The sequence below is a fragment of the Sycon ciliatum genome, chromosome 10, assembly GCF_964019385.1.
Source record: "Sycon ciliatum chromosome 10, ocSycCili1.1, whole genome shotgun sequence".
NCBI classification, from domain to species: Eukaryota; Metazoa; Porifera; class Calcarea; order Leucosolenida; family Sycettidae; genus Sycon; species Sycon ciliatum.
Window position 1 is genome coordinate 4492492 of NC_088652.1, and position 57500 is coordinate 4549991.

General features: G+C 47.8%; 2 protein-coding genes and 1 long non-coding RNA gene across 3 annotated transcripts; 2 read left to right on the forward strand and 1 right to left on the reverse strand.

Moving 5' to 3' along the window:
- The first annotated feature begins 14362 nt into the window (after positions 1–14362).
- Positions 14363–19667, forward strand: LOC135825825 (uncharacterized). Its single transcript, XM_065338455.1, has 3 exons — positions 14363–14604; positions 15802–16053; positions 18830–19667. The coding sequence occupies exons 2-3, from the start codon at positions 15905–15907 to the stop codon at positions 19059–19061; spliced, it is 381 nt and encodes a 126-aa protein (XP_065194527.1). The 5' UTR covers positions 14363–14604; positions 15802–15904; the 3' UTR covers positions 19062–19667.
- A 3738-nt stretch (positions 19668–23405) lies between these two features.
- LOC135825575 (uncharacterized) lies at positions 23406–27004 on the reverse strand. Its single transcript, XR_010555088.1, has 2 exons — positions 25847–27004; positions 23406–25095 (listed from the first exon to the last, which is right to left on the reverse strand). It is a non-coding gene; the product is annotated as an uncharacterized LOC135825575 (long non-coding RNA).
- An 894-nt stretch (positions 27005–27898) lies between these two features.
- On the forward strand, positions 27899–36146 carry LOC135825683 (uncharacterized). Its single transcript, XM_065338303.1, has 4 exons — positions 27899–28305; positions 30096–30444; positions 33319–33591; positions 34381–36146. Exons 2-4 carry the CDS (start codon positions 30136–30138, stop codon positions 35296–35298), a joined length of 1500 nt encoding a protein of 499 aa, XP_065194375.1. The 5' UTR covers positions 27899–28305; positions 30096–30135; the 3' UTR covers positions 35299–36146.
- The last annotated feature ends 21354 nt before the right edge of the window (positions 36147–57500 follow it).

The following is a 57500-nucleotide window of genomic DNA, read 5'->3' on the forward strand; positions in this document are numbered from 1 at the left end:
CTCCCTCCCTCCCTCCCTCCCCTCCCTCCCTCCCTCCCTCCCTCCCTCCCTCCCTCTTTCCTCTCTCTCTCTCCTCTCCCTCTCTCTCTCTCTCTCTCTCTCTCTCTCTCTCTCTCTCTCTCTCTCTCTCTCTCTCTCTCTCTCTCTCTCTCTCTCTCTCTCTCTCTCTCTCTCTCTCTCTCTCTCTCTCTCTCTCTCTCTCTCTCTCTCTCTCTCTCTCTCTCTCTCTCTCTCGAACCAGCTGTGAAACAAGATCGACATATTTGAGGGGATGCTTTGGCACCCAAAGCACCCCCCCCCCCCCCTGCCTACGCTCCTGCTCCTGCGATGACTTGCTAGCCTTGGTGGCGAATGACTGGCAACAAAGTCTGGATGCTGGTAATTACGTGGTGGCAGCGTTTCTTGATATGTCGAAAGCATTTGACACGGTCAATCACGACATGCTACTTCAGGAGCTTTTCGAGATCGGCATTGGAGGTAGCGCACTGCAATGGTTTGCGAGATAACTACGAGGCAGGCGACAGCGAGTGGTAACACGCACGTCCAGAGGTGAATTGTACGAAGCTCACAGGGGAGTTCCTCAGTCTCAGTCAGTTCCTCTGTCTCTTGCTCATCCCCGGCGAATAACCGCTTTGCCTTGCACGCATTAAAGCTTCTTAGGTGCAGATCGCTGGAATTCGCTCCCTGGTCTTGTTCGTATTTGCTCCACGCTATCAGACTTCCGCTCATCCATACAAAAACATATAGGGTAGATCTATCCCGTAAGAAGGCCTTAGGCGTGTGGGAATGCCCTATTCAAAATTTACTTGTAATAAGAATAATAATATTAATAATTACCATCGACAAAAGAGAACGACCAAGGAACTACTAGATACGCTGTAATATCCACTAACACCACCAGTTACTAAACAATCAGCTCATGCGATAACATTGCACGACACGGACCGACGGTAATGTAGGCCTCGACCAAATTAATATGCTTGCGCATATTTCCGCATATTTTGTGAGACAGTTCATATATGGCATATTGAGCGACAAAGGGAATATTGGAATGAAGCCAGCATATAATTCAAATATTCTGAAGAAAATGAGGACAAAACATTCATATTATGGACAAAATGCGTTCAGAAATGCCTTTTATGGATGAATTTGGAATGGTTGAGGCGTTTGCTACATTTCCCCATGGATGAACACTATCGCTACGGTTGCTGGGGACACACCCCCAGCCGTACTTTTCTGCATGTGTTTTTGATTTGCACCATAAGCATGATAGCCATGAAGCCAATGAATATTCCAAGGTTGTAATTTTACTGAAATGATCTACACTTTCTGCTTATGTCGAGCATAAATAATATTATGTTGGCATATTTTGGCATATCTTGCTCCGCCTTTAGCATATTATGGCCGTTTTCCCTGATATGCGACAGCATAATATGCTCTTTTTCAGCATATTTGGTCGAGGCCTACGGTAATGACGTTCTACAAATATAAACTGGCTATTACAGTGCAATGTTATCGCATGAGCTGATTGTTTAGTAACTGGTGGTGGTAGTGGACAGTATAGCGTAACTTGTAGTTCCTTGGTCTTTCTCTTTTGTATAAATTAAACCGTGGCTCTCCATCTGGTTGATAAATATGGTGGTAAAGACACACCTGGCAATATGGCGGTAAACACACGCCTGCCCACACACGCTCTCTAGGCTGCAAAGTTCTGGCACAGAGCTCTCCTTCTCACCACCACGACCATCAGTTCGCGCCTGGCGCCTGGTTGATGCATGGATGGCGGTATCCGGCATAGCAGGCTGGTACATCAAGTAGCGCATGGCACATAGATGATGACACAGCAACGACATAGCTCGATTGCGACGTACGTTTCGTCTCCGCTGGACTCATCAGGCAATCTTCTTCTTGGATGTCTTCATACGGAGCTTGACTCGGGAGAATGAAATTGAAGACACCACTGCAGCTGTACTTATGGTTGATAAATATGGTGGTAAAGACACACCTGGCAATATGGCGGTAAACACACGCCTGCCCACACACGCTCTCTAGGCTGCAAAGTTCTGGCACAGAGCTCTCCTTCTCACCACCACCACCATCAGTTCGCGCCTGGCGCCTGGTCGATGCATGGCTGGCGGTATCCGGCATAGCAGGCTGGTACATCAAGTAGCGCATGGCACATAGATGATGACACAGCAACGACATAGCTCGATTGCGACGTACGTTTCGTCCCCGCTGGACTCATCAGGCAATCTTCTTCTTGGATGTCTTCATACGGAGGAAGTACAGCTGCAGTGGTGTCTTCAATTTCATTCTCCCGAGTCAAGCTCCGTATGAAGACATCCAAGAAGAAGGTTGCCTGATGAGTCCAGCGGGGACGAAACGTACGTCGCAATCGAGCTATGTCGTTGCTGTGTCATCATCTATGTGCCATGCGCTACTTGATGTACCAGCCTGCTATGCCGGATACCGCCAGCCATGCATCGACCAGGCGCCAGGCGCGAACTGATGGTGGTGGTGGTGGTGAGAAGAAGAGCTCTGTGCCAGAACTTTGCAGCCTAGAGAGCGTGTGTGGGCAGGCGTGTGTTTACCGCCATATTGCCAGGTGTGTCTTTACCACCATATTTATCAACCATAAGTACAGCTGCAGTAAAAAAAAAAAAAAAAAGTAAATTATCGTATCCGTTCCCGAAGGGAACTCACGACGGCCGCTAACACCCGATAAACCCTAGCGGCAGATGCAGCGCCTAACGGTGGGGGTGAGTGGGTAAGTCTCACAACCACTGGCACAAGTGCCGAAAGCGACCCCATTAGCTGCATCCATGTACCCCTTGTGCCTGGCCACAAGTTCCCAGTTGACTGTGGGTAGCAGCACGGCTGGAAAAACCGCTCCCAGGCAGGACTTGAACCAGGTACCTCTGGTATCTCAATCATGGTCTTTGAACAACCCACTGTGCCTGCCTGGTACAGCTGCAGTGGTGTCTTTAATTTCATGCTCTCCATCTGAATAATATTAATGTGAAGAAATTGTGTAGATAAAAAGGGATTCAAACAAGTTTTCGTACAACACTCATCAGGAATCTTCGTTGTACTAAAGGACACTGAAAACAAAATTGAACTATTATAGAAAATCTGACTTAAATAACACTAAGAACAACAGCAGTGAAATTGACAAGTGTGAATTTTAACAATGAAAGCGAGAGCAATAACGAATGCGTGTACTAGCAATAAACTTGCACCTGAAACATGAACAAAGAAGAGAAAGAAAGGAAGGAAGGACAAAGTGATACCACGTAACAGCAGTACATAGTCATTACACCTAGAACATTAACGGCCAAGCGTGGCCGCACCAAAAATGACACATTACTTGAACAATTTCAACCCAATTTTACTATCTCAGTTCTGTACGCACAAATTAGGCCTATACAGACGCTGACAGATAGGGTCCGGCGGATTCTACCGGCAGAAAAATTGGCAGAATTCGGTACTTTTTCTGGTAAGTGTCATGCATGTTTGGTATGTGGATAAAGAAATGGAGCAGAATTCGAGGAATTGCCCGCCATAAGGTTTGTATGGTTCTGCAACTGCGAACTGATGGTGGTGGTGGTGAGAAGAAGAGCTCTGTGCCAGAACTTTGCAGCCTAGAGAGCGTGTGTGGGCAGGCGTGTGTTTACCGCCATATTGCCAGGTGTGTCTTTACCCCCATATTTATCAACCATAAGTACAGCTGTAGTGGTGTCTTCAACTTCATTCTCGCGAGTCAAGCTCCGTATGAAGACATCCAAGAAGAAGATTGCCTGATGAGTCCAGCGGGGACGAAACGTACGTCGCAATCGAGCTACCGTATTATCTCTAATATAAGCACGGTCCTTTATTTTTTCAATGTACCTCCGCCCCGTGCTATTAATGGAGACGTTCCTTTATTGGAGACTGTTCCATTATTATTTCAACCTCATTTCAGAGGCATGTTGCCATGCCAAATTCATGTATGACACACACATTTCAGGGGTTTTTTCGCCGGTACAGATAATGAATTTACACAGTGTGCTTATAATGGAGACTGAGCACTTTATTTTTTGAATACCGCCCCAAGGTGTTCTATTATTGGAGACGTGCTATTATTGGAGACTGTGCTTATATTAGAGATAATACGGTATGTCGTTGCTGTGTCATCATCTATGTGCCATGCGCTACTTGATGTACCAGCCTGCTATGCCGGATACCGCCAGCCATGCATCGACCAGGCGCCAGGCGCGAACTGATGGTGGTGGTGGTGAGAAGAAGAGCTCTGTTCCAGAACTTTGCAGCCTAGAGAGCGTGTGTGGGCAGGCGTGTGTTTACCGCCATATTGCCAGGTGTGTCTTTACCACCATATTTATCAACCTTCCTCTCTCCATACTTCTGTCCCCCCCCCTCCTCTCTCTCATTCCTTCTGTCGTCCACATGTATCAAAGGAGGCGAAATCGCCTGTTTGTGGTGCGACGTTAAATAAACTTCTACAACTACAACAACACACACTCTCATGGCCAAGGCCAATCAAGGAGGAGGTGAGGGCGATTATACTGTTTACCCCCCAGTCTAACATCGGAAGCCTCGTTCTATAAGTTCAAAGCTGCCCTCAGGAAATTTACAGCTGACCATGCTTATGCAATCAACGGAATTCCGCTACCTTGCAGTTGATTTTTACCATTTCTCTCCTCATCAATCCCTACTTGTCTTTGTACATACATCTACATCTACTGTTCTTTCAATCAAATCAACCCCTCGATAGGCACATTGCCTTTGGGTCATTTCATAATAATAATAAATCATAGTCAGCCATGGCAAAAAAAAGAAAAAAGAAGAAGAAAGAAAAAACAAGTGCAAATCAGAACAACAATAAAAGAAGAGATTGGGCTGCAAATCGAGTTGCATTATTAGGTTTACGGATAATGGTCCGAGAGATCACGAATAAAGGCAGAAATGTTTTCACATGATTGCATTTTGGGGAAGCGAGTCCCAGAGACAATAGCTAATGAAAACAGGCGAGCGACTCATTGAGTTATTTCTTGAAATATGGAATCTTAGTTTATTACGACTTGACGAAGAGGAGTTGAATAAATCTACAGCAGAGTCTGTTAATTATGGTTTGTAAAGGGCAGGTTTTGCATTGGGAATACATAATTGTTAATGGGGTGTCAAGTGGGAAGCGAAATATCGCTCTCAAAATCCTGCAATTCATTAGTTCAAGCCGCGCAAGCATTCCTGCTCCAGCACTGCACCACACAATGCTACAGTATAACATATACGGGTAAGATATAGGAGGCGTAGAAAGCCCGACGACATACTAGTGGTAAATGGCTCATGTGACTGTATAGAACACCAACAGCCGAACTTGTCCGGCGCTCGAGATACTCCAGATGGTGGGAGCAACTCATGCCTGAGTCAAAGATGACTCCAAGGTGTTTGTGGTGGCTAACAATTGGGATGGGCGTCCGGTCGTCAGGGAAGTGGAATAGGTACTGGTCGATGTAGGAAAAATCGGAACGCGGATGAGGTGGCATGCACAATATGGCAGTCTTTCCAGCATTAGGTCGAAGTTTCCAGAGACGCATCCATTCAACCACTGAGCGAATTTCCGACTGCAAAGAATTACACGCCATGGGCAGGGAAAGTTCAGATGCCACAAGAGTAGTATCATCGGCGTACAGGGAGGTATTTGGAACGCGAGTTAAGTCATTTACATAGAGCAAGAAGAGAAGAGGACCAAGTATTGAGCCCTGTGGCACACCGGAACATACTTCGAGCAGTTGGGACAGCGAACCTGACACCCTGACCTGTTGGACCCGGCAGGATAGGTAGCTTTCGAGCCGCCGCAGAACATTGCCACCGATGTTAAAGGAGATGACTTTGGCCAACAAACCACGGTGCCACACTGTATCAAAGGCCTGTGATAGGTCGAAGAAACAAACTAGGCTGAAGTTGTGCTGATGTGAGCTGGGGACTTTTAAGCCGGGCTTATATAACTTAAAAGTTATAATCCCGGCTTTTATCCGCGACTTAATTACATGTACATGACAGTCATGTACATGTAGATGTGTTCCGCGCAATCTGAGACCATGGAGACTGATTTGCGCAAGCTGGAGTCTGGAGAATTCCCGGAATGCGCAAGCAAGGCTGCAGATTGCGCTGGCATGCTTGAGCATTCTGGGAATTTTCAGATCGCGCAGATAATCATTGCTTGTGCATTCTACAGGAATTTTCAAAGACATCCATGATCCACAGATCACGCCCCACACCTAGAGTACATGGTTTTCATGTACTCTTGCCCACACGGATTCGCTGTACTGCTGTGCTCTTGTTTTCAACGAACTCCACTTTGCGCCCACAGATTGCTGCCCCCCCCCCCCCCCCCCCCCCCCCCTATGGATTCTCTGTGCTCAGGCTTCACGTTTTTCTGCAAAATCCACAGAATACTGAGATAGCGCCCCACACGGATTCGCTGTGCTCTTCAGACTTCAGTCTTCACGACTTCAGCCTTTCAGGTTTTTCAAAGACATCGGATGATCTACAGATTCTGCCCCACATGGTTTCGCTGTGTTCAGCCCAGAACAGAACAGTTTGCAGAATGTGCGGAACAGATCCACGACCAGTCATCGTCCAATTATGTCATCGTACTGACTGTGACTCAGACACGTATAATATATCTACTCTCAGTATAGTTCGTACTCTGCTCTGTCTCTGCATACAGTCAATGCACCAAGACCGAAAAAGTCGTCTAAAAGTTGTACTTTTTTTAAGTTGTTTTTTATGCAGATTAGCCACTTTCCCGAGCTGAATAGATTCAAATCTTCGTTGAAAAATTGTCAAGAAAATGTTAGATGTCTCGAGTCGTTTGTAATTTTCTCTCCATCAGTGATTGTTTGCGGAAGTTTTGCTTTCCGGACACCTTGATTGGGCTGGGAGTGTTCTTGTGGGAGCTGTCAAATATTCGTGAAAATCAGGCAAGTGGCAAAGAAGAATTCGCCAAATTTTTGGGCAAGGTAGTATGTAGACAACGATGCTTTCCTTTGACTCTCCACCGATGTGGAAACACTTCCAGAAGCGTTCATCGGTGTCCGGTTCTTGATGGGGTCGCGGTGGCCTCCACCGTTTGGAACAAAACAAAACCAATGCATTGTCTGTCCTCACCAGTAGGAGACGTATTACATGGCAAAGAAACACACCAGCACCCGTATTCACTCTTGAGGGGCCTGAGATAGAAGCCCACATCATCTTCATTCAAACGACAAAGTTCTAACCAGGGTCTGCAGACCGCAATTTGAATGTCATTTTTGGCCCCTTGAAAAATGGCCTAGCCAATAGCCTACACATGTAGGTATTGTATGCAGCATTGGCGTGTTCTTCGGGCTTGCAATCATGTTATATTCATCATGAACTTCTCTTGCAAGATTCGTGCCAAACTGAAACTTGTAATGTACTCTCAGGACAGCTTGAAGTAAGTTTCAATTCTCAGTGAAGTGCAAAGGTCTGAGTGGAACGAACTTTAAACCGTCATCGTGAATGTTTTTTATTTTTATTTATTTACTTGAAAAAGCACATAACCACCAGGAAGGCTGACAAAGAAAAAAGAGTAAGAAAAGACAGATAAAAAGAGCGCTGAGAGAGAGAGAGTTGGGGTACGGTTAGGGGAGGACTAGACATTGAATGGTGGTCGCCACAGTCACAGATAGTAGCAGTGCTGGTGAGGCTACAGGCACTCCACTGACCATTAGGTCTCAGTATCGCCATGCCGGTAACGCACCAAGAGACAAAAACGGAAGAAAATCTGAAGCGCAATACATGAATGGTAATTACAATATAGGTAATAGGGAGAGTGGTGACCAAGAGAGGACAGTATAGACCGTTAGTATGGGGTGCTTCAATGCACATCCCCAAACCGAGAGGTGCAATCTGGAAAGAACAGTGAGACGAACAACATGATGGGCTTCAAAGCACGTCCCAAGACCATGGCTGGTCTGAAATGTGTTTGTTCACACCTTTTTTAAAAGCTGTGAGTGGAGAGTGATTGGCCAGACGGGGAAAGATGTCCTCGGGGAGGCTGTTCCACAATTCAAGGAAACAGTACGGGAAGGAACGTCGAAGGTAATCAGGACTGGTGCCGGGGGTGGTGTTTAAGAGCTGTTCCCGGTGCTGGCGCTGAGCATAATGCTGCTGGCGGGTTCGAACAGTATCGGCCCGTGGTTTTGGGGGAGGGCGCATGCGTGTCAGACGGGGTGGGCCCTTGCAGTTAACTACCTTGTAGAGATAGGACAGCCCTGCGACCGTCCGTCTGGCCCGCAGACTCTGGAGGACGGTGGTGGGTCCAATCATCTGCATGGCCTTGCGCTGTGCTGTGTCCAACTTCCCAAGGTGGGTCTGGGCAGCACCAAGCCAGGCTAGTGGGGCATACTCAAGTATGGGCCTTACAAAGCCCTTATAGACGGTTAGGCGTCCAGCAGCATCCAGGATGGGGGCTGCCTTCCGCATGAAATGGAGGCGTTGATGTGCGCGCACAGAAAGCTGGTGGAGGTGGGCGCTGAAGTTGCGCTTCTCGTCGAACACCACCCCAAGGAGCTTCAACTGGCTGCTGACAGGAACAGGGGTGCCAAGGAATTGGACAGGGGGGAAGTCTAGAGGGGCCAGCTTCCTGGTCACGGACATCAGCTGTGACTTAGAGGGCTCAAAGGTAACCCTCCAAGTACTTCCCCAGGCTTCCAGCTGGTTTACGGCTGTCTGAAGTGCAGCTGCGGCGGCCTCTGTGGTCTGTCCAGGCATGACAGACGTGTATAACGTAGTATCATCAGCATACACGGCGATGGAGACGCTGGCAGGTAGCTGATCTTCGGCGTCGTTTATGTATACTAGAAACAATGTGGGCCCTAGGATGCTGCCCTGAGGGACGCCTGACCGGATGGTAGAGGGGGTAGAGGTCTGTCCCGCAACAACAGCTTGCAGCTTCCGGTTCTGGAGGTACGATGTTAACCAGGCCAGCAGTTGCCCACCAATGCCATAGCCTCGGAGCTTGCAGAGGAGCCCAGGGTGTGAAACCCGGTCAAACGCGCCTGCTATGTCTATGGCGAGGGCCTGAATGGTTCCGCCCTTACTGGTGGTTAAAGCCCATTCATGCTGGAGTGACGTTAGTAGGTCAGCTGTGCCGATTGATTTCCGAAAGCCAAACTGGTTGGCAGACAGGAGGGTATTGCTGTTGAGATGGTTGATGAGCTGCTGGTTGACTATTCTTTCCATCACCTTGGATACTACACAGAGCAAGGAGACTGGTCGATAATTACGGACATCGCCCTTGGCCTTGCGCTTGTGGATGGGAACCACATTGGCTACCTTCCAGGCTGTAGGCTGGTAACCATGGGAGAGACAAGACGAGAACAGCTGCGACAACGGCTTTGAGAGCTCAGACGCACACTCCTTTAGAACGCGGCAGGAAATGGAGTCTGGCCCGGACGCTTTGGATACTTCAAGACACCGGAGCTGCTTGAGCACTGCTGATTCCCGGAAACGGATTTGACTCAGGATGGCGTCAGTGCGTGGTGGGAAAGGCGGGAGTGTGTCTTCAGTGAGATCATTTGGGATGCTGCACTTCTCTGCGAAGAATGATGCGAAACAGTCAGCCTTGGAGGAGGCCGTGGTACATTGCTGACCATCGGGCCCCTTTAGGACAGGAATATCAGATGTGCGGGATAGCCCTCCTGCACGCTTCATGTTTGACCACCATGCTTTGTCACGTAGGTTTCCATTCGACAGCTTGTTCCGCAATGAAGATACATGAGCCTGCTGCGCTGCATGGAGCACAGTGGCAACTCTCAGGCTGGTTGCAGTGTAGGTATCAGACAATTGCAGATCAGTTGGGTGTGCACGGGTGTGTCGCCAAGCACGGTTTCTTGCAGACACAGCTGTACTACATTCAGGAGTCCACCAAACAGGGTCACACGTTCTGACTGACAGATGCTTCGATGGGATGAAGCGATCCATGCCCTCCTGGATGCGGGAAGTAAGTTGTACGCATGCGTGTTCTGGGTGGTGGCTAAGAATGTGCTGCCAGTCTGTCTGACGAATAAAATGACGCGTGCGGCCCCAGTCAGCCTGGTTGTAGCGCCAGACGCGGCGTCGAGACACGGGCTCAGTACGGAGCGTGACTGGGCTGAACTCAGCAAGAATCACACAGTGGTCTGACTTGCCCAGGGGTGGAAATGCCTGTACTGTGACGGGGTGTGGCAAGTTTGACAGGATGAGGTCAAGAGTGTTCTTTCCTCTTGTTGGCTGATCAACATGTTGGATCAGTCCGTGCGTCGCACATATTTCTTCCAGGCGTTGCCCAGCAGTGGTAGTCTTGGTGCTACCAAGCCACTCAGTGCTGTGGACGTTGAGGTCGCCAGCCAGGATGACTTGGGCGGGGTGCGGAACGGCATCCAGGCAGTGGTCTAGGTGCTCCAGTAGGGAGACGTCAGAGTCGCCACTCGAGCCAGAACGATACACAGCTCCCAGGGTGATATCGCTGCCAGACTGGGACTGGATGGTGCACCATAGAACTGCGTTCTTAGAGTCCACAGGAGTGGCATGGAGGTCGATCTGTGCAACTGCGAGAGTAGACTTGCACCATATGGCAACGCCTCCACCCTGAGCAGTGCAGTCCATCCGCAGGGGCTCTCCGTAACCTGGAATGGTAGACTCTGAGGCGGTACACTTATCTGGAGTGAACTTAGTCTCTGTTACTATCGCAACATCAGGTTTATGTGCGTTCAGGGCATGCTGAAAATCACCAAATTTGCTGAGTAGCCCAAATGCATTTGTTAAAAAGACTCGCATTAAGTAGACTCTTGCGCAGCACACTGTGTTGTTTCCTGGTCTTCAGTGTTGGACATGCCGTCACCCGAGGTTGTCTCACTCTCTGCACCGTCTGGCCTCTTGCTGTCCGGGAGGGCTGGTGGCGAGGACCGTTCATAAGAGCGAGATTTTCCAACAGCCGGTGTCAGTGGAGGTGGCTGGTGTCGCACCCCATTGGCAGCATCCTGGCCAGCTGACTGGGTGGCTGCCTGCAGAACTGACATGGTCCGCTCTGCATTGTCAGCATCCTGGCCAGCTGACTGGGTGCTCGACTCCGATACACTGGGACCCACCGCGTTGTGCGCAGAGGAGTGCTTACGGCCAGCGTCAAACTTCCATGGCCTGCAGTACAGTGGCCGGGGCCAGAATTCCGGGTCAGTCAGGAGATTCACAAGAGATGCATCCACGGCTACTCGTGCTGACACCCGGCCATGTGGAGAGGTATACATACTGCACGTGAGCACTGAGATGGACTGTGGCTCGGGAAGAGCAGCTGCTGTGACTTGAATGTATTCTTTCAGACTGGATTCGGTGCAGGATGTGCTCAGGTTACCAATGTACACCACGGCACGCTTTGTCTGTGGTGGCTCTGCTGCAACTAGCTTCCATGCGTCACTGTGGTTCCGGGGTGTGGTCCGCCGCCGCAAAACTCGTTTGGACACGACCTCCCGGAAACCGTCACTGTCGCATTCAGGAGTACTCAAATTGCTGCTTGTCTCTGCATCAGCAGGAGGGTTCGGGGTGTCAGGCTCCATGTCGACAACTTGCTCGGCATCAGCAGATGTAGCACTGTGCATGTGGTCATTTTGATTTTTTTCATGTTTTTTGATTTTTTTTGATTTTTTCGAGTTTTCCTTGGCCTTGTTGATCCCAATCGGATGCCTGGCGTCTTGAGTAATCTGGGCCAGTTTGCGGACACCAAGCAGTTCGTCTTTCAGATGGCAAATGCTGTCAGTAAGGTCGCTTATCCGAGAGAGCAAGCGGGCCTCCCTGCCTTTGCTCTCCTCAACCTCAGCACGCAGCGCGTCCACAAGAAACTGGAGTTTGTCGTCCATGGCGGAGAGGAGCTCATTGCTTCGGGTACTGCTGCCCTGACCACCTGTGCCCCCTGAAGGCACGACTGAATCTTGTTCGCCGTCCGGCATGGCTGTATGCCGCCTGGGCAAACAAGGACCTTCGGGAGACAAAAATACTCAACTTTTCGAAAAATTCAAAAAGTACCGTGCGAGTGATTTCAACCCTGCCGAAAAGGCCTGTTGCTAGTCTCTAACTACTACCTAATTAACTACCTACCAGTAACTGCCCCTCTCCAGACCGGCCTGCTGCCGGCTGGCTACACAACCTGCGAAAGCTACGGAGCTCGAAAAAAGGATACTCTCTCTCCAACACTTGCATTAAAAAAGTATGTCAATGGGAATATGATCCAAGAGTCCACAACCCCAAGGGAAAGGTGTGATGGACTCTTAGTATGATCTGTGCGCAAAGAACTGCAGTTGAGTCATTGTTTTAGCAATATGGCTGCGTTCTGAGTTTTAGCACATTCTTAGACTCTTATTGTACTGGATCATGGTGTGTGCACTTTATAACACGTGTACATGTATATAACAAAAGCTGAATTACAGAACGGTAGAAAATGATATGTCCCATTCTCAGCTTTGGTTTCTGGCGTTCTTTTAATTATTAGTATTTCGAGCTGCATGTTCTTGGGCTCCGTGTTCTGTAAAGGGGAAGTTTAGCCTAAAATCAAATTTTCACCAGTTGTAATCTTCGGGGCGCTGAGTCGGGTGGTCTTGGTCCGAGGAAGCTGAGACGCTCCCTTCCTCCTTTATTCCCAATCGAACTCGCGCACTTCCACCGAAATTGGGTGACTGCGCCCTACTAGATGGGGATTTGTATGCAAAATGTCACCAAAAGCGCCATTTCGTTCTTATAAAAGCACGGATGACCGCGATTGGCCCATATGTTGTCTTTTGGACGCTGACTCGACTGGTTTTGGTCCGAAAAGGCTGCGATGCAGCGTTCGGCCCCTATTCTCAATCGAACATCCTGAACAAGCGGTCACGTGCTCCTGCGTACACAAGTTACCTGGTCACCGCGCCAGCAGGCTACAACTTTCACAACAAGGTTCGAAGGTTCAACTCGAGTGATAGAAACTCGCTCAAACATGCTGTAAGTTGGAATAAGGGCCGAATGCTACATCACAGCCGTTCAGGATCAACACCAGTCGACTCAGCGTCCAAGAGACAACTAGTACAACATATGGGCCAATCGCGGTCATCCGTACTTTTATAAGAACGAAATGGCGCTTTTAGTGACGTTTTGCATACAAATCCCCATCTAGTAGGGCCACCCAGTTTCGGTGGAAGTGCGCGAGGTCGATTGGGAATAGAGGAGGAAGGGAGCGTCTCAGCTTCCTCGGACAGAGACTATTGGACTCAGTACGCCGAAGACTACAACTGGTGAAAATTTGATTCCAGGCTTAACTTCCCCTTTAAAGCGAGGCTCTACTGTACATGTAATGTAAAGAACTTGGTGTGCCCCCGTCAATTTCTACCTGTAAACAACTTCAGCACATACACCAGAATACAGCGCTGAACCAATTCAATTACTTCGAGTATCATTATCATACACATGGACCACATGATAGTACATTCGAGCGCAGGTATTCCCGGGGGGGGGGGGGGGGGGGGGACTTTACATTATTTCACTTCCAAACACATTGCACGTTACATGCAATTTCGATTCCTTCACTGTACATGTAGATCTACATGAGAAAAGGAACAAAACAGTCCAGCTGCAGCATGCATTCTTGATCAATAATCTGGCACACCCTGGTTTCAGTCAACCACATGGTACTGTAGCAACTAAAAGTGCTTATAGCCGAGACACAGGCAGGAAGTGCTATAATATTATGTATGCTTTCTTTTCCATCTCCATCACAATGAGGAAACTCAATACAAGTGCAGACTGCCTCTTTTACGGCCAAAGAAACACAGTGTATGGTGAAAAAGTGTATTAGGAAAAAATCGCCAAATTTTTGGGCAAGTTACTATCAAGACAATTTTTGCTTTATGAGCAACCTAGGACAATGGACTTTACATACCTGAGGTCTGGGCAGTGTCCGGTAGTTCTTTTTTGGTTCTCACGCCATCAAATATTTTGGCATCCAAAAATGATAAATTCTGTACGACGCAAACTGTGGCTCTGCTGCAACATGACGGAAAAATCTCTGGCGGAACGGCTTCCAGATTTTGTTTAGGGACTATCCTAGCCCTCAGCAGGCCAAGTTACAATAGCATTCATGAAAGTTTTCTATGCCAAATCGAAGACGATCAAAATGGTGATTCTGCTCAAAATTGGTCACAGAAAAAGTCGAAAAAAGCGGCGTCGTCATCTTCATTTTGCATACAGATTCGGGTCCTTTTTGGCCCTTGCGGCCTTGGCGCATGGACTGTATAACACGGACCATGAACACACGTCACGGTGACGTGAGATTCAAACGGTTTTGCTTTTTGGTTGAATGTTTGTATTCATTTTTGGTTACCGGCCTCTAAAATTTGTCGTGATAAAGCAGCTCCAAATGGCTTCTGAAGCAGCGGCCCCTGGCCATGGCGTGGAGACGGCGACACTGGCCATGTCCTGATTTTGGTTTCCGGAGGCCAGGTTCGGCTGTGTGCACGGCGTACTGCGCACCAAAGTTGGCTACGCGGGGGGACAAGATGCCCGACCCGCCTACCATCGAATGTAAGCAAACGAGCAAAGGAAAGACGTTAGTTTGGAGAATCTGAGATGGACGTTTGTGGTTTGCCAAGTGCGAGCAACTACTCCTGTCTTTGGTGCGAAATGTCGGCACACATTCATTCAAAATAATTTAATAGATCCTCAGTAAATTTTCTTTTGTGTCCAAATTTAAATTTAAAAAAAGGTTTTGGAAAAGCACTGAAGCATTGGGGACGGAAAACTGTTGGTACGAACCCAATTTCATCATGTTTTAGGGCTTTCTCCGGAGAGTGATGTCCTCCAGATGCAACTGTGCGTTTTTTCGCACCCCGGGGTCGGAGTGCCGTGCGCGAGCGTGGTGCCCAAGTGCGGTGCACGAGTGTATTGTGCGAGTGGTGCGGGCGCACACAGAAAAAAATGCCACCTCTTCTTTCCTCAGTGCATCACTTTCTCATGAGAGTGAAGTTGCAGCTGGTTTATTGTAAGTCAACACATATTCGGCGCGTATTTATTTTCGGCTATTTTCCAGCCTGGGCGGCTTGTACCTACCGTAATGTCGCATATGAAAGCAAGTGCTTATGGCCGTACAGGCCGGGGTTCAAACCATGCTTCTGTTCAAGATATGCTTATATTCGAAACATGCTTCTACGTCAACATCTTTCAGTCTACACTGTGCAGTGCACATTGTCACGTGTGTAGTGTGCAAGTACGGGATACATGCATGCTTCTATTAAAATTGTGCGTCTGTGCCATGGCGCGTTTTTAAAATCGGTTTCTGTTCGAGTCGTGCTTCTATACGGGTCATGCTTTTATACGGGTCATGCTTCTATACGTGTCATGCTTTTATACGTGTCATGCTTTTATACGGGTCATGCTTTTATACGGGTCATGCTTTTATACGGGTCATGCTTTTATACGGGTCATGCTTTTATACGGGTCATGCTTTTATACGAGTCATGCTTTTATACGAGTCATGCTTTTATACGGGTCATGCTTCTATACGGGTCATGCTTCTATACGGGTCATGCTTCTATATGGGTCATGCTTCTATACGGGTCCTGCTTCTATACGGGTCCTGCTTCTATACGGGTCATGCTTTTATACGGGTCATGCTTTTTTACGGGTCATGCTTTTATACGGGTCATGCTTTTATACGCGACACTGCAGTATATGTTATCACAGCTGAATTCCCGATTCTGTTGGTCAATGTTTGTGCTTCAGCGGTGACCACAGCGAGTGCATACAAGTTGTGTTCGACCCAGCCCTCATCACGTTCCAGCGCATTCTCGACGTGTTCTGGACGGGCCACGACCCGACGGTGCCGATGAATCGCCAGTACCTGTCCACTATCTTCTACCATAGCGATGAGCAAAAGAGAACGGCGGAGGAGAGTCGTGACTCGCGGCAAGCAGTTCTAGGGAAGAATATCGTCACACGTATCAAGCCACTCGTCACGTTTTACGACGCAGAAGAGTAAGCCCGGGTGGCGTGCAATGGTTTCTGTTGTGTGTGAGCTTAACGAGTTTGAGTTGCGCTGTTGTGTACGCATTATACCGTGTTTCCCCGATCACAAGGCGCACTCGATTATAAGTCGCACTCCCCCTTTCAGGTTCGAGCTATATTGTTTTAATACACTCTCACTAGTAGGAAGTCACACTCGATTGTAAGTCGCACCCCCTTCTTCGGCCTTGAAGTTCATTGTAAAAAGGCTCAACTTATATTCGGGGAAATACAGTATGTGTGTGTGTCCATGTGTGTGCGTGTGTGTGTGTTTGTGCGTGTGTTTGTGTGCATGGACGCATGCGCGCATATGCATGTGCGTGTGGTGTATGGACGACTCTGGATCTTTGGGCATCGATGGTTTGGAAACCTGCTTGTACTTGTGTACTGGATGTCACAGCCTGATTGATTGATCGATTTTATTTGGATTCGCGGGACCAAACGAGCAGGAGTGCTCAATAACAGGGTAGCGAATGGTTGAGTTGTGCTAGGACTATGTGACAATGTAGTGTGTGCGTGGGGTGGTGGGGGCTACGGAGGCCCGATACAATGTAAGGGGATGGGAGGAGAGAAGGCCAGCGGAGAGTCAAACTCAGAAGAGGGAGGAGAGAATAGCTGAAGTACACGTTTACTGTGCGAATTCGAATAAACCAAACGAACAGCAAAACGAGTGCACAACTCACGAGAATAAAGAGGACTGAAGCACAGAATTGAACTCCTGAAGTACACAGCTGACGAGAATAAAGACAGGAGCACAGAAATGAACGGGAGGCAGTCTACGAAGTGGTGGTACCATCGGTGCATGCACCACGGTACATTATCACATTATCGGATTTGCGAAGTCCGTGGGTACTGAATACCATGGTATGGCCAACTGTGTAGCAGTCTACAACGACTTACGTGTAGGGAAAGGCAGCTCGGCGGAATGCTGGGATGTTGCCCATGGCTCGCACCGTGTCAGGTATATGGTTCCACAACAGGCAACCGCAAGATGCCGGTTGGCATTGGCCTGCTTGGCTTCTGGCTATTGGTTGTTGTAGGCCCAGACTGCGCTGAAGGCGAGTTGCTCCGCAGTTGCGAACAAACAGTGCCTGCAGAGCAGGACTGGCACGGTTATGAACGCACCGCCATACCAGCACGAGCAGTTTCTGGCGATATACCTCGTCCATGCGATAAACAGAGAGCCTCTCCAAGAGGTCACTGGCCGTGGTAAATCGTGGTCGTCTGAACACCGCCCTTGCTGCGTGGTTTCGGGCCACCTGCAAGTGGTTTAGCTAGTTGTGGGTCAAGCCGGAGCCATATGCTGACGATCCATATATTAAATCCGGCATGATGACAGATAGGAAGTACTTGCTTCGGCTAGCTAGAGTGAGGCAGCGTCGCGCCCATCACAGACTACCGATCTTCCTAGCAGTGCGTGTGATGCACCGGTCAACTTGCGGTTGCCAGGCCATTTGTTCATCGATCAAGACGCTGAGGTATTTCGCGCTGGTGGTGTGCGGAAGGACATCATTTCGACAGCCTGGTGCCAAGTTTTCAGAAGATAGACACTCATCCACGTAACCTTCCACCCCCCCCCCCCCCCCCCAAACGAATGATACCGTATTTCCGCAAATAAAAGACCGTCCTCGTATACAACGACTTCCTCGAATACAAGGCCGGGGCAGGGGGCGATTGAAAAAATACAAGACCGTCTCCGATTAGAAGACCGGGCCTACTAAATGAGAAGTAGAAAATATAGAAGACCGTGTTCAAACTGTGGGAAAAAAAGAAGACCGTGTTCAAACTGTGTAGAAGAAAATGGAAGAACGGGGGTAAAACTGTGTGGCGAAAAATAGGAGACCGGGGTCAAACTGGGTTGAAAGAATAAAAGACCGTCCTCGAATACAAGACCGTCCTCAATTATAAGGCCGGGTTAGGACGAGTTTGAAAAAATAGTAGACCGGCCTACTATTTGCGGAAATACGGTATTCGTTTCAGGGACGACTAAAAACAATTCCACCTCCACCACTTAATTATTTACGCACATCAAGTACCGTACTGGCAATATATGTTGCCGCGTAACGCGTAACGCAGGGGGGTGCGGCGTAACGCGCGACCAGGCTAGTGCGACAAATTTTCGTTGAGTTCGTAACGCGCGTCCGGCGGGGTGCGGCGATCTTTTCATTGCAGTTTGCAAAAAATGATACGGCAATAGCAAAAAAATGATGCGGCAATAGCAAAAAAGTGATGCGGCAATAGCAAAAAAAGGACTGCGGCAATATAGAAACCTGTGTAACGGCTCCTGTGCGACTTTGCATGTAACGCCCTGCGTGCGGCAAACATGTGCCAATGTAACGCTTCATGGCCTCACTGCGGCAACATATATTGCCAGTACGGTAATACAAATAAAAGGGGGTTTGTAAACTGACAACCGCTGTATTTAGTTGCTAATCACACTTTAGCTGAACATTCTTTTATTTATGATGTCGATTAATTATTGACGTTTCGGGCCAGTCACCCATCGTCAGAACCAGCTAAAGAGTGAATAGCAACTAAATAGAGCGGTTGGCAGTTGGCAAACCCCCTTTTATTTACAATGCAGTTGGGTGATGTCTTCCACTTTCTGAATCAAGTAATACAATGCAGTTGCGTGATGTCTTCCACTTTCTGAATCAAGTAATACAATGCAGTTGCGTGATGTCTTCCACTTTCTGAATCAAGTAATACAGCCTGCCTTTCTAATTCTGTCTGTCTTTGCCCACTCCAGTTACCATCAGAAGTATCAGCTGAGGCAGATGGCACCGGAGGCGCTCGCTCTTCTCGGACTGTGGACTGGGGATGAGGTCAAGGGCTCGCTGACCGCGGCCCGGCTCAATGGCTATATCAGCGGCTACGGTAGCGAGGAGGACTTCGACCGGGACTGGCCGCGTTTCGGAATCCATGACGACAACGTGATGGGAATAATACGGATGAGGTGTGCGCCCGCTTCTCAGCTTTAGTCCCACCGAGTGTTTGTCACATGATGAACACCACTGGGTGCAATAGATTGGCGAGTCACAAACGGAGGGAGTGAATGCTTTCACTGCTGTCACGTTGCACACCGTCATATTCAGCCGAGTGGAATTATTCTGGCTGAATGATGCAGCGCTGCCGTGTCTTCATAACTAATGGTGCTTTCCTCAGGCCATGTCGTCATGCCTATCGTTTCTTTGCTCAGGCCGTTTCGTCATGGCTACCATTTGCCGTGCTCGGGCCGTATCGTCATGACTACCGTTGCGGTGCCCAGTCTTGTGCCTGGCCAGCGTGCGGAGATCGCGTCCTTGTGTGCAACCTCTGTCGATCGTTATTTTCTGATAGTGCATGACTGTGCAGTGGTGGCAGTGACTTCAGACCTCGCCCTGTTTATGATGTCCAGTTTTGCACAATCAGCATTGTTCGCTGACGCTGCCGGTCGGAAATTTTGTGGGTGTTGCTGAATCATGGCCATGCTGGTCATAGATGTACTCAAGTGGATATTAGTGCTGAGTCGTTATCATACTCATTGGTTTGAGAGAATGATGCAGTCATTTTTGTTGGTTATACTGTAAATTAATAGATATTAATGATTCGGTGGCCATGTGTGAGTGAAGTGTGTGTACTTGTCCTGTGTAAGCTCGACCGAGCTCAGTAGCATATCACCTTCGTAGGTGGAGTGGCAGCGGTGTGTGTGTGTGTGTGTGTGTGTGTGTGTGTGTGTGCGCGCGGGTGTGTGCATGTGTGTCGTGCTTCTCTTGCGACGGACGTATACATGGTACGTTGTACGTGGTGTGTGTGTATGTGGAGGGGGGGGGGGGGGGGTGCCGGGGTTTTGTTCTGTGAACTCATCATTTGATCAAAGAGGCAGCTGTGAAATGTCTTTCGGTGTGGGAAGCTCTCTGTGAGTGTGATTCTTGGTGTGTTGTCTTTTCGGCGAGGCATGCTTTTCAACGAAATATCATACTGTGAATCGTCGTTGGAGGTAGAGTCGTTCTGTGAACTTTTTTTCGACAATCGGTCGCACACTCTGGTAACCATGGTGACTGGCTGTAGAAATCTACCACTACTGGCACTGTAGTAGTACTACTACTACAGTGCCAGTGCTGGCCAGAGAAATCCATCCTTTTGGATAAAGTACAGTAGCAGCGCGTTCCAGTGCACAGAACACAACTCATATTTTTATTGTGTAGAGCCCGCCGCTATTTTATTCGTGGGCTGCCTACGGTTGGATTTCTTTGCCCATGGCATGCCAACAATGGTACACCACTCCATGGGCATGGCATGGCATGGTTACCAAGTTAGTAATAGTTAGTAACTACTCACAGTTACACCATGCATGGTTATTGCCATATTGGTATGTCTACACGTGTCGTCTACATCATACATGTGCAATGCCTGTGGCTGTGGCCATGCGCCCGCTAACTGCACAGATCAGACTCAAGTCAAGAGCCAAGTACTATAGTACTAGTCTGTAGTAGAACTTCTTTGTACAACCATGTACATTGGTACATGTATTGTAATAATTAATTATTAATTATCCTGAACACTGGTTCTCCACCTTGTTTCATGCTGTCAATCTAACAATAACCTGATAACCTTGAACGTCATGTAGATCTACATGAATGTAGTTCAGATCGCGTGATCGCGTGAGCATGCACTGAGCAGCGGGTATGACTATGATCAAGACAGGGCCTGTCACCATGGTCACTTGTCAGTGTCACTGAGTGAGAGCTAGGGACGGTAACCATAACCATGATAGCCCAAGAGTATGCAACGCGAAGGACTAAAGGGACCGTCACTTAATTTTTGCCGACTACCCGCCAAAAAAATCCTTTCGTTTCACGTGTCAGACACGTCCGCGAGCGCGTACGATCGACTCGCGCGCGCCCGCGCTACCTTTCACGTCAGGCTATCTGTTCACGCCACATGGCTGGATAGCGCGTACATGCAAACATGATTGAAGACTTGCAAAATCAATTTTTTTCCAAGTCCAGGCGCTAGGCCTAGGCAGCACTAATCAGTCTAAATCTAATGCCTAATGCCCAGGCAGCTGACTTTATTTTCGGAGAAACACTACTCATTGTAGTAAAAAGTAACAATGCGATATCATCTAGGAAGGATCGCTACCCTAACGCGAAGGAAAGGCCTTGCGCGGCTGCCCTACGAAGTGTTGAAGAAAGACTCATCAAAGTTTAATAGTTGGTGGACGAACATCTCGCTGGCGCCGGAAAACTTGGCCCCCAACGATGGTATTTGGTGAATCATCAAGCATAATGTCTTGTAGCAGTGCTCACCGAGGAAGGAGAACGCTCTAGTCGCTGCTGTTGTCCGTTTCATCCACGTTGGGCGTTAGCTGCACCGCGCCTATTGTGTTTTAGTATTCCATGGACACACATTAGCATTCAGAGCGATTGTGGAGCCACAATTTACTTCACACAGCGTTGTATTGTCCACGAGCGCAAACTTCATTATCAGCAGTACCTGTTACTCTTCATCCTACATGTAGACTTGGAGTATACACGGCCTTGTCACGACAGCGACAGCTCTACAGAGTGTTCAAGTGAGAAACATTAATTTCTTTTGTTGGTGGCCGAATAAATGGCTGGTTCCGAAAAAACACGGCCTGCACCGATGGTGTTTGGTAGATCATCAAACAGGGTGACCAGCAGTGTTCACCGAGGAAGGAGAATGCACTCGCCACCACTCCGATTCATCCAAGTGGGCGTTAGCTGCGCCGCGCCTATTGTGTTTTAGTATTCCATGGACGCACACTAGCGTTCTCAGCGATTGTGGAGCCACAACATATCTTCATGCGGCGTTGCACTGTCCAAGAGCAGAAACGTCAGCAGTGACCCATCATCATACATGTAGATTTGGAGTATACACACCATGCGCCAATGGGCCTTGGCACAACAGCGGCAGCTCTACGGAGTGTTCAAGTGAGAAACATTTGTTTCGACTTTTGGTGGACGAACAAATCGTCGGTGCCGAAAAACGTGGCCTGCGCCGATGGTGTTTGAACCATTGAGGGCTCCGGAAGCAGCAGCTGAGCCAGATCAGCCAGTCTTGCCAACTCTCAGTTGCCGGACTCCGTGCTGCAGCTAGCAGCACTGGCACCAGCCGGAAATATTTTTTCCGCCGATACCCGTTACTTCCAGTTCTGTCAAGGGCATGACTGGAATCCATTGCCAGGTGATGACTTTTTACTTTATGTGTTATTTTGCTGCCGAGTTGTTCAGAACTTTTCAGCCCCGATCTGTCCATGTCTACATGTCGGCCATCCGCAAACTTCATGTGGAAGTTGGCTTTACCTACCCGTCAGGCCCAATGACTCTCCTCGCAAGGTTCCTGTCGGGCATCAACAGGTCATCATCGACACAGCGTTATCGCCTGCTGATAACCACTCAACTTCTCAGGGAGATTAGCCGGCATGTTGCCTTTCCACGGATGTGGCACCCTCATGACAAGGCCATGCTAAGGGCAAACTGACTGCTTTATTTTAGCTTTACATTACCGCAGTCAGTCCAGCACAATACGCCAATCGTATTTCACTATTACTCGCGTGTCATAATTGGGGATATGGGCTGCTCCGCTCTATATCCCTGATATGCCAACTAGACGAAAAGTGTGTTCTGAGCCTGTATCGCGTATAATACTAATAGGCTCATCGTAAAACAAATAATAAGTCTTAAAAATCAGGGTTCACGTGACACTCGGGCTCCAGCCAAGTTTTCCGCATCCGCAGGAACGCTACCCCCCTCTTGAATCATAGCATAGTGGACTCTGCAATGAACAGATTATGAAACTCCCTGCAGATTTACTACGGTCATTTCTGGTGACTGGTCTTGGGGCACCGTGGAAGCTGTGACTGGTTGCCAAGTTTTGTTTTGTGACTGATCATGGGGCATTTGTGACTACTTCGAAGCACAGCTCTGATTGATCACAGAGTCTTACTGTTGTGAATATTTATATCGATTGAGAAGTCAAGCAGCCACGGGGCGCTGGCCTTGCAGCTGTGAGTATGCATACGGTACATATTCACATGACTCTATTGTATGCTGGACACTGCTGGTCCATTGTTGCAGTGTGTAAGTGAACTGCAGAACCTATTCCGTGATGAAACACCTACTCCTGAAAGACTGAATGTTTGAGCTAATAGTCTTTTACTTCACTCTCATGCTGCTCATATAATTATACCATACGCCAGAAGACCCTAAGTTACAAGTAGTTCTAAGATTTGGTGGACCATGTGACCATGTGGTACTTTCACTCTACAGCCAAGTCAACCTCTTCGTGAACACACAGGGTTTTCCTCAGACACAAGCGAATGGTTTACTCCACTCTGGAGAAGAACACAGTTTGCTCTCTCAAACACCAACCGCAGATAACTACGGAATGTACTTCAGAAGTAGGAAGTGCAACAACTGCTAGAATATTGAACTGTCGTCCACACAAAACAAAATTTTAATAAAGACAACTGAAAACCAAACACACATGCAACTGCCAACATGCATGTAACAGCAACTGCAAGCCAGAACTACAGACTCCGCGCAGGGAGGAACAGGGGAAACAGAGCTAACGCTTCCGACTCCGAGAGCTTCGAATAGCAGCGGACAAAACAATCCATCAACCTTGCGTGTCACCTTGCGCTACCGCAAACGAACACCTATGGATGCACAGTGCAGCACAGACTCAGTGCATGCACGGTGTAATAACTGGAGTACATGTAAACCGACAACGGTCACCTTGCACCCTATGCAGTAAGTTACATAGGCGGTGCCAACAAAAGAGCAGGGTTCGTGTATCGTGCACACTCCAATGGCACAGCAGAAAATGTTCTCACCAACAGCCACTGCTAGCTGTTTTGTCATCTTGCTGTGCCAAATGATGCTGTATAGACGCGCCAAGCAGAAATGGACTGCTTATGAGCGTGAACAGGCTGGATGGGGTGACTGATGGACTGTCGGAGTTGGCGAACCACAGAAATCGTGTCGCAACTCTGTATGCTGGGTTGGCACTGATTTGTAAAATGGCCTTCTCAGTATCGCAGGTCATGACGATTGGTGGCAGGCAAAATCGTAGAACAATGATGAATTGCCTAATGGCTAGGTCGTTGTTAGTAAGATTGCCTGAATCCTGGATGTCAACACAGTCTAGGTCCCACAGATCTGGGATGGTGCAGGAGTCGGAAGTTGCATCAGTTAGAGAAACGATAGCTGGCATGGCTGCTCATCGGCGTAGCTGAGTGCTTGGAGTGACGTGTTCGGCCAGTCACCACAAAACCGACTGTGGTAGGCAGAAACTGTAGTCCTGGCGGAAGTCCTCTGGTGCTCCACGTCAACTGAGACTCCCAGAGGAAATCTGCACCGATCAAGACGACTGACTATCTTACGGTCAATGGCGATACTGGTTGATGCTGCACTAGCTGCTGTTGCGCTAGATGCTGGTACCTCGTCAGCCACAAGCTGGTCAGCTACTATGTTGGTACTTCTGTCAGATTTCTGTTGAGATTCAGGGCAGATCGTGACATGATGGTGACTCTGATTGCCGGGTGACCCATGCGAGAACACACATTACACTTGCGGGTGGCCTTGCACTGAGTTGACCGGTGCCCTGTGCGCAAACACACAAAGCAACGCTTCTGTTCAATCAGTTATTCTTTCCGCTGTGCTACTGTTGTGTATTTCGCGCAGCTCTTGTCCAGGTGAGATCCGCCGCAGAATGAACACCCTCTCATACTGCTGGCATTCCAGTTAACATCAGACCGCTTCCTTCTGGTGAACTTGCATGCGCCTGTCACCAGTGCCCCTGCAGAATAGTGAGTGACATCTTCTGCTGTAGTACCGCCTGTGTTTGTGCGGCGCAGAAAGGCGTCTTTCATGATAACATAACGCTTCAGTGCTGTTCTGAAGTCATTCAGTTTCCATTGTGTCCCTGCATCTGAAAAGCCTCGCGATTCGTCCAGTTGAATCAGCGTTCGGCATGATCCGTATCTTGGTCACAGCACCGTGTGACGATCTGGTGACATCAGACGGATATAATACACAAGAGACAATTGTGATATTTCTACGTTGTGTTTACTTCAGATACATAATCTAAATAAAAGGGGGGTTGTCAACCGACAACCGCTCTATTTAGTTGCTTTTCACTCTTTAGATGAAAATTCTTTTATTAATTATGTCGAAAAATTATGCGGTTGTCAGTTGACAACCACCCTTTAATTTACACTGCAGTTGCGTGATGTCCACCACTTTCTGTACATAATCTAAGAGTACTAACAGCCACTGACTTCCAACTACCAAGGGAAAGCAAGCCCAAGCGCAGGAGAACCGTGCGCGCGCGGGTACGTGACATGTAATATCGTAGTAGAGCTGGCAGGCAAGGCATGATCAGGGGTTCAGGCCCTGCCTGTAAACGCTCTGATTGGCTCAAACCCTGGCAACAATCACGTGACATGTCTGAAAGTACAAGTAGTTGCGATTTATGCTGAAGTTCTAACTAACGGAACACGTGCAGCGCTACACCATGAACCGTGTGGAAACAAAAATAAGTAGAGGAGACACGGGATAACAGACATGAACTCAGGGTCAAACTGATAACTGTGAAACGTGAATGGATGCAGTATATGGAGACAAAACAAAGTCACAGAATTCAGTACGTAACAAGTACTACACACTAACCTCGTACATGAGAATGTCACGACACCATTCGAATTAGCTCTTACACCCCACTTATGTTTCAGTCAGTAAGAGTACACATGCGTACTTACGTTGACTCTATTTTATCTGACTTGTCCAACACCATCGTTGTGAGCCTTCGGCACTTGGGAATACACAGGACGGATAAGATAGCAGCAAGAGCATCTCCCCGCTCTGTGAACACAGCTCAGACGCCATGCTTCATGATTGTGTGCCCATGGAATACAAGGACACAATAGACTTGGTGCAGCTAACGAAATGGATGAACGGTCGACGGCCTAAGTGTTCTCCTTCCAAGTTCCTCGATCAACACTGACAGTCACCACATACCATGCTTGATGTTTCAAGCACCATCGGCGCAGGCCACGTTTTTCGGCACCGACGATTTGTTCGTCCACCAAAAGTCGAAACAAATGTTTCTCACTTGAACACTCCATAGAGCTGCCGCTGTTGTGCCAAGGCCCATTGGCGCATGGTGTGTATACTCCAAATCTACATGTATGATGATGGGTCACTGCTGACGTTTCTGCTCTTGGACAGTGCAACGCCGCATGAAGATATGTTGTGGCTCCACAATCGCTGAGAACGCTAGTGTGCGTCCATGGAATACTAAAACACAATAGGCGCGGCGCAGCTAACGCCCACTTGGATGAATCGGAGTGGTGGCGAGTGCATTCTCCTTCCTCGGTGAACACTGCTGGTCACCCTGTTTGATGATCCACCAAACACCATCGGTGCAGGCCGCGTTTTTTCGGAACCAGCCATTTATTCGTCCACCAACAATAGAAATTAATGTTTCTCACTTGAACACTCTGTAGAGCTGTCGCTGTCGTGACAAGGCCGTGTATACTCCAAGTCTACATGTAGGATGAAGAGTAACAGTTACTGCTGATAATGAAGTTTGCGCTCGTGGACAATACAACGCTGTGTGAAGTAAATTGTGGCTCCACAATCGCTCTGAATGCTAATGTGTGTCCATGGAATACTAAAACACAATAGGCGCGGTGCAGCTAACGCCCAACGTGGATGAAACGGACAACAGCAGCGACTAGAGCGTTCTCCTTCCTCGGTGAACACTGCTACAAGACATTATGCTTGATGATTCACCAAATACCATCGTTGGGGGCCAAGTTTTCCGGCGCCAGCGAGTTGTTCGTCCACCAACTATTAAACTTTGATGAGTCTTTCTTCAACACTTCGTAGAGCAGCCGCGCAAGGCCTTTCCTTCGCGTTAGCATTGTTACTTTTTACTACAATGAGTAGTGTTTCTCCGAAAATAAAGTCAGCTGCCTGGGCATTAGGCATTAGACTGATTAGTGCTGCCTAGGCCTAGCGCCTGGACTTGGAAAAAAATTGATTTTGCAAGTCTTCAATCATGTTTGCATGTACGCGCTATCCAGCCATGTGGCGTGAACAGATAGCCTGACGTGAAAGGTAGCGCGGGCGCGCGCGAGTCGATCGTACGCGCTCGCGGACGTGTCTGACACGTGAAACGAAAAGATTTTTTTGGCGGGTAGTCGGCAAAAATTAAGTGACGGTCCCTTTAGTCCTTCGCGTATGCAACTGTGTCTGTGATCTCTTTTCTATGGCCTATATCATGGGCCAACCGCGCGGCGCGCTGCCTTCATTACATCATTCAGCTGCAGTCCGCGGGGACTCCGCGCACTGCGGAAAATCAAACACCGCATTTTCCCTCTGGTTTGAAATGAACTTTCGTACGGAACTGGAGTTCACGCGCCAAAATTTAGAGATCGCGTAGGTAAAGGAACAAATCGAGCAAAAACGGATGAGCTCGGACGAGACATTGTGGGTTTGAATGCATGCTTTCAGAGCGTGATGAAGGCAAGTTAGGCAGCGCGCCACGCGCACGCAAGCACCCATAATCACTACGTCTTGTAGTTGCATACTCGTACTCTTGGGTTATGGACTAGCTCTTGGTCATGGACTCTTGCCAGTCTTGGTCATACACAATCAAAATCTCTACTACAAAAAAAAGCTGCAAGAGGTCTACACAGTACTACAGCCTCAGGGGCGTTACTTGAGCCACACACACGCACGTCTAGACGGATTCAGTGCACCGGTGAATGGCATGCAGTGCCTACTCCGCTGATCCGATCCATCCAGTGCTGCCAAAATAATAAAAGAGGAAACTGAAAAGAATAGTTTTATTTCAGGAACAGTTACATGGAGAGAGAATCGGAGAAGCAATGTTCTGCTGATATGAATAATTGATACCGTGTTTGGCGTGATAGTCAAGCCTGTGTGCCGCGTGCAAATAGCGAGGATCTCAGTGACTTGTGCAAGGACGATACGAGTAACAGCAGAAGAAGGATGTGATTCCTGGGCGCGAGTATTCTCGCCTAGATACCGTAGCGGAAGTCGCGGTGCATCAATCGCCCTGCACCGAGCTACAGCGCGTTTGTAGACTAGGAAAAAGCTACTTGGTGGTTCGCGGAGCAGCCTACTGCTGCCTGGAATGCACGACCGTTCGTGTGGACGATGATTTCCTGACGTGGCCAATGAACATCAGGTACTACAATGAATCAATGATGTACTGAGTATGTGTTATGACTGTACAGTCACTGAGTGTACATGTAAAGCAAGCCACTGAATATACCAAGTACGCCCCTAAACCTACTGGCAGTACTGCGTAGATCTACCTGCCAGCCATCCCGAGTTGGCCAGGACCGTCCCGCTATCGAGGGTGGCACTGAATAGGCACCCAAAAGTCAGGGCTCACCACGACCATACAACGCGTCAATAACGGTCATTTGGATTTGACCAATCAGCGCACGGCAAAACGGGCTGTTTCTTGCAATTGTGGGGTGTTTTCTGAGTGGAGCTTGGCTGTATTCGTTGGTTTTAGACATTAGGCCATTGTGGATTCGTGTTCAGAAGGTGTGTCTTTGGAGGGTTACCGTCTCGAATTTTTCGATTTGGCCTTCGTTTGGCTGAGATCGGATGGTGAAATCACTCAAACGCGAAGGCGTGCGAACAAGTGAATGAAGAGAAAATTAATAATCGGGGACGGTAAACCGATAGAGAATTCCAAGACCTTGAAAATGAGCTATCGATGGTGAGAATCGGCCAAGGAGAGCCGCTGTTCTACTTTTTTGAAGACATCAAGGTCGGCCGTGCGTCGCGGCGCGCACCAACAAAAACTGGCAACCGTGCGCATATCTGCATGTGCAACAAGAAAGGACAGAGGAGACAGCAAGCGTTCCAAGTGAAGAGTTTACCTTCGTGTTGACTCAAGCTAAAGGACTCATGCCAGTCAGGGATCATACCAGTCACCTCTCATCATGGTCATGACTAAGGGATTCATTTGTGGCCAGGAAACTCCCCACTCGCAGCGTGAAAGCTGCGAGGCCAAACAGAAAAGAGTGCCGAGTCGCGATCAGGAAACGCTGAGTTCTACTGACAACATTGGTTAGCTAGGCGCGGCAAATTCTTGTAGATGCCAGGACTCAAGTTCACCAGTACCTCACGGACATATCTTGGTCGACACCCACCAGCGGATTGAGAAAAATGACTTGGAGAAAGGACGTCTTCTCCGCGTGTCTTTACCGACATCAAACAACAAGATTCGCTTCGGCACTGGCCCTTCGCTGTACAGAGTAGACCAGGGAGTCGTAAAATACCGGTATTTTACGACTAGACTGTACATCGCTGTACATCGATGAGCATGAACTCGGGTGCGTAGCCGCTATGACTGCACAAACTCTGGCTTTGGCGGCAACGCCATGTTTTCAAAATGGTGGTCGACGCTTTTTGAATTTTGTATGGTGGTGGTGAGCCCTGAAAGTGCATTTTTCGCATGCCTCACACAGCTACATTTGTATACGTTTTCACACCTACAGTACAGTGCTGGCAACTGAAATCCGACCCCCTGAGCGGTGGGTTCACATTCTAGCGGTATCTGTTTCGTAGTTTCACCATCCCGTGTAGGGTCTTTGCGATGTGAGCGCACCGCTCAGGGGGTCGGTCGGATTTCAGTTGCCAGCACCGTGGGTACTCCTGTTCAGACAAAAGTCAGACAAAATCAGCCATTCAAAGCCAGGCTAGTACTCTCTGCCTTGCTCCGATGTTCAATGAAAGCTCTGGTCGCAGTTTAGGATGCACAGCAGGGACTACAGTATCCATGATCTGCTTATACACCACCACACTCCATTATTCACCCCGGTGTCTGGAGATATGTGGATTTTGTGTAGAAAAAAAGAAAGAAGAACATGTGACGGTCTTTTGGGCCAAGGAGAGACAAGTTAGCATAATTCGAGTATGATTAATTTCGTCGGATTGCCACCTCTGTTAACTGTCCAGACTCAACGGAATGAAGCTAGCTGCCTTTTAAGCTGCTGCGATGTCTCTGCGGGACAGATTGAAGAGGTGTGTTCGCCAGCTGAACCTTGAATTGAACAACGAAGAGATCACCGACTACTTGGTCGGCGACAATGTCCTTTCGTCGGCAGAGTACGATTTGATCTTAGCGCGGGTATGCAAGGACGGTCGGCACGCTGGCAATCGGCAACTGGTCAGCTTGATCATCCAGAAACATCAGACGCTAATGGCGCGCTTCATGATCCGGCTGCGGGAGCTGCAGCCTGATCTTGCCAATGATGTGGACACCTGCAGCGTCGACCATTCTAGCGCTGACTTCTACTTGTTTGAGGTATGGTCAATTCCCTATTTAATTTTTTTGTACTTTGAAGTATGAATAAACAAAAGAGTAAATTGTCGTGTCCGTTCCCGAAGGGAACTTACGACGGCCGCTAACACCTGGTAAACCCTAGAGGTGGATGCAGCGCCTAGCGGTGGGTCTTTTGTGTGAATGGTTAGCATTAATGAACAGCATGCTTTTCAGGAATACAATGAAACCTGCCTAAGGCGACCGCTCAAGGGGCCTTCAAACGTTTGGTCGCTGTGTACAGACGGTTTCCTTATCAAGGGCCGTTGTACTGGAAGTACAGTCAACTTCGCTAATAACGACTGCGGATATAACGACAATTCGCGAATAACGACAGAATTTCCATGCCCAGAGCAAAGTCCCATCCCACTGTAATACATATAATGAGACTTCGGGTATAACGACACTTCGCGAATAAGGACACTTTTTTGATGCCCCGCCGAGTGTCGTTATAAGCGAAGTTGACTGTAACATCCCATTTTATTTTTATTGCTATTTATTCATATTTCTTTAGGGCAGTCCCCACAGACCTAAGGTCTCCTTACGGGGTATCCTAGCCAATTGCGATACGAAATTGCCTTGGTGAAGCAGCCAGGCGGACCCCCCTTGCTCCTGGTCATAGTGGCGCTGGTCCTCTGGGACAGGAGGTACCGTATTTCCCCGATTATAGGTCGCACCTTTTCAAATACACTAAAAATCAAGGGTAAAAAAAGGGGGTGCGACTTACAATCGTGACTTACTACTGAAGTCAATTATATCAAAACAATATTTCTCAAACCTGGAAATGGGGGTGCGACTTATAATTGAGTGCGACCTATAATCGGGGAAATACGGTATCCATATCAGAGTGGTCGCCCTGACAAATTTTACTGCATGTAGTGTCAACTTGGCTAATAGTGACTGCGGATATAACGACAATTCACGATTAACGACGGGATTTTCATGCCCAGAGCACAGTCCCATCCCACTGTATACATAGAATCATTAGAATGAGACTTCGGGTATAAGGGCACTTTTCTGATGCCCCGTCGAGTGTCGTTATACGCAACGTTGACTGTACATACACCGGCTGGAGTTGCAGCTTTAAAAAATAGTTGACTGGAAATAACATCCTTTGATGCGATAGTTGTGGTGGCTCTCAAGGACAGGCCTTATCAGAGTGGTCACCTTGACAGGTTTACCGTAACGGAAGGTGCACTTTGCCTTACAGGAAAGCCCCGCGAATCTTCCTTGTCCAGTTCCTGTTTTCATTACCATCATCATTGCACTCAGAAGGCGGACCCATTTCAGGGCCTTCAGTGTCATTTTGAAAGTTTTATGATATGGCCCAATATCTGAGAAAATCGACCTTCGGGGCTGTTTTGGTGAAATTGATTTTTTTTATTGCAAATTGATGTCTTGCCTTTGTAGAGTATTGTGACTTCGTTTCACGGCCATCACACCAATATTGACCATGTAGAAATGCATTTTACAGTCAGGAGTCATGTTCATGAATTGTTCTTTTTTTTACAATTTTGAAAGATCAGTGTGTTTGGAGCCACCGAAAATTGTTTCTATGTGATATCAATAGCCAACTAATATAGTAAAGTGTTTTGACTGTTCAGGTACTTCATTTCCAGCATTCCGTGACTTTATTGAGGTTGTGTAGTTGCAACAGCAGCAATAGCAGCATTAGAAGGAGAGGTGATTTATCTGTTCTCCTGGTGATGGACATACTTGACAGGATAGTCTGCAGCAGATTTTGACGGAACACCATGATACATGTAACAGCATTCACTTACTTATTGCGAAGGAGTCAAACAGAGCAAATGCGTCCAGATTCGCCTTGTTGCACTTTGTGGAGACTGACCATTTCCAAACATCAGTAACACAGCCTGACAAGCGTTTCACACCACCAACTCAAAAGTAACAGAATGTTACTCGAGATTGCCCAGCCTCATGTGCTCCGTGATGGTCTGATTCGCCATTAACATGTTATTAGCTCGAGTATCGAGCTTGCCATCCAAAACATTTTAGGATCATCGTCACAAAGAAAACTCGCATCATTTCGTGCTGTTTTAGAAGGTCTGGCGTGACACTCAGGAAACAGTTCTGCCACTCGCGCAAGGGCGCCCAGCGACCTTGCAAGCGGCGTACCCTCAGGAATCCACCTGGTTGTCCTTGCCTGGAGCTGTAGCAGCTATCGCTGAGGCAGACTGTGGTTGGCCTTGATCATACTTATCCAGGCCAAGTCCTCATCATCGTCGCCCCCGACAGGTATGTACCGCGTGTCACTTGCGATCGATTCGCCTGACATGCGCTCTCAGAACTAGAAGCGCTGTCGCCGCTTGACAGGATATCTACAAAGAACGATGCATCACCGTCCATGGGATCGCGGCTGCTGTGCTCCGTGAGCCCAATAACCAACTGACACAAGAATCGCCTTCAGTTTTCTTCCGCCATTGTCGTCTCTGCGCTTTGCTTTGACGGAATCGATTTTTTGCGAACAAATCTGTTTTTAGTGTTTTCTCAAAAAAACGCGTAGCCCCGAAGGTCGAAAGTCTCAGATATCGGGCCATATTATACTGCCTGTTCTGGATTATAAGCCGTACCTAAAACACTTGTAATCAACCCCCCCCCCCCAAAAAAAATTCAATACTTCAATGGTCAAGTGAACGGTTATTTACACGGTGGATGTCTGTATTTCGCGACATAAAACCTGGGTGCGACCTGCACCCCGAAGAATACGGTACTGCAATGGAAAGTAATTAAGGAGCTCAGAGGCGTGTGGTATAGGCCATTGGCGTGTTCAGCTGGATGGTATGTGCTGGTTCCCCATGCAGCCAGCCCAATATGTGTCTTTTCTTTGACGTTCTGCAGAACGCTGAGTATGCACCCGAAATGCACGGGCTGCCACCCAGTCGCCCCGGCTCTCCGTCAAAGCTGGCCACGGCAAAGGATCGGGAGATCGAAGACCTGCGGAAGGAGCTGGAGGAGGCGCGCGTGCAGGTGGCGGGACTTTCAAGCACCTTCCTCGAGTTGACGTGCAAGGGTTTCCGAGAGGGGACGGATTTTGACCGCGAAGGAGCTCTTGCCAAGGCATGTGTTCGCCACTGCCAGCTATACCGGAATAACTATGGGGTGCTAGAAAAGGTAAGCGTGGCACAGTGGTGATGTTCCGAAGCCTGACTACTATTATTGTTGTAGGCTTTTCCGCGTTGGCATCGCCAAGCAAACTTGGCTAGCCTTCGCATAAGCTGCTCCATAATAATGAGACGAAACGATGCATGCATGTATATACGATCTAGGACAGAACCAAGGTTGCGGACATATTTTTGAAGAAAGCTGCAAGTTGTGTTGAGGAACACAAAGTTGCAAACACTATGAAAGTAAACTGCAAGAAATGTGTTGGGGTTGATCTCATGATTATTGTAGTCACAGGTTGTGTTAGTAGCATGAAAGGTTGTGTTTTCACAGGTATATTGTTTATATTCCTATTCTTTTACAGGATAATATTTTCACAAAATATGTTAGCCTCACCACTGTATTAAAGCCAACAAATATTCGGCGCGTATCTATTTTCGGCCTGGGCATTTTGCTCGAAAATTTGTTAGAGCTGAAATTTAGTTTTGCAAGGTTAAGTGTGACAGTGTAGACGGGCAGCAGCAGTACAGGCTGAAATTTTGAGGTGGCCGAAATGTGGCTTAGCCCTGGGAGGCCAAAATTCAAAGGTGCCGACATTTGTAGACTTGAAACGTATTCAGGATCTAGCAGTGCTTGTACATTGCTGCGTTCTGGTTGATGTGTTGGCCTGAACTGGGCCATCATTTCAGTACGTGTATATGACAGTGATCATGAATGGCATGTTTGGGCATCTAAACTGCTGTTTGCAAAGTTATAATTCTTCTTTGTTGTGTTGTGTTGTGTTGTGTTCGCATCCAGTTTCAAGTAAGAGGTGCCTTGCCACCCAACACGTTTGGCTGCAATGCCTGCGCGATGGACGGCTACATATACGCGTCGGTGTCGCGTGGCCAATCACGCGTGCGTGAGCTGCTGCGCTGTCCCCTGAACGATCTGTACAGCGGCTGGAGACCGCACACGCTGCCGCTTAGTCGCAGCGTTACCTGGGGCCACGTGAAGATCTTCACCGACGGCGCCCATCTGTACTGTGCCGCTACGGAGAACCGGCAGAGCTCATTGTACACGGTGTTTGCTTGTCACAAGGGCGACTGGTCTTCAGTGGTCGACCTGCCGGCTGTACGCTACGACTTCCGTATCGCCATCGCTCACAACCAGTTGATTATCGCCGGCGGCTACGTCCAAGACCACGTTCCGTGCCATGACGTTATGGCGAGCCCCATCGACTCCGATAGTCCTCACTACGGCACGTGGCATAGGATCGGCGTGGACAAGTGTTTCCGCAGCATCCCAGCCATTGTGTCCGACGACGATCACGTGTACGTACTGGGCGGCACGGGAAACTGGGACGATCTCACTAGCCAGGTCACCGTGACGACGTTGCGTCGCCACTCGCCCTTCCACTATGATCTCCAAGCAGGCGCCATTTGCAATCTCCCCGTGTTCTCAACGTTTGCCGTGAACGTCGGTAAGAGCATTGTGATTGCTGGTGGACGATTGCTTGACGATCAGCACGACGAGAAGGGAAAGATCACCGGCCAGTGTAGTGTCTACGATCCCATCAAGGATCGCTGGCTGCCACTGCCGTCACTCGTCATCGCCCAGAGCAACCCGGAGGTCGTTGCCCACGGCAACAAGCTCTACTGCTTCTGGGGCCAGATGGGCACGGACTACGACATGGCTGAACGGCAGTGCGAGCAGATTCAGGTGCTGAATTTCTGAGCGACATGCGTATGCCAGTAGGTGGATCTCTGTCTGCGACCATAGACTCACTGCTGCTGTCATGCGATGAACAATAATAATATTATTTTCGAGTAAGGGGAAACAGAATTTTATTGCAACTCATTCACGCTTGCACGATCATCAGGCAGATTTGTTTCTGGTATGAAACGGGGAATGGTTTTTTTTATTTATGCGAACGCGATTTTTGGATTATTCTGGTATGAAACGGGGAGTGGGTTTTTTATTTATGCGAACGCGATTTTTGGTCTCTAACCACTTTCTGGTAGGTCTGATTAGCCGTGGCTGGCTATAAAAACCCTGCAATCGCCGTGCAAAGTGGTCATTGGCTACCCCAGCCATATATTGCTTGGAATAAAACTAATACTAACTAAACTGATAGAATCACAGTCCTGCCGCCTCCAGGACCTCTAGACTTTTCTGTTTGATGCATTCAATTTGCTCCTCTTCTCAATCACGCTTGGAGTTTAATTTAAAGAATCTAATTATCTGCTTGAATAGGCGCTGGCGCTGAAGGCAAAGTCATTTTTAGGGACATGTTTCCTTTTGATCAAGAAAGTCATGGCATTTTGCATTCAGTGATACTGCGTTCAGTAGGCGAAGCTGGAAAAATTATTTGCACCATTGCTCTTTCACCTTTTGCATTTTTTCTCCACACATTGTACATAGAAAATAATGTGAAGCAAATCGGCTTTGTACCGATCACTCCGCGAGAATTGACCTGCGTTTTTTTCTTCGTCTAATAGTCAGTGATTGTATTTATTATTATTATTATTATTATTCGCCTGTGTGGATTCACAGGAAGTGTGTGTCACGAAGTCTGAAGAAAACGTTGAACGGTCTCTGCTTGGATGACGACTACACCATAGCTCAGTGGTTAGAGCATCGCTGGCTACAAGCGAGGGTCCCTGGTTCGAGTCCTGGTGGTGACAGTCAATTTTTTCTTCAGACTTTTCCCGTTTGTCTCTTTCCCTCAAAACCAGTTAATATTATTATTATTATTAATTTTAATATGGCAATAAGTAGGACGAGCTGAAGCGACATGTGGACTACTTTATAAACAATGTAAGCGATGGAGACGATGCAAGAAACAATCTAAAGGGTAAGGAAAATACATGTAAGAAGAAAAAGGCAATGGAAAAAAAGATGATTCGAACAAGTTTTCGTACAACACTCTTCAGGAATCACCGTTGTACTAAAGAACAAAATGAGAACAAAGGGAATAATATAGCAATAAAGGTAGGGTGACACGATACAATGACAGCACTGGAATATCGAGGTGCGATTTCTCACAAAAGCGTGCAGAACACAAGGGTATACAAGTAAGAACTAAGCGTGACAAGTACTAGTGTGTATCAGCAACAAAAACAAAAAAGTGAGAACGAACGATAATAATAACAATAATAAACAAGAAGGTGACAAAACACATTTAGGCACAAGTGGCAACAACGTTGCCACACTACACAAAAGAACATTATTTGAACAATTTTAGGGTAATAACACTATCTTTCTGGACACACAAATTCGGCTTATGAATGCGCTGACAAACAGCTTCCAAAACTTGTAACTGCAAAAGATAACCATGACGAGCACGGCACAAAACAGAAAAACAGGAATCAGAATAAGTACGACAACAGTCAGTACTAGAAACCAAATGATTATTATTATATATATATATATATTTACTTATCACACTCCACTTCACATCCTTCCACCCAGTGCGCAATCTGAGAGGCCCAAACGCGGGAGGCCTAGGAAAAACCCATCACCTACACGGCAGGATAGTTCCCTGCCGCTGTCTGCCGCTCCCCCTCTGACATCTGTGTTGGACGGGCTTGAGCATGGCAGCTCTTTGGAGGTGCGTGCGGAACCGCCATTGGTGCAGCCCTCGGGTGTGCCTAAGTCTGTACCTCTGGGTGCTTTGCATGGGGCTGTGCCTCGAGTGGTGACAGCACATCTGCCTCCCCCTGACCCTCCTCCTTCGAGGTATGTGTTGGTGGAGAGCACCCGCGGCGGTCGATTTGTCCCACCGGAACTAGAGCTGGATTCAACAAAAAGACCAACAACCATGGCTGCAATAAAAACACCAGCTTCACATCCAACAACAACGCCAGGTTCACATCCAACAACAACAACAACTAATCCACAAAACAAAGCAGCAAATGACAGACCACGGAGATCTACAGCAGATTACAACCGGACCTATGAATTCACGGTAAAAATACAAAGGAAACAATCGGAAAGGACGATGACTGACATGAAGGCAACGGCATTCACGGTTGGCGTGGGTGGTGAAGGTGAGACGCAGGACGATGCAAGTGAGGAGGAGAGTCGAACCGCTGTGGATGACGGAGCAGGTTCTGATTCGGACAGTGAGGGGGAAGGTGAGCTGAGTGAGGGTGAGAGTGAGTGTGAGGGTGTGCGCGTGAGTCGAGATTGTGTGCGTCCGTCTCGTAATAAGTCTTCAGTATACAATCATTTGGTTTCTAGTACTGACTGTTGTCGTACTTATTCTGATTCCTGTTTTTCTGTTTTGTGCCGTGCTCGTCATGGTTATCTTTTGCAGTTACAAGTTTTGGAAGCTGTTTGTCAGCGCATTCATAAGCCGAATTTGTGTGTCCAGAAAGATAGTGTTATTACCCTAAAATTGTTCAAATAATGTTCTTTTGTGTAGTGTGGCAACGTTGTTGCCACTTGTGCCTAAATGTGTTTTGTCACCTTCTTGTTTATTATTGTTATTATTATCATTCGTTCTCACTTTTTTGTTTTTGTTGCTGATACACACTAGTACTTGTCACGCTTAGTTCTTACTTGTATACCCTTGTGTTCTGCACGCTTTTGTGAGAAATCGCACCTCGATATTCCAGTGCTGTCATTGTATCGTGTCACCCTACCTTTATTGCTATATTATTCCCTTTGTTCTCATTTTGTTCTTTAGTACAACGGTGATTCCTGAAGAGTGTTGTACGAAAACTTGTTCGAATCATCTTTTTTTCCATTGCCTTTTTCTTCTTACATGTATTTTCCTTACCCTTTAGATTGTTTCTTGCATCGTCTCCATCGCTTACATTGTTTATAAAGTAGTCCACATGTCGCTTCAGCTCGTCCTACTTATTGCCATATTAAAATTATTGTCTCCTCGTCGAATTTTTAAATTATTATTAATATTTTTTATTTATTTTTTATTTTATTTATTGCAACATCTCAAGACTCGGCGGAAACACCGGCCAATATTACGAGAGTGGGTGATTGCCAACCACGGCGATAAATAGAAATAAGGGGAGGGAAAAAGAAAGAGTAGCAAAACGCACAGCAACAACAACTCCGTAAAGAAAGATAATGTCAAAATTAATAAAAACAGTGAAAAACACAGAGACGCAAAGGACATGTTATTATTATGAAATGACCCAAAGACAATGTGCCTATCGAGGGGTTCATTTGATTGAAAGAACAGTAGATGTAGATGTATGTACAAAGACAAGTAGGGATTGATGAGGAGAGAAATGGGGAAAATCAAAAATCCACTGCAAGGTGGCGGAATTCCGTTGATTGCATAAGCATGGTCAGCGGTAAATTCCCTGAGGGCAGCTTTGAACTTATAGAGCGAGGCTTCCGATGTGAGACTGGGGGGTAAACAGTTCCATAGAATAGCAGTTCTTATACTACTGTGACTTGTTACAGACCAAGAGACTATTGAGCTGTTTTCCTTGAGCGTGCATGGCAATTAGACTCGGGTGAAGAGCCAATGATCAAATTAATGAGGACCAAGGAACTACATTACATTGGACATACAGCGTAACTTGTGGTTCTTTGGTCCTCAATTCTTCTTGTAAGTGCATGGCAGTCTGTCGTTTCTAGCTTTAAACTTTTGATCACGCAATTTCCTTTGTGCCAGAAGAGTTGGCTAGTTTTCAATGTGTTTATTCAATCGTAATTGCACGGACAGAAGAACGAGCAATTGCTGTTTCGCAACTCTACACCGTGAATGTCACAAGCCCAGTGTAACAAGTACCATGTCACGTGATAAGTAGCATGATATGGAATCTTTGAGACGGGGGGGGGGGGGGGCATGCTGTGAGGAACTCGGGACGTGTGTGGCGCCTACTGCCTAGGCATGCTTCGTACTCATATCATTCTTCTGAAATGATTACCGTATTTCCAGAAATAGTAGGCCGGTCTACTATTTTTTCAACCTCGTCCGAACCCGGCCTTGTAATCGAGGACGGTCTTGTATTCGAGGACGGTCTTTTATTCTTTCGACCCAGTTTGACCCCCGGTCTTCTATTTCTCGCCACACAGTTTTACCCCCGTTCTTCCATTTTCTTCTACACAATTTGAGCACGGTCTTCTATTTTTTCCCACAGTTTGAGCACGGTCTTCTATTTTTAACACAAGAACAAAGACTCATTTAGTAGGCCCGGTCTTCTAATCGGAGACGGTCTTTTATGTTTTCAATCGCCCCCTGCCCCGACCTTGTATACAAGGAAGGCGTTGTATACGAGGACGGCCTTTTATTTGCGGAAATACGGTATGTAGCGGCTCGAAGAGACCAACATGACGATGTGATGATTGTTAGGCTTGGGGTCCATTTTGATGAATGGATCATCCGATTACGTCATCTGAATTGTTCTGTAAGAAGTGGAAGCACGAGCATGAAAAGTTCCACATGTTTTTCCTGTGACCGAGATTGCTTGTATTCTACACCTTCCACTCCCACCTCTAGTAGACTATACTCAAACCACCTCTGCTGCACCCCTAGTAGTACCAACACTGTGATCTTCACAGCTACACTCTGCCACCATAATCCCTCATCCAGGCTAACTATTATCCAAATACATGTAAAATATGTTACACTTGGTGGCAAAGATATAACACGTATGGTTGAGTCGAGTCGGCCCCTTCACAAGACTTAGTATACACGACTTTTTTTATAGTCTCCTCTTCTGTATACACCAAGTGTGTGGAATGTGCAGCTATCACGCTTGTATCCGAGACCTGCTCAGCCGTCCCGATGGCAAGGCGCTTAGACCAAAATAATATCGCCGCTATTTCCGTTCGTGTCGATGGCGGAATTCCGCAACTGTGGCTGACGGAACACGGATGGAGCGTTTTACCTACAGTAGTACGAAGTCTTGTTCTTCACGAATCACGATAGAGGGCCATCAGGCTTTCCACACCAGAGGCTTGATTTCGGTAGTGTCACAGCCACATGAAAGTGTACAGTCTTTGGAAGATATGACTAGTGTGTTCGGCCTTTCATTACGTATCTAATATTGACTGAGTACGAGGTCAATATAGAAAATAAAAGCCGAGTAAAAGACCGAGGCGAAGCCGAGGTCTTTTACAAGGTTTTATTTCCTATACTGACCAAGTACGAAGTCAATATTAGATTTATCACGACAAACAGTCCGTATTTCAAATTCCAGAACGATAACATCATGAATCCCGGTTTTATAATTGCACAACCGTTGCACCACCACCTACTCATGCAGTGACAATGCTGCACTAGCCACCGTTCAACTGCGCAACCCCTAAGCAGTCAAATATAAGCAGTCAATATAGCCCTAAGGAGTGAAATATGCAGGAATATTTGACTGCTTAGGTATAGCGAAAATCAATGGGAGTCAATACTATAGGGAGTGATAAAAGTAGAATATTAAAAATAATAATAGGATTGGTCGAGCCAAAACAGACTTCAACCAGGGCCAGTTCATTGAGCGGCACTGACAGTCTGTGCTTGTAGCATTTTACGCCTCGGGTAGAAACACTGTCCGTGACTACTACATACATAGCGCTCATGCATCGTAGGATAGTCGCCTGATGATTGCATTGAGCAAGAAACTCTGAGTTGCGACAACTCTGTAAACCTCCGTTGTGCCTGTTGTATGTAATAGTAGAGTCAAGAGGTACACAAAAGACACAAAAGGAAGTAAATAGGACTGTTTTTGTTGTACATGTAACTCAGAGTTTCATGTCTGATGATTGGTTTTTGCCATGAAACTCTGAGTTACAACAAAAACAGCCCTATTTACTTCCTTTTGTGTACATCTTGCGTACTACGCTCTGCACATTCCGGGCATTTGAGCACTATTGCAATGCAGGTTTAGGCGCACAGCCTCTGTAATAGTAGAGTCATGACGTTATCAGATGACACACGTCAACACTGTGTTCTGTCAATGCCGGGTAACTACATTACTATGTACATACTCAATGATTCAGACAGCCAGACTGTTTCGGCCAATGAGGCCTCATCAGTGCAACTCCGAGCTTAAAATAGGATGGAACTGTCAGCCATGGCTACGAGAACCACAGACATTAGGACAGCTCGATGTACTAGCGCTGAGAGTGCTCAAACTGCTAGAATCAGCGGGCAAAGCATAAAGCTAACCAGCGCAAGCGCGTCATAGAGAGTGCTCTACAAGATCGAAATCGAGGAGCGAAATACTCAATGATGCAGACAGCCAGACTGTTTCGCCAATGAGGCCTTATCAGTGCAACTCCGAGCTTAAAATAGGATTGAACTGTCATACGTAAGCAGTCCGTCCCAGTACAGTCTACAGGGCTAGGCGACCTGTCACCCAGCAATCAAATCCTGGCAGCAAGGAACGTGGTATGTCGACCAAATACAATGCTCTCATTCATTGCTTCTTCACATCCAATCTGCTCTGCTGGATATGTTCATGCCAGCGTTGAACAAATCAAGATCAAAGTTCTATCATTAGTACAGATGCATTCAAAAATAGCTACACAGTGTTTTGCTCCTGGACATTTGCAGCACGGTTCAGCAAACAGGATTCTAAGGGAAAAGTAGAAGATCACTGAAAGGTGTGATGATTAGTCTGCATCCGTAGCACAATAGCTTCATCTCTCTCCTAAATGTTTGCCTTCTGCATAATGGTTCGCCCCATCCATCCTTCCTTCCCCCTCCAGGATTCCAGTGGCGTCTACTTGATGTCTCCGCGTACTTCATGACACTTTCATTCGCTTCCTTGTTGTCGAGGACCTCTTCTCGTTTGGTAACCGTGAATTCAAAGTAAAATCAGACACCTACAGATTCAATGCGAACCGTAGACGCAGATTCCCTGTGGTAGTCGTTGATGGTTTTCATCACACAGCTAACTGCTATGAGTGTGCCCTCAGTGCCATTTCCCCTTGGCCTTAGGCGGTTTGGTAAAGCAAGATATGGGCCCGTCAATTTTTGTACCGATCAGTCCCCGCTGGGTTAGTCAGTCCGCATGATCTACATACACATGTACATGCAGTGATGATTTCAGTGAAGCGAAAAGCATGTGCCCACACCGGCCACAGACCCCAGATGCGATGCTATATCCGCGGCTGAGTACGCAGCACATTCTGCACTCCAGAACATTGCATGATATAGCAAGCAACTCGTCCGATCGGCCGTTCAGTACAAGTTAGGGCATGCCATGGACGGTAGTAGTGGTGATTTGCTCTAGTCCCCAGCTCTTTTTCTAGAGTCAAAAGAACAGTCTCTGCAGGCAAACGTGAACAGGAGAGAAAGAAGGAGAAAGAGAGAGAGAGAGAAAGAGAGAGAGAGAGAGAGAGAGAGAGAGAGAGAGAGAGAGAGAGAGAGAGAGAGAGAGAAGAAGAAGAAGAAGAAGAAGGAAAGTAATTCGCACCAATAAAAACTGGTGGGTAAAAAAACCGTCTCGACTGTTTTTTAGGCAGTGACGGAGAAAGTAAAAAGAGAAAAAGAAAAAGAAAAAAGGAAGCGGATGCCACTGTGGGCCAATGCCTGGGTTTGAGTGAAACGCCGATGAAGGCTAAAAAGCTCTTCAGAGCGGGAGCAGGCCAGTACTCAGCGTAGTGCAATATGGACGAGACTCTTGTAGTTAAGTTGTGGACGAGACTGTTGTAGTGAAGTCGTGTTGTGGCGTCGTGCAGCTAAACAGCAGCTAGGTGCAGTGAAAGCATACAGCGAATGGCAGCGCGCAGTGTTGTGGCTTTGTGCAATAGTAGCTCTATGCGGCGAAAGCATCTACTGATAGACTCGCTCCAGCGCGGCGCAGCACAAGCAAGTAGACTAGAAAAAAGCGAACGAAAGCTCGACTTGGTTGGCGAACACCCACCCCGGCCCTTTAGAAGCCGGTGTGGCGAGTTAAAACGAAGATTTGAAGGGTACCCAACTATCCTCGCTGGGTGGCTGTCCGCCAACCAAGTGCCAACAAACTGCCCCTCGGGGACTTTTAAAACAGTGGCCAGTCGCGCCAAGCCTTCTCACGTCGCCTCAGCCAGATAACGTAGCTGGAATTTAGTGCTGCGTTTCTGCAGTTCCTTCTTAATTGGCGCTGTTTTTCCTTACAACAGCCCAATGCTCGTGCCAAACCGTCCAGGCTGCTGGAAATGGCTCCTCTAGCTCCCACCTCCGCTGTGAGGGCCTCGACTTCCCAGCCATTCTTCATACACTCCTGTTTGAGGTGGCGATACCGTGACAGCTTCTTCTCCCTGGACTGGATGATGCGGTCTTCGCTACACACCGTGAGTTCCAGCCAAAGAACCCTTCTCAATTTCTTCGAGAAGAGAACTATGTCTGGACGACACGTGGTAGGTGCAATAAAGTGTGGGAATACTAGCCTCTCGTCCAGATCTGAAAGAAGCTGCCAATCATGTGATCCTGACAAAAAACCATCACTCAGACCTTTCCGCTGAGGTAACTCGCCATGTTTTGACCCGGTTTACAGAAGGTAATGTATGTACCATTAGTGGGAGTTTGCTTGGTATTTGACGACTTTTGCTTTGCTGATACTACTTCTGTCATGAATTTACTGATTTGTTTCAGGACGTTGTCATGGCGCCACGTGTACCTTCCTTGATGGAGTGAGGAAGGGCAGGCGGTGAGAATGTGCCTCAGTGTTGATGTCCGCTGACAAAGAGGGCAATTCTGGTCCACCACAGAGTTGCCCCATCGTCTTAGATTGTCAGGCGAAGGCAGAGTATTAAGTATCGCGTTCATTTGGAACGATATCGTCCTTCCATAGCCCTCGTATAAGAGTTTCCGCCATGTCATGTCCTCGAACATTGTGTCTGCCCATTTGGTCCAGGCCCCTTGCATTTGTAGGCCCTTTAGGTGCCGGAGCTGCTCCTGGCAGTCGCCTTCTCTGATTGTATTAAGGATTTGTTTCCTTGGTTTTACCACGCGTGCTTTTGGTGTCACGAAACCCAGTCCGGTTCTGGGCGGTCGCGAAGCAGGCGTGTCCCATACGGCCGTTTCGGCACATTCCAATTCCACAACCGGCGAGAACCTACGGGTGAACGTTTGTTCTTGTTTTCTGTGATGGCAATACAGTTGAGCGATGTTGTGGTCTTTGCTGTGCTTGATAATGTGCCATTTAATAGTTTGCTGCTGCTTCCATAGTGTTGTGATACACATGAGCCGGAAACCTGGCCTTTCTCGATTTCCGGTGAAGAGGATGGCGGTGTTTGCAGCCTTGGGTAGGCCTGCCCACTTTTTAATAAAGGAGAGGCTGATGTGATGAAGCATTTTGGCAAAACTGTAACACAGGTCAAGTATCTCTAGGTGCCATGATATTTTCGGGATGATCAGATGTTGATAGAGCCAGAGTTTCTGGTGACCGACAAGGTGGGTTTCATGCACCAGTTTTAAGAGGTTTCTAGTAAGGTCAACGAGATCTTTGCGTTGTTCCTCCTCTTTCATGTTGTCCGTCAAATTTCTCCCCAGAAATTTGAATTGCCGACCATTTAGCGGCGGTACATCCTTGCCGGATATTGTAAGGCCGGGGTCGAAACAGGTGTACTTGTTGTTGATTAGTTTCGCCGCGTAGGTCCTGCATTTATGCGGGGCAGCTTTCATTTTAGACCAGGACAAAAACTTGTCCACAACATCTAGTTTCTTTTGTGCGCCATGGGTTCTGTTACTAAAAACGGCTAAATCATCTGCGAAACCAGTGTTAGAAGCAGTGATATCCGTCTGCTTGAAATTGTATGAAAGTGCCTGTAGGGGTTTTGCCTGGAGGGCATCGAGGAGGACTTGGAAGGTGATATTGAACAGTACTGGGGACAGTGGGCATCCCTGAAACACACCGATACTGTACCGGAACGTCCGGGTCTGGGGCTTTCGTACGGAAGCAGTGAGATGTTCGTAGTCAGAAAATACAAGTCTTCTGATTTTCAGTGGGATATGGTACCGATGCAATGCCGCTTGAATTAAATTGTGCTTTACTGATCCGAACGCGTTCTTTACGTCTATCCACACAATCGCTATGGAGCGCTTGTTCCTCTTCGAGTCTTTCATGGCTTCGCTACACAGAGTAGCATGCTCCACACAGCCCGACATTCCCGGCAGGAAACCTTTCTGTGTCATGCCATCAAAATACTCATTCACCAACATATGGCGAGTTAGTATCTTGGACAGCATGGCAAAGAAGATCTTACCATCGCAGTTGGAGAGAGCGATCGGTCGGAACTTTGCTGGATCTGACACACTGTCACTTTTAGCAATTAGTGTAACGGAGGCGCACTGCCAAGATCGCGGGATGACACCAGTCTTCCAAACTTTTTCGAAGATGCTGAAAAGGATATTGTGCAGGCATTTGCATCGTTTCCAGATTATGTACGGAATAACGTTTGAACCAGGAGCTGACTTGTTCCTGCATTTTCTAAGGGCGCGCTCACACTGCGACCATGAGCACGCGTCCATGCGTCAGCAAAACGCAGAAACGTGGGAGTCGTGCTCACACTAGGCCTCGTACACGCGTAGACGTGAAGTTGTCACACAAACTTTACGAATTGCAGTTCGTATCCAAAAGAGTTCGTGCGTTTCCTAATAAAGTTGTGGCCCGTTTTGGATGTAATTTTTTGCATGTTGGAGGAATTGCCTCGTGGCTCGTATTCTTGAAGTCGACGAAAATAATTCATACAATCAGGTAGGTTTGGACTCTTGAGGGACTGCCGCTGACATCCAAGCGCTTTCGCTTTCCTGACCTCGTGGTCAGGGCAAGTGCCAGTGCAGTGGAAATTCCGGTAGTGGTTTCTTTCGTCTGTTGCCGAGATGAGAACTGTAGTTTCCGATGATATGTAACTGAAATGTCTTGAGGTATGGCATTCCATCACCGCAGAAAAGTAGAGAAAGATGACTTACCAAACCGAAAAGCCAGACCAAGCTGCCATCGTATTGAACGAGTACACTGGAGAAATTGGTCACTGACCCGATCACAACGAAGCAACTACAAAAACAAAAACAAAATCAACATCGTCCAAAAAGGGCAAAGAATGCATATATGGCGGTGCGTGCGTGCAGGACCGGACCACAACTACACAATTTTTAAAATGTGCAAATGTCGAGGTGACATCGACAACCGCCGATTTTCATGAATCAACACACCGGAATTTGAGAAATTGAACATACTTCAGGCCAGGTTGTACACAAATACGCTTCACGTCTACGATCATGTTGCCGCCAAGTCGTGGCACCCCCCTCCGGAGGTCGCGGTCACGATTTGAAACGTGGCCGCGACGTTTTGGTCAAGTTCATGCCGTTGCCATGCAACTTGGCCGCATGGCCGCATGGACGCTGGTTTTGGTCGCAGTGTGAGCGCGCCCTTAGGGTATTTTGAAACAGGGTCCATGTTGGACTCCCGTCAGTTAACGGAGTGGACGGTTTGCTCGTGGCTGGAGAAAAATCCGGCAGGGAGAAAGTTTGACCACGTTCCAGGTGTTCATACAACTTGGAGAAGTAATCAAAACAAGTCTGCTCTGAGAATTCAGGATTGACGGGCGTTCCTTTCCGGGATAGCCGTTTGGCGAACTTATGGGGGTCTCGGAGGAAGGCAGAGCGTTGCTTTTGTGCTTCGCGATCCTGCTCGTGTGTTTTGATGATTTTCCGCAGTTTTTTTATGTCCTTCTGCACCCGGTTATAATCCTTTCTGAGGATCTCAACCACATTCTCGTCTAATTGGTCCCTGGCTCGGTATTGTTTTCGTAGGGCGCGGCCCTCCATGTAGAGCTCCGTTAGGCATCTGGATTGGCGTGGTTTGGTCGACTGGCGCTTTGGAACTGCATCCAAGGCGGTGTAGTCAGTGAATAAAAATCTTAGGAAAGACGTTAGTTGACCTAGGGATTCATCAGGGTCAGCATTCTTGATTTTTGACAGAGGAAAATGGCGCTTAATGTGTTGCTCAAGTTGTTGGTCTGCTTTTGCCCAGGCAAGGCTAGACCTTGGCAGGTACAGTTTATTATTGGCAGATCCTGATCTGGTTTATCATCATTTGCATGTAAAACTTGCTGGGAGCAATGCTCCATCGTCTCGGCTGTGACAATGTTGCCGTCAGCGCTGTGCTCAGGAGGCGGGCTGAGTGGGTTGGCAACATCCGTGTTACCACTCCTATTGCTAGGGGCGAGCGGAATGTCAATTTCCTTACGTAGGTAAACCTTACAGGATTTAAGGTGATGTGCCATGTTAGATTTGAATATGTTTTTCATGCAATGCGGACATGGCTTTTTACTAGCACAGTCTTTCAAACTGTTTTGGTTGTTGGCTGCAGCGGCAGCTATTGGTTGCTTTCCCGCAGGCTCAGCCCCTGGTTCTGCGGAAAGTTTGATGCATTTTTTCGTCTGATAATGACGACTTAAGTTGTAGGCGTGGCTCAGGGTGCTTCCGCACCTATCGCACACCACTCCACCTAGCTGCGAATTCGAAAAGCTACGGGTGGCCATCGGCTTTGACACGTCACTACCAGACCCGTAGCTCTCCCGGGTCGTTGGCATAGGTGGAGGGTCTGGACTTGATGGGCAGTCCAGGGAGGGGTTATGCTCCGGCCGCTTTCGCCCCCTCGGGCCAGCATCTCTGCTCATAGGACTTGTGATAAGAAGGTTTACAGTCTGAAGGGGTATCAACCCGTCAGACCGGGTGTAGCGCTTTGCTACGGTGTGGTGACGCTGGGCGTCTAGTGTACTGGCAGGTTTGCGCCAGATTTTTGGGACAGATGGGCGTCCCAATGTTGGCTGACAGATGGGCGTCAGCCAAAATACGGCAGAATGAGGAAAGTAATTCGCACCAATAAAAACTGGTGGGTAAAAAACCGTCTCGACTGTTTTTTAGGCAGTGACGGAGAAAGTAAAAAGGAAAAAAGAAAAAGAAAAAAAGGAAGCGGATGCCACTGTGGGCCAATGCCTGGGGTTGAGCAAAAAAACTAAAAAGCTCTTCAGAGCGGGAGCAGGCCAGTACTCAGCGTAGTGCAATATGGACGAGACTGTTGTAGTGAAGTTGTGGACGAAACTGTTGTAGTGAAGTCGTGTTGTGGCGTCGTGCAGCTAAACAGCAGCTAGGTGCAGCGAAAGCATACAGCGAATGGCTGCGCGCAGTGTTGTGGCTTTGTGCAGTAGTAGCTCTATGCGGCGAAAGCATCTACTGATAGACTCGCTCCAGCGCGGCGCAGCACAAGCAAGTAGACTAGAAAAACGAAGAAAAAAAAGCGAACGAAAGCTCGACTTGGTTGGCGAACACCCACCCCCGGCCCTTTAGAAGCCGGTGTGGCGAGTTAAAACCAAGATTTGAAGGGTACCCAACTATCCTCGCTGGGTGGCTGTCCGCCAACCAAGTGCCAACAAACTGCCTCTCGGGGACTTTTAAAACAAGAAGAAGAAGATGAAGAAGAAGAAGAAGAAGATGAAGAAGAAGAAGAAGAAGAAGAAGAAGAAGGAAAGTAATTCGCACCAATAAAAACTGATGGGTAAAAAACCGTCTCGACGGTTTTTTAGGCAGTGACGGAGAAAGTAAAAGGAGAAAAGAAAAAGAAAAAAGGAAGCGGATGTTGTTGTTGTTGTTGTGTTTATTTTAATTCGCAAACCAAACGGGCAGATCTGCCCAATGAAAAGGTGGCGAATGCAGATAGAAAGCAGTAATAAATGAAATTGGGGACTGATGTAATTAGGATAGAGGTGGAGAAAAACTAAGCCAGCTGATCATCAAACAGGACGTCTGGTACTCTAGGTACTAAGGCCAGTAAGTGTGTGCGGGATCATGCTGGCGCGGAACTGGCGGAGCGTGGAGATGGCACGTACATCGCTGGGTAATGTGTTCCACAGCTGGGCGCCCCGGAACGCGAGGCAACCCTTGCCGAACCTGGTGGAAACTGGCGGTTGGTGCAGACCCATGGTGGAGTGCAACCTAGTTGGGCCAGCTGCCGAAGGAACTAGGAGGGCTTGCAGTTCAGAACTTGCGTGCTCATTCCGAGACCTCCAGACCAGAACGATGAACTTCTGCCTGAATATCTCGGATACTCTGTAGGTGTCCAATTGCAGCAGGAGGGTACGCGCGGAGGTGTGATGCGAGAGTCCGAAAACCGCCCTTGCCGCCCGATTCTGCATGACTTGTAGCCGATCCAATTGGTTGGCAGTAAGAAGCGGGGAAAACGCATTGGATCCGTACATCAGGTCAGACATGATGATCGCTTTAAAGTAGAGAACTCGGCTCTGATGAGTCAAGCAGCGACGCAACCTCCATAGTGCTCCGATCCTCTGGGCCAGTCGAGCGGTGCAGCGATCAACATGGGGCGTCCATGACAGATCCGAGTCGAGGAGCACTCCAAGATACCTGGCCGCAGTAACGACAGGAATCGGCGTTTCATGACAGTTTACATTGATCGGATGCCACTGTGGGCCAATGCCTGGGGTAGAGCAAAAGCGGTGAAGGCTAAAAAAGCTCTTCAGAGCGGGAGCAGGCCAGTGCTCAGCGTAGTGCAATATGGACGAGACTGTTGTAGTGAAGTTGTGGACGAGACTGTTGTAGTGAAGTTGTGTTGTGGCGTCGTGCAGCTAAACAGCAGCTTGGTGCAGCGAAAGCATACAGCGAATGGCAGCGCGCAGTGTTGTGGCTTTGTGCAATAGTAGCTCTATGCGGCGAAAGCATCTACTGATAGACTCGCTCCAGCGCGGCGCAGCACAAGCAAGTAGACTAGAAAAACGAAAAAAAAACAAACAAAAACGAACGAAAGCTCGACTAAGAAGAAGAAGAAGAAGAAGAAGAAGAAGAAGAAGAAGAAGAAGAAGAAGAAGAAGAAGAAGAAGAAGAAGAAGAAGAAGAAGAAGAAGAAGAAGAAGAAGAAGAAGAAGAAGAAGAAGAAGAAGAAGAAGAAGAAGAAGAAGAAGAAGAAGAAGAAGAAGAAGAAGAAGAAGAAGAAGAAGAAGAAGAAGAAGAAGAAGAAGAAGAAGAAGAAGAAGAAGAAGAAGAAGAAGAAGAAGAAGAAGAAGAAGAAGAAGAAGAAGAAGAAGAAGAAGAAGAAGAAGAAGAAGAAGAACAAGAACAAGAACAAGAAGAAGAAGAACAAGAAGAAGAAGAAGAAGAAGAAGAAGAAGAAGAAGAAGAAGAAGAAGAAGAAGAAGAAGAAGAAGAAGAAGAAGAAGAAGAAGAAGAAGAAGAAGAAGAAGAAGAAGAAGAAGAAGAAGAAGAAGAAGAAGAAGAAGAAGAAGAAGAAGAAGAAGAAGAAGAAGAAGAAGAAGAAGAAGAAGAAGAAGAAGAAGAAGAAGAAGAAGAAGAAGAAGAAGAAGAAGAAGAAGAAGAAGAAGAAGAAGAAGAAGAAGAAGAAGAAGAAGAAGAAGAAGAAGAAGGGAAATGCTCACCATCAAATGGTGGATAAAAACCGTTTCGACTGCTTTTTAGACAGTAACGGGTAAAGAAAAAAGGAAAAAGAAACTCATATAATGCAATTCGAAGAGATAGGCCCCCAGTACAGTTGGGGTGTGGTTGTGTCCGTATGGTATGGTGTGTCATGTACAGGTAGTTGCGTTGTGATGTATGGTAATTTGTAGGGCGAATGTTGGTTGGTTGGTTGGTTTTTATTTCACTTCGCACATTCAAACGGGATGACGACCCAATAAAATGACGGCGAAGGCTTAGCCTAGAAGTGGCTATGGAAGAACATAGTAAAAGCTATGGAAGCACAAAGTAAGAGAATAGGATACTAATGACTGCGGGTAAACGGGGGGAGAGAGAGAATACGATGTATCTGTGATACTACGTGCGGGTTACTGAACTGCACGGGGAGGGAGAGCAGAGCAATCAGCAGCAACTCGAACTACTCCCTACAGGCGTATGGTACACATGCATGCTTAAACTCAGGTAGCCGGGTAATTGTGCGGACCTCACCAGGGAGAGCGTTCCACAGCAGAGCACCAGCAACAGAAAATCTCCGCTGACCGCGGCGGCTACGGTTTGCCTGGCTTAGTAGGCCATTTGACTGCTGATGGCGGGTAGGGGTGCCTTGTGCCGGGGTCAGAAGCTGGGCGAGCACAGGGCTGGTGCGGGCGTGGATGCACCGCCAGATGGTGATCAATATTTTCTGCCTGTAGAGCTCGCTGACACGGTACAAGGAGTGAGCAGTGAGCAGCGGCTGCATGGCTGTCCGGGGCGGGTTGCCATCGATACAGCGGATGGCTCTGTTTTGCGTGGTTTGCAGTCGTTTCAGTTGACCCTCTCGCAATGTCGAGTAGGCTATGAAAATAACGATTCGACAAGAACAAGTGACTACGAGAGGTTGGCAAGGTTGGCGATCGTCCACCCCCGGCCCTTTAGAGGCCGGAATGGCGAGTTCAAATCTTGATTTTAAGGACGTCCAACTATCCTCGCTGGGTGGCCGATCGCCCACCAAGTGCTCTACAACAGGTTCACCAAACAGTTTTAATACAACGGCCAGTCGCGCCATGTTCGCTCCCTTCGCCTTAGCCATAGGACATAGCTTGAGTTCAGCGCTGCTTGGCGACAATTCCTCCGCAAGAACCTGCGCTGTTCCTTAGTGCAGCGCAAAGATCTCGCGAAGGAATCCAAGCTGGTGGATATGGCGCCTCTCGCTCCCACCTCTGCTGTGTGACTTTCCGTATCCCAGCCATTCCTTACACACGCGCTATGAAGGTGACGATAGCGTTCGATTTTGATTTCGCGCGATTGTGCAAAGCGATCTTCACTACATACCGTGAGTTCCAGCCACAGAACTCTTCTCAATTCTTTGGAGAAGAGCACTATGTCTGGACGACAGGTTGTAGGTGCTATGAAGTGGGGGAAAACAAGTTTCTCATCCTTCATGTCCACCAGGACCTGCCAGTCTGCTGAGCTAGTTACGAATTGGTCATTTAGCCGTTTGCGTTGGGAGGGGGGCTGTTTGGGGAGATTCTCTCCTGCCTTGCAGAAAGTTATGTAATCAATTCTCTTCTGTTTACTCTGCGTTTCTGCTGATGCCGTGGCCTTTTGATAAGTTTGGATGGTTTCGTTTACTAGTTTTACTATGCATTTCAGTACGTTGTCGTGGCGCCAGGTATATCTGCCCTGGTGGAGGGCTGTTGGACATGCTGATAATATGTGACGGAGCGTAGCTTGCCTGTTGCATAGAGGGCATTGTTGTTCGACCACAGAGTTACCCCACCTCCTCAGATTGTCAACTGTTGGTAGTGTGTTTAATACACAGTTTAGTTGAAAGGAGAAAGTCCTCCCGTAGCCTTCGTACAACAGTTTTTTCCAAGTGAGGTCTTCAAACATCGTGTCTCTCCACTTTAACCAGCTGCCTTGCATTTGCAGGCTTTTGAGGTGGGATAGCTGGTCTTGGCAGTCACCTTCATGAATGGTATTGAGTATTTGTTTTCTAGGTTTGATTGTCTCTTGTTTGTCATGCCTAAAGCCGAGTCCTGCCCTGCCTTGCTGGAGGTTAGTTGGACTAGCTTCAGAGATCGCTGCCTCGGCACATTCCATTTCTTTTATTGCGGAGTATTGTCTTGTGAGCAGATACTGTTGTTTGCTGTGATGTTGGTACAGGTTTGCCATGTTCTTGTCGCTGCTGTTCTTGATGATATTCCATCTAATGACCTGTCGTTGCTTCCATAGCGTAGGGATGTACGTTAAACGTAGGCCGAAGCGCTCCCTAGCGCCGATGAAGAGTATTGCTGGTGCTGCGGGTCTGGGCAAGCCTGCCCATTTCTTTAAGAATGGAAGGCAAATTCTGTGTAGGAGTTTGGCGAAACTGTGGCTGAGATCAAGTATCTCGAGCTGCCATGCTATTTTGGGGATGATTTGATGCTGGTAGAGCCACAACTTCTGGTGTCCGTACAGTCTGGTCTCGGCAACTGTCTTAAGTAGGCATCTTGTGGAGTTTATGAGGTCTTCGCGTTGCGTTATCTCACCTACTGTATCTGTTAGCATCCTGCCTAGAAACTTGAATTGTTGGCCGTTTAGAGCTGGTATTGGAGTTTCCGATATTCTGAGTGCGGGGTCAAAGCAGGTGTATTTGTTGTTGGTCAATTTGGCTGCGTACGACCTGCATTTGTGAGGGGCCGCCTGCATTTTTGACCAGGCAAGGAAACTATCAACCAGATCTAACTTCTTCTGCGCACCATGAGTTCGATTGCTGAAGACTGCTAAATCGTCGGCGAATCCAGTGTTCGAAGCAGTGACAGTTGTGTCACGGAAACTGTACGAAAGGGCTTGGATCGGTTTGGTCTGAAGAGAATCAAGTGGAATTTGGAAACAGATGTTGAAGAGAATAGGGGAAAGTGGGCAACCTTGAAATACGCCGATGCTGTACCGGAAGGTCTGAGTGAGTGGTCTTTTAATGAATGCTGTCAGACGCTCATAGTAAGAGTAAACAAGGTTCCTGATTTTCAGCGGGATGTGGTAGCGTTGCAGTGCCCTCTGGATCAGATTGTGTTTTACTGAGCCAAAGGCGTTCTTCAAATCGATCCATACCATGGCAATCGAACGCTTGTGGCGTTTGGCGTCTTTCATGGCCTCGTGACAAAGAGTGGCGTGTTCAATACAACCGGACATACCCGGCAAGAAGCCTTTCTGGGTCATGCCGTCAAAATACCCATTCGTCAGCATGTGGCGAGTCAGAACTTTTGACAACATGGCGAAGAAAATCTTGCCGTCACAGTTGGATAGGGCAATTGGGCGAAATTTCGCCGGGTCAGAGTCATTGTCACTTTTTGCGAGAAGCGTTACTGAGGCGCACTGCCAAGACAGCGGAATGGATCCTGTCTTCCAGACTTTCTCGAAGATATTGAAAAGAATGCCGTGCAGACATTTGCACTTTTTCCACACTATGTATGGAATACCGTTTGGACCGGCTGCAGATTTGTTTCTACATTTTTTCAGAGTGTTCTGGAAGGCTTTCCAACTGGGGCTGTTATCAGATAGTGGTGTGGACGGTTTACTCGTAGCTGGACAGAAATCTGGATCCGAGAAAATTTGCTCACGAGAGGGATCTTCATAAAGTTTGGAGAAATACTCAAAGCAGGCCTGTTCCGAGAAAGTTGGTGTTACACGTGATCTGCTTTGGGACATGCGTTTTGCAAACCCGTAAGGGTCCTTAAGAAAGGCCGTCCGCTGTTTCTGCGCTTCACGGTCTTGCTCTTGTATTTGGATGATCTTTCTCAGTTTCTTGATGTCTTTTTGCACACGGTTGTAGTCTGATAATAATAATAATAATAATAATAATAATAATAATAATAATAATAATAATAATAATAATAAGAAGAAGAAGAAGAAGAAGAAGAAGAAGAAGAAGAAGAAGAAGAAGAAGAAGAAGAAGAAGAAGAAGAAGAAGAAGAAGAAGAAGAAGAAGAAGAAGAAGGAAAGAGAGAGAGAGAGAGAGAGAGAGAGAGAGAGAGCGAGAGAGAGAGAGAGAGAGAAGACACCATGGTCACCAGTACGTATTATGACAGCATACGGCAGGAAATGTAACTTTAGTGTTGAACACGCAATTGGTTGTAAATGTTGATGCCATGCTTTGGCCCCGGTGCGATTTCTTTGCATTGAAGAAAGCCAGAACTTCTCATTTATCTCTCCTTGGCAAGTAACAATATCTTGATTATAATTATAGAAAATCTAAGTTAGAGAAATAACACTAAGAGCAACAGCAGTGAAATTTATAAGTGTGAATTTTAACAATCAAAGCGAGAAATGAACAAAGGAGAAAGGAAGGAAGGACAACGTGTTAACACGTAACAGCTAATAATTGTTCAAGTAACATGTCGTGTTTAGTGCGGCCAAGCTTGGCCGTTAATTTTCTAGGTGTAATGTACTGCTGTTATGTGTTATCGCGTTGTCCTTCCTCCTTTGTTCATTTCTCGCTTTGATTGTTTAAATTCACACTTATAAATTTCACTGCTGTTGATTAAAATTATTTATACAATGCTGGCAACGGAGCGGTGCGCTCACATCGCAAAGGCCCAACACGGGATGGTAAAACTACGAAATAGGTACCGTTAGGATGAGGACGCACGGCTAAGGGGTCGGATTTCAGTTGCCAGCACTGTACAATGCCGGGATATGTACCGCCAGCGCTACATATCCCGGCATTGTCAACAAGATAGTTATACTTGTCATTGTGAAGTCGTATCTGCTTTGTCCCACCGATCACCTTGAATTGTGTTTGTCCAGACCTGGTTTGTGGAAGAGTTAAAAGCGTTCAGATTTCGTGACAGTAGTGAATGAGTCCCTGCTGGCATCCAGGATGAGCGAATGTTGTGCTGTTCTGTGCCCACGCACGGATTCAAAGACAAAGACATTTTAAAACTCGTTAAATCCTGTCCATATGCACGACCATGCATGTCAGAATGTTGAGAGAATTCACACGTCTTTTACACACGTTCACAACTAGCTACTGTTAAGGTTCGTATCTTCAATGGTCATGTATATTGTATAGTGTATACTATGTTTCGTTGTTACATTCTTGTTTATCGCATACATTTGCAGGGCAAGTACCTATCTCTGATCCGAAGACGCTCACGTGGATGATCGTCGCCGGGACGGCGTTCACTATCCTGAACTTCACCATTGCGACGGTGGCCATCGTGCTGTGGATTTGCCTGCGACGCTTTCTCCATCGGGATCAGGTAACACTGACGCAAATAAAATCCGTCGGGCTGCGCATCATGGAGGCGGGCGGCGTGACGGAGCCGGCGGGTTTGGCAGTCACAGTACCAGAGGGAAACAGTGGAAAGGCCAATGAGGATACACAATCAATCGTCACTCTGCTCGCCGCATCCGATCTCAGCGGTGCAGAGCCACGTCAACCTCAGGCGCAGGACCAGCCCAAGTACCACCAGGAACACCAGGAACATCAGGACCCCGGACATGACAGTGCATGTAAGATGCACGATGACACTGACACCTCATCTGCCGACTTGAGCGCATCCCCTCCCGCCTCAAACCAGCCGAAGGCAGTACAGACGAGCACCTCCAATCTCAGCTCTGCGTCGAAGTCTTCCACCTCTGTTGTGCAAGAAGAGCGAACGCCTGAAGCATCCGAAACCGGAAATGTCGGCGACGAGAGAGAGCCCCGGCATCACAGCCACGGGCAGTGGGACACCTCGACCAGAGCCGGAAGACTTTGAAGAACGAAAGAGATCAAAGGCAGAGCTCTTCACAAGGAAATCGCGCGCTCTTTTCACGCCAATGCAACGTCGCGCTTCTTCCCAGTATCCACCCTTGTTGGGACGCCATCAAGGCCTACCGCGGTCCTCCACTGAGCAGGGAATTTCCCGGAAAGCTTCCATCCAGAGTATTGGGTCGATGGTGTCACCGCTGCAGATCGGGGGTGGATCCCCGCTTTCCGCCCTGCCCGCCATACCACCCTTGGCCGGCTTTGGCGGTACACAGCCAATAGGCAGGTCACCCGTGGTTAGCCCCGGGAGTGGACTACGCATCCCGGGAGCATCACCCATACCGCCTCCACTCGTCCCTGTCGCCCCACCATCTGCCAATGCGCCCTGGGGTGAAATGGGTGAGATGTCAAACATTCACGAGTCGACTGCCACTATCCAGCGTAGCAACAGCCCTACATCTAGTGTCAAAAGTATCGACAGCCAGAAGAAGGTTCCAAGTACTGCTAGGACTGGTTCCAGTATTGGACGCATCTCGCCAACCCGTCCGAACAGCAGCCAGAGCGGACAACGCTCTTCACCACTGCCCATGGGCCGCTCTCGCCAACATGCCCTAGCAGCAGCCAAAGGCGACAGCGCTCTTCGCCACTGCCCGACTTGTTCGGCGGCGTGGCTCATCCAGCTGATGTGAAAGACGCCTGGAACGTTTGATCACCTCTAAACACTAACACTCTCTTCGACGATCTTTTCCAATCGTATGTCTCAATGAGTGTTTTAGGTTTTTGAGAGGAAGTTGTTCGCTCCCACCCTGAAGCTCGCGTTTTTCCTTGTACAACTTG

Coding starts and splice junctions, on each gene's coding strand:
- LOC135825825 (XM_065338455.1), top strand. CDS start 15,905: ATGAATCGCCAGTACCTGTCCACTATCTTCTACCATAGCGATGAGCAA. Junction 16,054..18,829: donor ACGTTTTACGACGCAGAAGA/GTAAGCCCGGGT, acceptor TGCCCACTCCAG/TTACCATCAGAAGTATCAGC.
- LOC135825683 (XM_065338303.1), top strand. CDS start 30,136: ATGTCTCTGCGGGACAGATTGAAGAGGTGTGTTCGCCAGCTGAACCTT. Junction 30,445..33,318: donor CTGACTTCTACTTGTTTGAG/GTATGGTCAATT, acceptor GACGTTCTGCAG/AACGCTGAGTATGCACCCGA. Junction 33,592..34,380: donor ACTATGGGGTGCTAGAAAAG/GTAAGCGTGGCA, acceptor GTTCGCATCCAG/TTTCAAGTAAGAGGTGCCTT.